Genomic DNA, 72,089 nt, shown 5'->3' on the forward strand with positions numbered 1-72,089 from the left:
TGATCGCGCTTGGGAGGGATGTCTTGTCGCCGTGCTGATTGGGATAGGTTATCTCGAGTTTGTGCAGGATGCTCCTTACCATTCATCTCCTCGTTAGTCTCTCGAGTTGCGAGACTTTATGTGCCTCTATTAAATTTTAGAACGTGTTGCTGACGCCCAGCTGTAGCAGAAGTCCCGTGCTAATGCTACCTGGAAGGCCCTGTGCCATCTTGTGTACTCTTCTAATGAGGGTGTTCAACTTGGCCTTTTTTAGCCTTGTACCGGTTTGACAGTGTACCCACCCGGATATATATCTATATATATATATATATATATATAGAGAGAGAGAGAGAGAGACAGAGAGAGAGCAAGTGCAAAAGGCAACGGTTTATCATTCTTTCAATAGGTTTTGAAATATAATTTGTAATTGGGATTGGGCGTTAACTTGTTACTAAAGTGGGGTCTTTGCTTTGTTTCAGAAGCGGAACGACACCGAACTTATCAGTATCACTGTGCAGGTGTTTATCCATGTCCTACATTATTCTGTCAGGTCCTGGTGCAGAGCGCTGACATGCAGTCAAGGATAGGCTCTATCTCGGCAATGCTAAAAGCTGGTTATGGGATTCATTTTTTCTGCATTTGGGGTCGATCGCTCTGCTTTTTCCATTTACTTGTGCTTTAGGAATGCCTCGGATTAATGAATAGAACTAGAAACGCGTCCGATGTGTTCGCGAGGAGCGTCAGCTTGATCTTCCAAGTGGTTCGCTTCATCGTTCACTGAGGGTAAGAATTTCTTGTCCTTTTAGCCTCCTTAGCACATCCCGTACTTTAGCGTCTTGTGTATACGAATTTATATGTAAGAAAAACTTCTGCCAGCATGCTCTATCTGCCTGTTGTCAAGTCCTCCTCCCCTGAAATTTAACACGTTTAAATTCTATTCGATTTTCAGCCGTAGGACATTCACGTAGTTTGCCCCACCCTTTATTTTGTCTCCTTTGTGCCTGTGTACAATCCTCATTCCACTAGCGGACCCATCTCTTGAATTTAGTGTCACTTACTTTAGGAATGAGCTTTCTGGTGGGGTAGGTGATGAAAGCGGTAAAATATGATACAGCATAGTCTCTACTTAAATTATTTGTAAAATCTTGCGATAAGCAGGTCGATTCCACAACACACTCCCAATCAGCTGAGGCCAATTTCCAGTGAGCGATACGCGGGGGGGAGGGGCGTTATGTTGGCCTGCCAAGTTCCGCGTTACTGGGAAGTGATCAATTCCGAATAGATTATGTTTAGTTAAACTGAATTCTAAATCAGAAAAGATGGAAGTGGAGCTGATCGCAGGTGTATTCAAGAGTATGATTTACGATGAGGATTACATGTTGGTTCCTCCTTGTTGAAGAGGCACGCACCGTAGTTTAAAATGAAGTTTTCCTGGAGTCAACCTCACGCGTCGCATCGTATGTCTTCCCACATCGTGTTGTGAGCGTTAAAATCTCCTATGAGTATGTGAGGCTCCGGAAACTGAGCAATGAGGTTATAGAAGTCTGTTTATTGAAGGTGATAGTTCGAGGGTTGTAAATGGAACGTATTGAGCAAATAATATTAAAAAAGGCCCGAACTGATATTACCTCAAGGAACGTCTGAAGCGTGACCAGTCAGCAAGCTACAGACTTGCTGGCTAATAATGCTACACCGCCGGAGATGTTAGCCTCGTCGCGGTCTTTTCGGAAGATGGCGTAAATACAAAGAAAATTTGTTTTCGTGGGATTCACATGTGTCTCTTGAACACACAGCAACCTTGAAGTATGTTTGTCTAGGAGTTATCTAATATTGTCGAGGTTATTAATGAGCTCGCTAATTATCCACTGTAGTATTTGTGTTTTCATTATGAGGAAACTGCTTGTGTTCTGTGCTTAAGAGGCGAAGATTATCTCACAGGCCCAATCCAGCCGCCTTAACGCGGTTTGTCTTTTTTGAAGCTTTCCCGAGAATTGCCGCTCCTTAGGTACTGGCGCCGCCATTTGATTGGGTGTTGTGTTCATCGCCTCTTGCGAGGCGCTAGACACGCACTCTTGAGAGCGTTGGGCATGACGTGAAGGCCTCTACACGCCGGAACATATCTTTGAGACTACTAGCACTGAGGTCGATGGCCCAGTCTGCTGGGGTGGCGGAGCAGTGCTAGCTGCAGCCGCCAAGGGGGCAGATGGTGTCCCCGTCAGTTCACTGCGCGAGGGCTGGACAGCCGCCGGGAGCCGTTGTGGCACCGCCCCCTTGACGTGCCACTTCGGCAAAGTTGCTAGTTGGCAGGCGTGCACGCGCCTGTGAGGCTCATAAAACGTTATTTTTTTCCTTTACTTTGATTGTCACTATTTCTTTTTTTCTTCCAAGATGGGAATGACCGCGAGTATGCACCATGCTCGTAATCCGAACTCACGCACTGTGGAGTGTTTTCGCAAGTTTCAAAGTCAAGGTCACGGGAGCTATAGTTATCACATGTCGGTCGGCCTCGGCACTTCTGGGAACTGGCCGAAACGTTGGAATTTGAAGCATGGAAGAGGAGTAAGAACATACGGCTTGAGCCGTAGCTTCACATAGCCTGCCTCGAGTGGCTAGGGCAGAATGCTTGCTTTCGATCTCCTCGCCATCGCGCCTGAGCATAATTCGTTGAGCATTGATCATTTTTTGTTTGATACACCTTTCCAACAGTTCATCTTCCGTAAGTTCCATAGGGTTATCGTCAGAGACAACACCAGCTACATACATACATACATACATACATACATACATACATACATACACACACACACACACATACATACATACATACATACATACATACATACATACATACATACATACATACATACATACACACACACATACACACACATACATACGTACACACACACACATACATACGTACATGCATACACACATACATACGTACATGCATACATACATACATACATACATACATACATACATACATACATACATGCATACATACATACATACATACGTACGTACGTACGTACGCACATACGTACCCACGCACACACACATGCATACATAGTGTTGTAGCCTTCATTGTTCTGTGTGGAGATGTCATCACTGGGATTTCCCAGAATGACACTACATTAGGAAGATGTTCATGCTGTTTCGCATTGCGTAATTCCAAAAGATGATCACCGCTAGCCATTTTCGATGCTTTGTATACCCTGCACCAAGATCTTCGGTGAGATATTTAGAATTGAGACACTGGGAAGGGTGAAATCATTCTCAAGGTCTTTTCACGGTGATCAGAATGAATGACATGGAATCGGGGAAATGTAGCAATTTGTTGCCAAGAAATTGAAAAACATCTTCGGTGCACCCTCGTTTCTCAGGGCAATCAGTGTCTTGATGGGCCAATGAAAAAGTCATAGAAGTAACCATAATTTTGGTAGCTATGCCAGCCGCTCACCACCGAGCTGAACAAGGGGACGCTACGAAACCCGTAGGCATCGAGGTCGCCAATTCTGCACAGCTACTACAACCTAATATATTAGGCCCAATGTTGGATGAACCATACCAGGTTAACCCTTACTGCCTGCAAAACAGGGGGAAATACAAACGAGAAGAAAGCACAAAAAAACATTGAAAGTGAGAGAGAAATATGAAAATTGGAGAGGAGGATACGAAAACGCAAGTACTCATTTTTCCCGGATGGGTCAGCCCGGGGGTGCTGTCTATGTGAAGCCAAGGCCAAATGGGCATGATGCCTCCACCAAGGGGCCGGAAAGGTCCAAACTCTCGGCATCCTCTCAACCTGCATGATCGCCTTCTCTCCGGACACGGCTAAGCCGCGAACGATTAGACATGGGGGTTCCTACCCTCGTGTCCACGAGTATGTGATGTTGCAACACCCAAAACGCCTGCTGAGAGACGCCCCTGTGGGGGAGAAAAACTGCTCGTATTTTTGCTGTATTTATGTTGATGAGTGCTCTCCACATCTGCCCCGTCGGAAAGTCGGCTGCGCCGACTAGAAACGATACAGAGAGCTGAAACGTTTCGACTTGGGATTACATCTGTACTCTCCCTATCAATGATGCAGTTTCATATCAGACGCTATTTATGACTGATGCTGCCTCGATATATAGCCCTTAAACGAATGACTTGCCCTCTAAACGGTGTATTTCCTGGTGGAATGAGCATTGTATGGAAGCTCACAAAAATAAAAATAAAACTTGAAGTCACCTTTTCGACTCTCCAACTACCGAGAACTTGATAACGTTCAAGAAAATAAAGTCAAAGGTAGGAGAATGCGCTGCTGTGCCAAAAGTAAAAGCTGGCAGATATGCATCTCTAGCATTATTCATATACAGACAGAATGAGTCTGAAACATAGTAAACAATACACAAGGCCGCGGAACTCCTCCACTATTAAAAATCATGAAAATACCATTAGCATTAAAAATTACCCTTAAACTTAATGACCAAACTGGTTCTCTATTTTGAAAAGATTTTAGTTCATCCCAGTACTGAGAAACATTATAGAAATACCAACAACAAGCGGAGAGAGAGAGAGAAAAAACATTTATTCGGACCGTCGAGGTGGTTGCTCTTGAGGTCGAGTGGGTGGTGTTCTCATTCCAGGACTCCACCCACTCATGGCTGCTCGACGTACTTGCATGGCTGCTCGACGTACTTGCTAGATGAGAGCTTCTTGTCCCGCCAGGGTATCACCGGTCAGCTGTACCTCCCACCGCTCAAATGACGTGCTAGGCGTCTTTAAGTGTTGAGGTTTGCCCTCGCACCCCCACAAGATGTGAAACAGTGTAGGGCGTGTGTCGCCGCACCAGGGGCAGGTGCCGCGATATGTATGTGGGAACATTTTACTGTATCTGTGTAGGTTTGGAAATGTGTTGGTCTGAATAAATCGGAGAGCTACGGCATCTTCAGTGCTGAGCTTTTTGTGAGGCGGATCATAAATCCTGCGGTTGAGTCGCTGGATCGCGAGTCAGTCGCAGTAATTGGATGGCAGGGGCATGAAGGTAAAGGGTGGGGATTGATGAGACGATTGGTCTTGCGCCGCTCGGTTGATTAGTGCTCGAGCTAGGGCGTTTGCCCTTTCGTTCCCCTCCAGACCCGCGTGGCCCGGTGTCCACGTGATTTGATGGTATTCTTGCAGCCTCGGGCCTAGAATCTGAGCCGCCAGCAGCGGTGTTCGTCCGTTTGTAATGTTACGGCAGGCCTGTTGCGAGTCGGTAACGACATGGACTTCACTGCCTACCCTGTCTTCTTGCTTTATTACCAGCGCCGCGCCTATGGTCTCAGCCGCAGCTGGAGTCTCTGCCCTTACGGAGGCCGCGAGGGTCAAGAAGTTGTCTCTCCCGTTCACGGCGGCTACCGCGAAGAGGCCCCCTACAGGGTACGCCGCCACGTCCACGTACGTTACGTACGGGTCAATTACGTTACGTTACGTACGGGTACGTAAGTACGTTACGTACGGGTTGAATTGTCGGCGCTGTCTGGCGACGCGAGCCTTGCGTCGTCCGTCATGGAGTTCACGACTCATGTGCTTAGGTATAGGGTTTGCCTTGATCTTGCCTCTGACCTCAGGCGGGAGTGATCGTTGCCCATCGAGGGCACGGAGCTCCATTGCCGTTCCGGTCCGGTAGAGGATGGCTCTGCCCGCCGCCGTGTTCTGTAGTCTGTCCTTTTGCGAAGCCATAACCGCGTCCGACAGCTCAGCGAAGGTGTGGATCCCGAGGGCCGCTAACCTCTCGTTTGAGGTGGTGACAGGGAGACCCAGGGCCGTTTTGTATGCGCCTCTGATGATGAGGAGCATCTGCCGCTGGATCGGTAAGGAAATATACATAACCTTAGAACAACCCATTTAACATGGCGAAATTTCGGTATGTAATAAATGGTTGTAACATGTCTGCTACGGAATATCAACGGAATATCGTATGAAAACGTAGCATATGAATACCGTATGAATATGAAACGTATGAATATCGTAGCAACGAAAGCAACGGAATATCGTATGAAAAGATCAAGCACCTATACCCTGAAAGCCACAAAACACTACTGTCACTCTTTTACTCCGTGTTCTCCGCCGGCTGCATTCCATCTGCCTGGGAAGAAGTAATAATCATTCTGACACTAAAATACGGCAAGGAGCGAACTTCGAGCGACAGTATATGTCTTGACAAGTTGCGTAAGTAAACTGTGAGAAAATGGTTAACCGGCCGCCTCCTTCAATTTCTTAAACGTAACAAGCAATTAGACCTCCTATAGTGCGGTTTCAGGGAGAGTAGATCCACAAGTGATCGCCGTGTCTGCATTGAGACAAATATTCGCGGCGCTTTTGTGCATAAGCAGTTCTTCGTGTCAATATTTATTGATATGGAGAAAGGATATTACACCATGTGGCGTTCCGGAATTACCCGTGGCTTGACTGAAATGGGAATCAGAGGCAAATCTGCTGAATGCCATCCAAAGTTTCCTGTACGACCGCGCGTTGCATGTGAGAGTTTGTAAGGGATATCTCGTTTGTTTACAGTGGAAACGGGTGTACCACGAGGTGGTGCTCTTATCTGCACTCTATTGGTTGTAAAAATGAACTCTCTCCATATTACCATACCACGTACAACGTTATACTCTTTGCGTGTGAATAACGTGCAATTAGGCTTTAAATCATGTATTGTTTCGTTCTGTGAGTGAAATATACAGCTTGGGCTCAACAAATTGCCAATGTGGGCTAACGAGAATGGGGTTATTATTAACCAGCAAAAAAGCAAAGTGCTCTCTTCTCGAACAAGAGAAGTATATTGCCCTACCCCGCTGTTTATCTTAATCGACAACAGCTACCTGTGAGCCATGAACATACATTTTTGGGGGCTAATTTTAGACTCTAAATTAACATTTTTCCCCACTTGATATATCTGAAAGTGAACAACCTGAAAACAATGAATCCACTGAAGCTCTTCTCCCGCACATCTTGGGGAAGTGAGAGAAGGTGCTTCTTGAGCTTCTATAAGAGTCTGATAAGGTCACGTCTTGACTACGTAGCCATAGTTTCTAACTCTGCTACGCCTAGCGCCTTGAAGATGCTATATTCGATTCACTGCTTGGGTATCTCTCTTGCTACAGGTGCTCTCAGGACCTCTCCTATATATAGTCTGATCGCTGAGTCCAACGAATGGTCTCAACATCTACAAAGGACATAATTAACGTTCAAAAGGTAAATGCGATATTCAGCATCAAGGTTACTTTACTATTCGAGACATGTACACTGTCAGGCTGCTCCATAACCGCGAAGCAATCCGGCCTGCTCTGTCCTTCCGGCTGAAAGTGCTCTCAATAAGAAACAGGCGACCTACTTTTAGAGAATGTCCTAATGGTTCCTACTCGTCTCCCAGTACCTCGGGAGTGGCAGACTATTCAGTGTTACATTTCTTTCATAGAAATATCAAAAAAAGCACCTGAGGGGCATATGTAGTCACATTTTCTTGAACTTAAGGAGAAGTATTCCTGTGCTAAGTTTTACACACATGCTTCGATTTCCCCTGCTGGTGTTGTTTTCACAGGTCTCGGAGCCTCATTTTCACATCTGGGGCACTAAAGCCACACACGAGTGTCTGTAGAGCGGAAGCATGCGCTATACTCTCGCATCACACAACGCTCACATGTCACTAATGCTGCCGTCTTCACAGACTCATGAAGAGTAGTGAGAGCCCTAATTATTCTACAAAAAGACTCCATTTTGATTGAACTGTACAACTTGTTGCGCTCCCCATATTGCGCAACGACGTGATTGTCTTGTGCTGCATACCTGGCCACAAAGTATAAAAGGCAAGGCAGCGCCTGACGAAAACGCCACGTGAGTAAATTTTAGCGACACACATGGAAATATCCCCATACCCGCCGTAGGCTAAAAGTATTTTGTACGACGTAAACTGACGAAGCATTGGCAAGGAGAGTGGGATGGCGAAACGATGAATAAACTACACATGATAAAAACGAAACTAGGAAACTGGATAAAGAGAACACCGCACGGTACAAGGAAGCGCTTGTTTTCCTATTAAGAATAGGACACACTTATGGAACTCACTCTTGCCTCTTGACTGGTGTGATCCTCCGACTTGTAGTAAGTGCGCCAATAAGCTCGCAGTCTTTCATGTTCTTATTCAATGCCGTGCAGTAGAAGCAAAGAGGAAAAAGTAATTCCTTTCTGCATATCGCGGAAATGTGCCTCTTCACCCGGCATTTTTCCGTAGCAATTCACTTTTTTGAACCTCGAAATAGCCTTAGAATTCTTAGCAGAAAGAGACAGTATGAAAATCATATGGCCAGGAAATTTTTAGCTCGCGATTAACAGCCATTGTATTGAAGGAGTCTCTTGAAGCTCTAGTGTCACTGCTATGTTTCGTTGTATCATGTTTTTAACGAAACCCAAGTGTCGTAGCCCGCATCACTAATTAGACAGTGTCAATAATTTAGTACCTGTAACAATTATGCCATCTACAGCGACAGGTTTTAGGCCCTTGTACAGCCATTTGACATCTACCATAAACAATTCATTGCTCACGCGATCCACAATTCATCGCTAACATTACCATTTACCATCGCGCTCTGTGGCCTTACCTGGCCCTTGCACCACAGAACACCACACATCTTCATGTAGTCGTCGTTACGCCAACATCGCCATACAGCCGTCGTCATCTCATTGTGCTCGTGTCATCTTCCTCACGCTGGTGTGTTACACCATCATATTAATTCAAGAATCAACTTCTTACTATATACTGATGCCTTCATTATTATGCCCCATTTCTCGTTCTATCAATATAACTTCTTCTGCTGCAATCCATCCTCGCAACATTGGCAACACACCGTCATCTTCATGCCGCCATGCTCATGGGCGGCCTTTGCAGGCGAGTGTCATAGCAAAGTAGGACAATATCGGAGTATGTGGCATGTAGAGGAAGCTACGAAAGCCTCAGCATTGCCACTCCACGTGTTAACTGAACGAGACTTCAGGAATACGTTGTGTGCATTCATTGCTCAAATAATATTCCCATTACCATTGACTGCCATCGTGACATGAGTTTTTCACCGCAATATCATTTTATTTGGAAGTCTATCCTTCAGGTTAATTACTAGGTGCAATTTCTGAGCAGACACGTGGGCTACTTGAACGTAATGCTTGAGAAGAATTCGGGCCAAGCTTTTTTCTCAAACGAGGAACGTACGGTACAGGCGTATATCAGCACTTTTGATTGACATTGCATCGTCAGGTGTCGTGGGCTGGTACAGCTCGCATTCCACGGAGCCTAATAAAAATCTCGGGTAGCCAAGATATTCTGGAGCACCTTTGTAGGTCAGCAGCCACGTCTTCCGGCGTTGTGCATCTGCGGCTGATTCTGTCCACAAGAGAGAGAGAGAGAGAGAGAGAGGTCATTTATTAAAATAAATGAAGACTGTAGGGCCTTTTGACAGGCCTGGGCGTGGGTGGAGTCCTCAGTCCAGGATTTCATGAGCCGCGGCCGACCGGCGTGCACTCACGACCACGTCTAGCTAAACCGAGGAGTGGGTGCTAGGGAGCGAGGTTTCCCACTGTTGTGTGATGGAGTGTGGGATTGCAGGGTGGGCGCTCATGAGCTGGCACGACCCAAGTGGCGTGGTAGAGCCACGAGGGAGGTGACCACCTGTTTCTCCTAGCTCGTTCGATGCATTGAATGAAAGTGCAGATGTCGACCTTGTGGTTCTGCTTTTTCAGTAGGTCACGAGGTCATAGCGTTCTGGTCGATCTTCGCGATGACATCGAGAATGGGGAGCTTGCTTTTCACTTATTTCTCGACTCCATACGGTGTAGATTTCGGAGAAACTGTTTAACTAAATTCTGTTTTTTAATGCTACAGCATTATATGCCCCTTTCCGAGAAATTTTATCGCAGTCGGCAGCGTGGCCGAATGATGGCACCAAAAGTGGCCGACGGCGCGACGAGTAAAAATACGTATAAAATTCTCCGATTCACTTCAAATTCTTGAGGGAGGCTGCGGTAAACAAATTAAATTAATAATATTTAAAAACAATTTGATAAATTTCGGTCGGGTTTGAAATCGAATTCAGACATCCGGAGTACGAGTCGAGCACACTTCCCCGAAGCCTGGGTGGATCCACCTTTCTGGTTGAATAATGGTGTACCAAGCTTGTTCGTAATTTAACGTGTTACGTCGCAGCCATCTGCTTTACTAACGTGACCTAGTGCACGCGTTGTTGGTCACGTGACGGTGCAAGGTATGGGGAGGAGGAGGCGCCACATCATGAGTATAGTAAATTTGCATAAAATAAAAAAAACATGAATGTCCACTTGAAGGTCCCTGGGTGGTCCTTCAAGATATGATCTCCTCGGCGGCAAGCGAGAGCGTTGAGCCTTTTTGGGCGGTTTCATTTCGCCTTACCGAGGCGCGGTTAGAATACAGGCGAGAGCTTTCGCGGACAACAAACACGCGGAAACATTTCACCAAAGGGACTATAATGCGTTCGCATTCCTACACGTGAGCAGCCTGAAGTGCTTGCCGATTTTTTTTTTAAATATTAAATGCTTTTACGTACCGTTGTCGACGACCTTCATGTGACCTTGAGCCATTAGCGAGACCCGTTATCATGGCACTTAAACGAGAACATCCGGGCAACAAAGCAAGAGCGACCACGTACGCTAGTTACGTTCCCAAAAGTTACCAAGAAATACTGCTTGCGAGTACTTCCAAATGTTTGTTCACAATATCACTAAAGCCGTAACATCTAGTAGGCTGCAGGTTTATTTGTCACTTCCAATAGGAACGTTCAGAAGGCAGATACCGGGCACTACACAGTTGATTATAATCGTTTCGCGGTGAGACAGAGCTGCCTGTGATCTTTCCAATGCGAGCAGTCCGTGAGGTCTGCGGCGAGCCCGGCAGTGCCCAAGACGGTAACCTCCAAAGCAAAGGCGATGGTGCATCTTCTGTCTTTGACAGCAAACTATAGCGTCCAAATAGACCAGTGCGCAGTGTAGCTGGAGCGATGTGGTGGGGGGGGGGGGGGGGGGAAGTGCCGTTGCGAACATGCAGTGCACCCATTTAATATTGTGGCTGGTATTATCTACAGCGAATCTGCTTTGCCGGTAGCAATTTCATGCTTACGTCTACTCCCGATTACGCGAGCGACAGCATTTATTTATTTCGCATTATGTTCTCACTAGAAGAAATACTTTATTTCTCTAGTAATGTCGAATCCTCTTATTCCGGGCAAGAAATTGCTGGTCTTTCCCTTCTCTTGGGTAACTTTCCTTCGTGTGGCGCAGTGAACTGTTACTGTGCTGTAACATTTCATTTTTTTCTACCTGCATGTTTTCTGCCTTTCCTGTGTTTGCACCTAGCAGGTTATGGCTGTCGCATCACTAATTCACAGAACTCGCGTCAGATGTTGCGATCTGGGAGGAAACAGAGCACCAAAGAAGGCCACTACAGCTCAGCACGAGCCGTTAACTTTCTTCCTTCTTTCAAGCTTCCGTTCCGCAGTTAACGCGTGGCTGTTATATTAAATTATTTATTGTTCGAACCTTTTTACTGCCTTTCTTCCTATATTTCAGAACACAAGGCGAGGGTAATGAACCGGGAAGGCAAGGCTTTCTCTCTAATTGAATTATCCCATTGCCCGCGCCTGGAATGATCTTATATACCACGTCAATAGCACACGCAGAATAAAACAACGAGGATATTACAGACCACTGGAGCGCGAGTGCAGCGCTCCCGCGTAATTAAATGGGACCCGTCCCATGTCGTGCGTGAACAGACAGCCGGGCATTAGGAAGCAGGGCGCGCGGATTGTGACCTGGTTGAAAGGCGCGCTTGTTGATGACGGAACGCGGCGCTTCATAGACAGGCAAGATAGTTAGCGCTGTTAACTTTCCCGCAGTTAATGTTCAGTTTAAAGCGGCAACAGTAACTTAGTTTACATTACTAAACTACTACATGTAAACACAGGTTCTCATCACTTCGCAAAGAAACCTTCATTCCCACAGGTGATAATGATGCGCATTTTCGCGCTATTCGTTTCGGCGCGGCTGTATTCTTCACTTTCGTCTTTCCTTTCCGTTATAGATATGCCTGTATACTCACTCGAGAAACAGCTAAACACATAACAAATTAAAGAAAACAAAAGGAAGCCAAGGACCCAAAGTTGCAGAAGACATCTCATAATGGCTGTCGACCGTAATGCGTTTAGCATTGAGTCAAGATAGAAACATATTGTTATGCCATGTGGTGTGTACTGCTGCGGCAGTCCTCTTTCACGCTTTCCTAAGAACACACCCTGCGATCAAGGTGTGCCGCCGCTAACTCTACGCGTGGCCTGCGAAATTCATGGCACGTCAGTGCATGAGAACGTTGCGAAAGGCGCCATGCAGTGACCGGGCTCCCATATGGGACTTTTTCCGTCCTAGTTGTACCATCTCGTGGCACTGCGCAGAATTTCACGAGAAGCGTAGCGTGCCACGCCACAAGCGTGGCGTGCCGGTGCCTACGAGCGCTCACATGTATACCCTCGTCTGCCGCTCAGCTCAGCAGTTGTCGCTGGCGGCTGGTTTTAAAGAGAGAGATTACCAGAGGAAACAAGCGCTGTCATCCGACGTCTGTGAGCTTCATTCCCAAGACGAGGGGACAAGAGCGTGAGAGTGGGCACGGGGGGAGAAAAAAAAGAAATAGAAGCAGAAAAAAAGAAAAAAAAGGAAAAAATGGGGGTGAGGGAAGCCAGGGCGGCACCGAGACAGAGAAAAAAAATGGGGAGGTGAGACTGAAAGAAAAAGAAAGAGAAAAATAAAATTTTTAAGAAATACGGGGGCTTGGGAGCGTGTTGGGGATGCGAAAGGTTAGGAGGTATTCCGGGGGAGTCGTAGGCGGCATGTTTTTGAGGCATTAGAATGGCCGGTCAAGCGGTCAGTGCGCAAGTAACACAAAAGACAAAACAAAAAGCTCAGACACACACAAAAAAAAACATGAGTTGAAAGTGACTTGAGTAGCATGGCAGTAATACGTCGAGTAATTTTGAAATAGTTAAGATGGCCACGAGGAGTCTGCGGTACAATGTATGGGGTGACTGAAAGGCAGCGGCATGGTCTTTCAAGGGGCACTGCCCCAGCCGCTCAACGTAGGTGTCGTTACGGCGGCATCCAGAAATGGCGATACTCTGGGTTGAGGCACCGAAAAAGGCATATTGACTTCGGAATCTGTTGATGAGGGGGTTTAAAAAAATAGATATAAAAAAAAGGGGGGAAGGGAAGATAGAGGGCGAGGGGGGACCGAAACCGGGAAAACAAACAGGAGGGTGACGCGCGAAGAAGTGGGCGGGGGCAAGTGTACATGGAAGAAGGGGGTCGTACAGTTGGTATAGACGTAAAAACCTGAAAGAGTACATTAAATTATGTAGTGGGCAGGAAAAAATTTTTTCGAAACGGTAGAGTAGGTGAGGTTAAGAATTAAAGTTAGCTGGTGGCCTAATGTGTTTTGTGTCTTGGTTGATGATATGAGAGTTTCAGATTTAAGTTACCGCTGTTAAAGATTCTAAGTTGCCGCGTGCCAAATTAATTCCTGTCGGGTGTAGGCAATTAAACTTGTGTATGAGGTATGATTCCGTATACTTCCTTTCGCGAGGGGAACGGAAATTTGTTTGTAGTATATAGAGCCTTGCTTTGTCAAATATATGACCATGTTCATTAAAGTGGCTGGCTACTGCTTTGGGTAAATTGTGTTTTGCGTCGGCGCGGTGACCGTTGAGTCTCGTATTAATTTGTTGTCCAGTCTCACCTATGTATTGTTTGCTACAAGCGGCGCATTCTAGACAGTAGACTACGTTGCTTGATTTGCAGGTGAAAGCCGAAGTTACCTTGTGTGTGTAATTCGACGCTGTACTTTTTACTGTAGTAGTAGATTGAATGTGTTTGCATGTAGAGCACCTGGGCGGCCACAAGGATTGGTTCCCAACTTCCTCTTTTTCTGTAGTTTGGCGTGCACAAGAACATCTTTAAAATTAGTCTTGCGTCTGTAGGCTACTCTGGGAGGGTCGGGAAAAATCTTAAGTTTCTGGTTGCTGGTGAGAATTGGGTAGTATTTACTTAGGATGTTATTCACGTTTGGGAGTGCGTTTGAGAATTTAGTAGTAAGAAGAGGCGTTGTTGTTCTTGTCATCCTCGGGCGGGGCTTGAGGACCTCGGCTCGATCAAGTTTGGTTGCAGCGATGTAGGCTGTTTCAAGGTCACTGTTTGGGTGGTTCCTGTTTGATAGCGTTTCTTTAAGGTGATCGAGTCTATCTATGTAGTCTTGGTTTTCAACGCAAATGCGACGTAGTCGTGTGGCTTGACCTTTAAAGATGCCTTGTTTGCAATGTCTGGGATGGTGGCTGGTATATTCTAGGTACTGTTGTTTGTCGAAAGGTTTCCTACACAGCGTTGTCTTTAGCTCACCATTGTCAATGTATATTGTTGTGTCCAGAAAGTTTATGCGCTCAGTTGAGGATTCTGATGTGAATTTTATTGTTGGGTGAAGAGAATTTAGAAAGGCTACATATTTACCTAGACTGCCTTGTCCATGTCCCCAGATTATGAGTATGTCGTCTATATATCGTAGGTATGTGTGGGGCATGGTAGTGCAGCGCGATAGGAAATCTGTTTTTAGAATCCCCATAAATATGTTCGCGTAGGTTGGTGCAAAAGGCGTACCCATGCTTGTACCATGTATCTGTAGGTAGTAACTCTCTTCGAATTCGAAGTAGTTATGTGTTAGAACTAATTCAAGGAGAGACAAGTAGACTTCAGTAGAGTGTTGTGCATTGCGTTTAGACAGCGTTTGTTTTATCGAAGATAAAATCGAAGATATCGAAGATAATCGTTTTATCAAAGATATCGAAGAATTATCGATTAAACTGGATTAAGGTACATTAAAGTGCATTTAGGTGGATTAAAATTGGTACAAATTAGAGCAAGGTGGATTAAAGTAGAGGTGTGGAGTCATACTCCTTTCGCATTCAAATCTCACAAATATACCTAAATCACTATAAATTTTGTCGTTGCGTCGTTGCCAAGCATTCGTTGCCATATCGTCGCCATCGTGACGTCGCGCCGCACCATCTTCGTGATTCTTACTTCAGCCGACTCTTGCCAACGGCTGTCGTCAAGCGATCGTCGTCACATAGTCGTCGTCGTGCCATTATCATCATGACGTCGTCATCACGCTGCCGTTATGCTATTGTCATCAGTTGAGCTGCACCAACTCACTGTCGTCATAAAATTGTCGAGATGCAGGAATTTTCTTTCCAACAACGTCAATACTTCATCATTATATGGTGATTTGCAGCCCCTCAAATACCGTCTGATTATTGCGTCGTCGGCAGACAACACAACCGCCGCCTTGATGCGATTGTAGTTTATTTATTTATTTATTTATTTATTCATTGTTCCCTCAAGGCATACAAGCATTATAGAGGGAAGGGGTCAATGTTTCGACATTAATACAGTTTTTTTCACATACACAATTCAAAGTTTCAAAGTGGGAACGAATGTAATTTCTAATAACAACGAAAATTTAAGCACTGTCATGTGAAGCTTGCACAATAACTACTGAAAAAAATAATATTGCAGCCGATTAAGAAACTAAAAGATGAAGTTTTCAACTGACATGAAGAACCTTTACACAAAAAAATGATGGAATGTGTTAAATTGCGCTGGCAAGAGTCTCACCAAAATGGTCACAGTTGGTAATGCTAACTAATGAGGCGGGAAGATGGTTCCAGTGAAGGCTGGTTTTGGGCAGGAAAGAGTGAGAGTATGTTGCAGCGTTTTGGTGAGGGACATCGACTGATCAAGTGGTGGTGAAGTAGAGATGAGCCAAAATTAGGCGGTTTAATCAGTCGGGTCCTAACAGCATGGTTATGGTGGTAGATATTATGAAACAAGACAAGTCGAGATAGTTTCCGTCTATTTGCTAGCGGGGGCAGATTAAGTAACGATTTCCTGTTAGTAACGCTTGAAGTTCTATGGTAATTAGGATAAAACGTGCTAAACGATTCTGCACTGGCTGTAAGTTATTGGTAAGAGCTGCAAGGACAGGGTCCTAGATTGATGAGGCATATTCCAGATTAGATTGGACCTAAGTGATATATACCTGTCGCTTCCGGGATGAAGGTGCGAGAGAGAAGTTTCTTTTCAGGTAACCAAGCATGCGATTGGCCTTTGATGCTACGTGGCCGATGTGGTACTTCCATGAAAGGTCAATAGTAATATGTAAGCAGATGTATTTATATGTAGTTACGGAATCAAGCGCCGTGCTGTGAAGAAGGTAGTTGGGGCAAGGCATGCTATTTCTTGATACTCTCATTGATTTATACTTAACAATGTTAAGTTTCCTTTTACATATTTCGCACCAAGCAGACATATTTTTTCGGTCAGTTTGAAAGTTTATTGTGTCAGTACAATTAGAAATGGTGCGGTAGATAACGCAATCATCAATAAAAAGACAGACAGAAAAAGCGATGCTAGTAGGTAAATTATTAATGTAAATAAAAAATAGTAATGGGCCTAACACTGAGCCCTGTGGCACTCAGGAGGAAACAGGTGCCTCTAAAAAATCGGTTCCATTCACCGTTATGAATTGAGTGTGGTTAGAAAGAAAGTGGCGTACCCAGTGTTGTGCTAAAGGGTCGACGTTTAGACTGGTTAGTTTTAGCATAAGGAGCTTATGGTTCACACAATCAAAAGCTTTCGCAAAATCCAAGTATATGCAATCAGGGATGAGGCCGGCGTCAAGGAATGTGTGAAGGCGATTAGTAAATTTAAGTACCTGATTTTCACACGAAAGATGTTTACGAAAACCATGCTGGGATGGATGAAATAGGTTATTCAAATCCACAACCTAACTAAGTCAGTAAATATGACGTGTTCTGATATTTTGCACGGAATAGATGTTAGTGATATCGCACGATAGTTACTTGCGTTGTATGCGTCACCAGACTTGTAGAAAGGCACGACTTTGGCTACTTTCCAATCCTTGGGTAAGCATCCACCGCTGAGCGATTTGGTGAAAATGTAATGCAGAATAATAGATCTCTACTGATCAGTGTTTTTCAAGAATTCAGCGTTGATACCATCCCGACCACATGAAGATGAGCGTTTTAGTTTGTTAATAATAGCAGGAATGCCTGCTGGGTCAAGCATGGCGGGATCCATTGATGTAAGATGTGCTCTCAGATACGAAGGAAGAGTGGATATTGGGTCCCACAACGAGTTTGTAAAGGTGTCACTAAAGATTGGGCCGCAAAGATTCTTCGGAAGTGGCTCACCATTGTTATTGAGAGATACGTCGTTGTTGTTGCTGTTTTTTATTGTATTCCAAAAGCGTTTAGAGTCAGTTTTGAGTAAGGACGGAAGCGTTGAATGGAAAAGCGTAAATTTCGCCGTTTTCAGTGCCTCTGAATATGCCGTAGCAGCGGCTTTGTAAACAGCCCATCTCTCTAGCTTCGGCGATATTTTCGCACTACGAAACAGCGTGCTTTTTTTGTTCGATAACCGCTTGAGATATCTGTTGTACCAGGGAGCGTTAGTGCTGTCGTAAACAGCTCTTAAAGGAATAAATTTATTAGTTAAGTGAACTACTTTAGTTCTAAGAGAATTCCAAAGTTCTTCGACGGACTGCTCATTGTAGGTTGAAATGAAGTTATCAAGGAAGGAGGAAAGTTCAATGTTAATAGCATCGTAATTGCCACCGTTGTAGTCCCTTATTTGTTTGAGCCGTTCTTGTGCACGTGTAGATGGAACAGACAATGTAAAATGGAGCACGTCATGCTCACTTAATCCAGGCACATGAGTAACGAGTGACGTCATGTCATGAGCAGATGTAAGGACCAGATCGAGTAAGGACGAATTAGTGGGTGTTACACGCGTCGGTAGGTGAACAATCTGCGATAGGTGAAAATCGGAGCATGTGTTAAGAAATTTGAACGCGTCTACGCATGTTGGTTCTCAAAAGGGGCACAAGTGGGACCACATCTGATCGTAGGAAAGTTAGTCACCTAGAATAAAAAGTGGCACACGAAGGAAGCGCACAATAATCTGATTCAAACAATCATGAAAATCTGCACAACAAGTGTGACCCGAGGTAGGGGGACGGGAGCAAGCACCGAAGATAAGTTGTTCTTTTTTTAACAGTAATGCAACACCACACTATTTCTAGATAGCTACTAATACGGATAGGAGAAGATTTAATAATTTCCTTAATGGCAGTGAGAACGCCTCTACCCATTCTATCAGTGTGGTTATGACGATACACATTAAATTTTTTGTTACACTGAAATAACTTCCAATCAGATATACTGCTAGAAAGCAAGATTTACGTTGGTACGAAGAGATCAGCATTACAGTCGGTAATTAACGCATTTATCTTTTTTTGTGTGGTAAAAACTACGTATACTAGTGAATAGTGCGGACGCACGAACTGTCGAGTCACCCCTCCTCATCCTGTCCTAGCCATTGCCAGAGTACACCTTACCCGGCCGAGTTGATTTTAGGGAAGAGTTTTCGCCCTGTGTTCGTTTGCCCTAGAACTCTGTTCTTGAACTTTGTCTACGGCAGAGCTATAGATGTAATATTCATTATCAATGAGAAGTTTGTTGTGACGCAGTTTCTACTTCATGTTAGTTGCCTTGCCCAATTCCAGCAGTTTTTTACGAGCCAATCGCGTCGCACGTGAAGTCTTCACTTATGCTAACCTCGTCAGCTTTGAGCAAGTTTCGTTGAGAAATTACAATCTCCTTGGTTTTGGACGCACAATACTTGACACTTATTGGCCTATTTTTTTCCCGTGTAAAACGACCGATTCGGTGGACACGTGCTATTTTGTCTGCTGATAAGCGCACCGCCAGTTTGTCAGAAGGAAACGCGACAATCTTTTCTTCTGACTGACTCCATGTCTCTGACGCGTCATCCGCTATTCCAAAGAATAATAAATTATCACGTCGCGACTGATGTTCTGCGTCATCTAATGGCGAATGGACAGGGATTGAGTTATCTTGCATGCGCCTAAGTTCCCGGTGCCGTGGCTGTCATTTCTTGCTCCCAGTTTTCAAACACAGCAGCTTGCTCTTCGACTGCCTCTAGGCGCTCATTCACTTCCACAATGGCCACCAGAAAACGACTACTGAGCTGTCTTAAAGGGACACTAAAGGGAAATAATAAGTTGAGCTAGAGTGAAATATTAGGGTTTGTAATGACATGTTCACCATTCTTAGCGAGAACAGATTATTTCTAAGCAAGAAAACGAAGAAATTGAGAAATTGGACGGACGCCACCTGTCGTGCGTTGTGGTACTTCTCATAAAGTGACGTCAGAGCCTCTATTTTAATTATTGAACTACTGCTACATGTTACACTTGAAAAGTAAATTAGATAAATTTTAGCAACAAATAAAACATGCGATAGGCCATAGTTATTCTATTGCTGCATAATACGGCCGTCGCGCTCACACCACAGTAGCGCCGAAAAGTTCTGGTTTCGCTCGGTTTCGCGCTGACCGCGCTCGCACTTTCGTTTGGTGAATGGTAAAGTTTCCATTCCGCGGTGTGTTGTGCTGTCCGTGCTGTGTCACGAAAGTTCTTCACAGCTGTAGTTCCCAGTTCTCAGCGGCGAAATGCCGGGTCGATGTGATGTGGCAGTGTGCTCAAACGATCCGCGTCGTCTGAACAAGTATACTGAACGCTCCGACACCAACGTGCACTACCATGTCATCCCACGGGACGAACCTCTACGTTCTCGCTGGCTCAGTGCATTTCCCATGCTACAGCGGGTAGGAAAGGTGCCGATCAGACTTCATGTGTGCTCGATGCATTTCAGCCCTGAGGATTAGGAACACAATGGACTTTTGAGGCTGTCAATAAACGTGCCTTTTCAAATGCGACTTCGTCGCAACGCTGTTCCGTCGATATTGCCTTCATCCCATGAAGAATAAATACCGTTGCTGCAGGATGAAAATTTCATAGTGAGTAGAGCCTCTTTTTGACGCGCATAATATTTTCCTTTCATTACTAAAACTCAGCAAGTGTGCGCAGGCCTTTACGTTACTGACAGCCAGCTGCCTTTATTGACAGGCTAACGTTGATGTCTTGGTCACAGAAAATGACGCTACTGGAACCTCCATTCAAAGCATCGCGGATTGCGAGCACAATTCTCTCCTAAGACAGTCAATCGAAGTGCCTGACTGGGTTTCAACGTTGTTCCGTCGATATCGCCTTTATCCCATGAAGAGCAAGCACCGTTGCTGCAGGACGTAAGTATCGGGAGTCGTGCCTTTCTTGACGCCGCACGCATGCTATTAAACTTTCATTACTAAAAATCAGCAAGTGTTCGCTGCCCTTCACATTACTCATAGCCAGCTGCTTTTATTTGCAGGCTAACGTTGTCAACCTGATGACTTAAAATAACACTGCTGGCACTCTCACCGAAAGCAACGCGGAGGTATGTGTGCGGGGTTTGTCACGGTGGTTGCAGTTGTAGGCAGATCAAGCGCAACACGCAGCTTAGTACACTTTCGCCACATTTCAGACGCTTCCCTCCGGTGCGAAAGACGAGGCGACGCAGACAGATGTAATGCAATACCTCGCGAAAACAAGCAGTTTCCGCAGCGCCGGGAATGCAAAAGGAGTGCAGGCTAAACCACTGGGCACGAGCGTTGGTAAGTACACCTAGCTTAGTAACCTAGCTTTTAACGAAAAATACTAATGTTATATGTGATCGAGTCTGGGGGAACAAGTAGCAAATTTTCTCTTTTGTTTGGTAGCGCCACCAAAGCTTGTAGAAGCTTCTCTACTTCAGAATGTTTGCTGGTGCTTTGTGCTATGCAAATTTAGTCAGATTTGCTGTCATTTTCCCAACTTTTCAGGACCTACGCGACACAGTGTCATTTTCTCTAAAGCTGTTGTCCTGGTTCTCTTTTATAAAGACCTTCTCATGGCGTCTCTTTGCTCTCCAGCTGTTCATGCAAACACGACTGTGAAGGAAATGAAACGCAAGGCACTTCAGGTGAATGTTCAGAACACACCTACGCCAAAGACATCAACTCCAATCAAGAGACGGCCTACCACTTGTGTCAGGAAACCAGTCAAGCACCGGAGACGTACACCAGCAAAGGACATCAGCTACATTCCCTCGCCTAACGTGTCCCCAGTACTGCAATACCCTTACACGCATGACACAACGTACGAGCCGGAAGAATTGACCTGCACCACAGAGGTGACATTTGATGAGTAAGTAAACATTGCATACTACTGTGCATGTTGGTGTATAAAAGTTCGGATACGAAGGTGCAATATGTATTAGTGCACTTCATGTGTTTATAGTAAAGTGATGTTTACTTGTTTATTGAAAAACAGTTTGACAGGTTATAAATGATCCAAGTATGCATGTGATGGGTGATAACAAAAGCAAGACCTAAATATGTCTACGTCAGCCCCTGGCCTGCAGTAACTAAGTGCAGTGACAGATGTGAAAAAAAAAACTGCCCTGATTTGAGTCAAACAGCACAAAGTCACAATTACAAAGAATGCGTAGCAGATTGGGGGAGCTGTCTTCCATTTGTATACACAGATTGTAGGTAATTTCAATTCTGTGTTTACGATTATTTGATGCACAGGTGCAGTATTTAATGCACTTCAAGATAATGAAGGCAATAAAGGGTAATTATTGCTGCTAAAAGAGAAAAGTGTATAAACTTTCAGCGCACACTTTTGACTGAGTGAGGGAGTGAATTTCTGCGAGAGTGCCTGTATAGAAGCTGAGAGTAAGGGGCATATATTATTTTTTTCAGGTGCGATATGGATGAGGGGTGTACGCAACACAAAGACTACTTTCTTGTCTCCCGTGACAACCTGCTGACACTCCTGAACACGGGATGCACTTGCTTCTCTACGTCCTACACAGTGAGCCTCTCCTGTTCTGGGACACGCATCACAGCTAATACTGAATGCCCAAGGGGACATGAGTACATGTGGACGAGCCAGCCACTAGTAGGAATGAAGCCTAAAGGCAACGTCGACAAGTCGGCTGCAATACTCTTCTCCGGTTCAAGTGCTGCTGGAACACTCAGAATGATGATGTTCACGGGTTTTCAAGTCATCAGTGATCAAACATTCTTCAGTTACCAGAAGGCATATCTTTTTCCAGCTGTCACTGCCGTAAGCATGTTGTTTCAACTTTCCTGAATATGTAGCTAGCCACATATTGAACAACGACCCAATATCTCGGGAGCAGCTAGAAGTAGTGTCATATTGGCCCTTTCTTTAACCATTTACTCCAATGCCAGAATGTTGGGCTGCGAAATATTTGTAAGCTGTGATGGCTCGTCATTAGCATGTAAACCTGCTAACCTGCTTTTTTTTCGTGCAAAAAAAGCTATACGCAAACAAAATTTTCAAAATTTGGTGTAGCTAATTGGAGGCAGGCATGCTCAGTGCACAAGCACTCAGCATAAGACTAGCATTCCGAGAGTAGTTTCTAAAGCTTTAGCATTATTAAATCCAAATAACAGAATGAAGCAAGCATTTCAAATTTTTCAGGCATTTTTATTGTAAGAAAGCCAACAAAGAACATAAATACCGAAAATATGCCTGGCATGAGAAGAAAATGGTTCCAAGAACAGACACTGGCATTATTCTAAGCAGCCTGGAAGTTCATCTTACATCTACGCTAGCAAAGAATGCATGCAGCTGCAGAAATTGTAGCATCTAAGTTCAGTCAACTCATTAATGGAACTGTAAGGAAAAGTGCTGCATTGTGCTGTACTTGTAGATGGCATTTTTGTAAAATACTTGGCTTATGCATTGCAGGAAAAAGTTGCTTAGAAGGAGAAAAAGTGGAAGGTGAATTTCTGAATTTTGTGGCTCAAATGCAGTACCAAAGATTCCATTGCGATTACGAGAATTTAAATGTATTTTCATTTACTTGCATTCCTTTTATGCTGCTAATGTCTGCAAAGCTTTGCTACACCAACTCAACATTTTTTAACATAATCTGTTCCTTTTGCGTCCACCAACAAGAGATTTAGGGCTGAATGTCTTCAAAATCCGTCACGTAACCTGGAAATTGGAATGATGTTGCAACCTGTGCCTCATTTTCGCATATCTTCCTGAATTAAACACAAAAGAAAAATACCATTCACAAAAGTTACTTTCAATTTTTAGCCAAGGTCTTGTGTTAGCATGTGCTGTACGTCAGTGTTTATGTTGCTCTGTGTGTCTAGGCAGAGCTTACATGTGGGTGGTTTCTCCTTAATGTCTATTAAAAGAGTGCACAATACTTGTAATTGCAACTATTTTTTGCATTCTGATTGTTATCAGACATAAACCATGTGCACATAACTGCACACGTAGCACATGGAGTGGATCAAAACTCAGGAGAAGGTCCAAATTTTTCGTAGAGTCTGGAATGAGCACCAGAAAGGACTTCTGGCAGCACCTGGTGACAGCAGCTTGGAGCTCTGCAGGGACGGGCGCTGAGACTCACCAGGCCACAGTGCCAAGTTCTTCCCATTCTCGTTCTTGTGTCCTGGCACGGGAAAAATAATGCACACTGAGCAAATTCAAGTCAGAGAAGTAAGTAGAAAAAAGAACTACAAAGCATCATTCGACATAATATTTGATAATTGCTACTTTTCGAGCATCGTGCAACGATTGTTACATGTTTATCAAGCATTCCAGGAAGCACGAGTCAATCGCATACATGCCTCAGTATTCTTTTCTAGCTTATCAATGTACATGTGAGCGTGTACACGCTGTATTCAGAAGGCCCACCCTTCCCTGTAACGAAACCTTTTATAATTCCCACACCCTTGACGGTTCACTCACATACTCCTGAATTCATCTCTACACAATGGGCCTTGCATGCTAGAAGAAGATAGTGCCACAGCGATTTGACTGTGTCATATTCTTGTGCTAGTGCTATGGTTTCAACTTACGGTAGTCGAGGTGGGCTGTGCGGTTGAGGAGCATTTTAAGAATATGGGGTAAGATGCTTTATTTGCACAGCTTCACTTTATGCAATTATGTATCCTGTGCACATACAATTTGTTTGTCTTCCAGAGTGCCCAAATTCAGGCGAGCTCACAAATGGAAAAAAAAGGGCCTCATCAGAGGTCTTCCATTGCTCTGTGACCAGGGCATCTCCATAAGGTCCCTGACAACAGACCGCCATACAGCAATAAAGACATATATGAGGCTGCATTGCCCGGCCACCAAACACCAATTTGACATCTGGCACATTGCAAAAGGTAGTTATGAATGGAACTAAGGTATTTACTACTGCTAGTAAAATACGTAATGTTGGTTAATAGCCGCAAAGCAACTACTGACTAGCACTTAGCGTTTATTAAAGAAGAATGCATCATACGTCATCATACTTCAAACATTTCCATTTAAGGGACTGTCTACCACAGGATCAGGTCTTTGGATTGTAGCGGTAATGATAATATGGTGCGTCACATTGCTGGAAACAGCAAACTTCTATCCTATAAGCTATGAATTCTATTTCTTCTCTGGCTCTGAGAGTAGTGCAAAAATTAAGTGTTTCTCGACGGTGAAACAGTGCAACCAATGTGAGCACCGTTATGCCACCAAAAAGCTGTGCAGAGAGAGTTATCTTGCTAGGATATATTATTTTATTGTCTAAAATTGTAATTTAAGTGCCTCTGCCAACTTTTATTTGCATGAGAGATTGATTTCTTGTTTTCCAACTAGTGCGTGTTGAAAGGGGCACTGCTATCATGCAGACAAATAGAATGGTGCATCAATGGGTCTTCAAGTATGCCCCCATGACATCGTGACATGCAGCAGTGCTAGTAGCATTGTGCGAGTGATGCAAGGGTCACCGTCTTTTTCAGGTTGTTGAAAATTACAGGCACTCAAGCTGTGCCTGTACAAAACATGCGATTATAGGTGGGCAAAAAAAATACTTGCCACTTATATGCTGAGGACCGCTATTATGGTCATTTTAGTGCTTTACACAAAGTAATCCCGCAGAAACACTACGTGCTTCCGGTTTCTCACTTTAACCACCATTGCATCCACTAGTCCATTTTTCGGGTATCCATAGAGTTATGAGAGACTGTGCAAATCGAAATACATTGTTTTAAAATACCTACTTGCTTACCAGCGAAACCACTGCACGTTTACACTTTAAATGATAAGCTTTCTATTGCATTACAAAATAGGAGGTCCTTGAAAAATGGTAGACAGTCCCATTAGCTATGAAGGAACTAGTACCTTGAAATAAAGAGCTACACACTTATTTGAGGCTACACTACCAGAAATAGTGTGCAGAAAGATATTTCAGTGTACTGTATTTCAATTCCATTCTGCACTATTGCTTCGAGCTAGTCTTCTTCGTCTACCTGTAGTGTAAGTTTACACGAGATGGACTACGAAATTATGGCGCAAATTTTTTCCACGCATTAGAATAAAATTGACAGCTGCTTCACGGAAGGCCTGATGCAGGGAGCTGTTGAGCTGGATACAACCTATTGGGAACCATCTTTACTGGTGCGCATGTGCTTGCGGAGGAAAGGGAGATTTACCAGTGGCGACATGGACAAGTCTCCTAAACCACATAGCTGACATTCATGATGGCCATGGCAACTTCTATCTCCGCTGCCTCCATGGATGATCCAGCAGAGTGTCATGGCTCAAAATTGGCAAATACAAGTAATCTGCCAGTTTAAGTGGCACTGCATTTTGTGCAGTGTAATTACACCGTCGATCAGTTGAGATTAAGAATCTTTTGCACAATTATTCAAATTTAGCACAATGCGCATTGTCCATCTATATTGTGATGAAGGGAACAATACATATAGGTCCTATCTTTTCCCACATTAGGCTCTCCAGCGCACAAACAAGTCAGAGCCATTGTCATGGCCCCAGTGCTTCTCAATGACATCCGACCGCTCTCGCCAGACAGAAAGATTCCAGACATACAGCCTGGAATTTTTCCATGGTGTCCTGAACGGCTATGCTTCTAAATCTACCGCATACACATATGAGGGAATGAAGGCTCGGTAAGCATGCATGCGTCATTAACTTTCCAGGCAGACAAGTACTTCCTAAAAAATTTTGCAAAGTACTGCTGAGAATTAACCTTGTGGGAAAGCTTGCATTTCCAGAACACTGATTGCTGCCCTTCATTTCACTGAAAATGCCAAAAAGAGCAAGCAGCAACAAAGGATGGAACACAGCAATGTCACAGCAAGACATCCAAGGCCAGACATAGCATGATGACTGTGTATCCACTCAAGATGGCTGTTACATTTGGCAAGTTTAACTGTGTCACGTCCGTCTTTCAGTTAGGAGTTCTGTTCTAAAGTGCTCAGCAAAACTACACCTCACGTTGCATTTACAAGCTATTCACAAGCTAGTGTTGTAACGAGCAGAGCACTGCAGATTGTGGCAGAACAATCTTTTTTTTCTCGTAGGGTGGCTATAGAGTCATGATAGCGACATGTACTGCATTCGTTGCATATTCAAGCACCGTGCAACACTTTTTGAAGCAACTGCGATCGGGATGCACGGACAGCTTTTTCTCCCAATAATACATTTTACCACAAGTAGACATTCTCTATCTTTACAGCTAGGCTCAATGCAGAAAAGCCAAAATTCTTGCTACTTTGACACAAGACTGGCAAACCACACTCGCCGCGACAGGCAAGGAGCAAAGTTTCACATGATGCATTAATTATAGAATGTTGCTTTTACTTATTTGTTCTAAGATCAGGTGACCTCTCCAGATATTTGCTATAGCATTAAAATAAAATGTAGCACTGAAGTTACTTGGTTTGTTCTACTTTCAGGTTACGTGCAAGATCTACAAAACAAGGTGACCGAGCTTTGCATCGAGCACCCGTCATTTCCAGAAGCACTAGCCCAGGTACGAGAAAAAATTGCACCAGCATTTGTGCCACAGAACGAACCTAGGCCCTCCAAAACTGAGCTCATAGCGGGGCACAAGGCACGGTTTTTGAAGTTTTGATACATGTAGAGCAAACAAGCAACTGATGGAGTTATGAAAAACCAATTGTTCGAACGCTATACCAGTAAGTTGGAAAAGCAAAGACACCAACTTCATGCTCGAAAGGGTTCGTGCTGTACTGAAGCGTGGGAAAGAACGAACGAAGTCGCATAGATTGTCTGTGCAACTGATGCTGCATTCGTGCAAGGACACCATAAGGTTTATGCCGACTGGCATGGCTGGGGACAAGCTTAAGGACATTATAAGCCAAGCAGAAGACATTTGCTGACATGCACATCATGCTGGGAAAGCTTTGTGCAACACTAAAGTGTAGGAGTGAGGGAGCCAAGTGGCATAGGTTGTCACTACAACTGATGCGGCATGGCCACAGAAGTACCATAAGGCTGTTTCTGGGTTGAACAGATAATGACAAGTTTGACAGCATCTTAAATCAAGGACAACACACTTGGTGACATGCGCATCATGTGGGAGGTGTAACAGGCTGACGAATAAATGCAATTCTGATTCAGCTGGAAACAGTGTTTCACGTTCAGCGTGCCAACATTCAAAAGAAAATCTAAAATGCATTGCGAGTGGCTCTCCTGCTGCTGTTTGCACTTGTATGGCTGACTGTGATCATCAAATATTGTTCACGCAAGCTTTGGGAAGAACCTCATAGAAAAAGCTACAGTCAGTAGCTTGACTAGGTCCGGGGTCACTGGTTATGACATGGAAGGCAGGAAATAAAACATGAGCAAAATGGAATGGGCACACAAGTGGAACATCGCATTACGTTGTGCTTCCATGCACATACGCACTAAAGAAACTATGAACAGAAGTGTACATCAGGAACCATATCATAAAGACCAATTACAGATGGTCATTAAAAATTGGACGTGGTAGGTAAACATATTGAAAAAGCAGAGAACATGTCCTGGCCCAGCTAAGAAATTAACCGCTCAATATGACAGCAGTTTCACTGTCCCATTATGTGATAGGAATATCTTTGGGAAAGGACGCAAATGAACTCGGCATACCTCTAAAGCTTTCTGTATGGGTAGCAGAAAAGGGCCCATCTCGCTGCACACAGGCACTGAAGCTCGCTCAAGATGGGAAGCACTTGACAGCGTCCGCAGTCGCACCTGGAAACCAGAAACACATGGTGAAATTGGTAGCAGTGTCGAGTTGTAACCTTGCAGCCAAGTAGCCTTAGAAGCTACTGGACGCGCTTACGCCATGTAACCTAAATGCTTCCGCAACGTCCACAATGCTTGCTTTAGCAGTACCCGCAGATGCACTCTGAGCAAGTCAACGTGCACTGTGTTTTACTTATAGCTAAGGCGGTAAATGATCTCTCGCGCACTTTAGAAAAGCTCACAAAGACTACGCCCACCCGAGGAATAAAAAAAAATTTATCAGCGCGCGAGGTACGGAGCTTAGTCAAACAGGAGTTGACATAGTTCAGGACATTCATTTGGGCTAGATGGTGCATACTTGAATTAGGATGGAACAGCGCTAACTAAGACGATCACAAGAGGGGAGAACGACACAGGATGGCGCTTGTCTTGTGTCGTTCGCCTCACTTGTGATCGTCATAGTTGGCGCTGTTCCTTGCTAATTCAGGAGTTGACAGCTCACACGGGCGTTTCGGTCGCAATCGAGCCCGATTAGAAAAGAATTCTTCCAGCGTGATTGAGAGTGACCGCTGCTATACGGTCCAACAATTCGGGCTGAGTTGGCTGAGCTCACAGGAAGTAAGAGCACGGACCTAGTCCAACCATTCGATCGCAGTGGACGGGTAGACATTGAGGGGATCCGGAGCCAGCACCATCGCGATCGAATGTCCGTGTGCGCGTAGCTGATACTTGTGTAAATTATGAGACAACCGTGTAGGAAGAGTCGCACGTACCACTTGGTGCTTCGCAGATGCAGCTGAAGGCGTGCACCACTTTCAGCTTCCTTACCTGACGAAGAACTTGAGGCGGTGTCGTCGTGCGGAGATCTTGACCTCTGTGCCTAAAGCTCTCCTACACTCGTTTCAGCCGACCAGGTTAAAAATGCAGCGATGGCGCGTGCATGGAGGGCCTTTACCTGTCCTGATAATCCTGCGGAGCTCCATCGCGTGCTGCAGCGCTTCAAGCGCGAGCTCGCAAGAGCACTTGGCGTTTTTCTCCGTTTCGGTCGCTGAAGTGTAACATGACCTACTCGGCTAGAATTCCATTACGCGCAGTACATTTAAACACGCTCTAGCAGAACGTCGTTCGGAGAATATGTGACACAGGCACACATGCTATCATAGGCTCCACGCACACAGGAACGCCATTTCAGCTGTAGCGCGGTTACGGCTTGACTTGACTCGCCAGCTGTGAAATCCACAAAACGATCCGGTGAAATCCGCAAACTATAGCGCTCCCTCTCGGACGCCCGCTGATTCATAGAAAGCGGAAGCAGAGACGGTGACGTCAGGTCCTCGATTTTGGCGCGGGCGATTCAAACTGAGCAGCGGCACCAGGGACTTTCGGTTGAAGTTTTAGATGCAACAAATTCGTTTATTGGCGCGCAGAAAGTGGTGATAAACTCCTACACAGATAATATATCAATATAACCAAACTTAATATTTTCCTTTAGTGTCGCTTTAGCTCAGCCATTGCCTGCCCGCCAGGCTAGCTTGATTGGCTTCTATGCGTATACATCTTTCATTAGTTTCTTTCCGCATACGAAGTATCTCATCCGTAAGAGGGCCGGGATATTGTTCAATGACACCACACATAGATAAGAATATTTCACAAAAAGGTTCAAGCTAGGCTTCTGGGCATGGAAGCACAATTGCAAGAGGGTCATCTAATTTGTGACATTTTCTGAGCAGTACGGAATCAGAATCAGAATCTGTTTTTATTGTGATCATTAGAATGATGCAGATGTCACTGCAGCAGCCCGGAAAAGTGACCAACCTGCACAACGAACAAGAAGAAACGTGAGTTCTACATTCTCATTGTGCTTCCGTGCCCACTGAAGGGGAAAGCCAGGAAGCTGGCTTTTAAATGCTCGGCCGTGCAGTCTGACGATATCACTGAAGCTTCCCTGTGCTGCCCAAGGAAGCAGTACGGATTGCCACTATTGGCAATAGTGGATCCGTTGATAGTCGTAGGTGTCAGCTGCGCTCCACCACTGCAATCTATGGGCGCATGCGCGGGTGTGATGTTGGCGCTGAAGAAGGGCGTAGCATGCATCCCATCGCAGTCCAGGAACATGCCGATACACTGCACAACGAAGAAGAAGAAACGTGAGTCCAGCATCCTCATTGTGCTTCCATGTCAGCGTCGTTACTCGAGCTTTGTCAGCCCACTCTCGACATTTTTCCTTCGTCGCAACATTGTCGTCGTATACTCGTCGTCATCGCATTGTATTATTGCCGCTGCTCGGCAATCGTCATTTTGTGTAATCTTCATGGTTTTGTAGTGGTGGATTTGTTGTCATACCTTCGCCGTGATCTCGTAATGCTCATTTTTTACTTCATCACCCAAACCTCATAAAGCCGTTGTCGTCCGACCATTATCGGCAGTCATCGTGATTATACCATCGCAAAATTTTAGGAATCTTCACCTTATTGTTGTCATACCATCGTCATCATAACGCCTTTGTCCATTCGTCGAAGTCAAGCCGTCATCGTCATGCTACCGTTCTATTATTGTCACCACTTCAGAAACATCATTCCGTAGTCGGGTTGTCTTCATCAAACTGCCTTCACCGATTATTCGATGTTATTCCAACATTCTATGGTAACATGCTCTGGTCCTTCAATAGGGATTATGCGCCGTCGTCCTGCCATCGTAGTCACTGCGTCATCCCGAGGCAGTCGCAGTTTTTATTCAGCTGTCGTTATGCAGACCTCATCATACTCTCGTCCGCATCTCGTTGTCCTCAGGTGTTTATCACGCCGACGTCATTATAGCGTTTTAACAGGGATAGGTGGACTAGTTGGTGGTCGATATTGGAATGCATCATGTAACCGCGCAAACTGTTCGTTTGCGCGGTTACATGATGCATTCCAATCTATTTATTTATTTATTTCATAATACCCCTAAAGGCCCCCGAAGGGGTATTACATAGGGGGAAACGATACATGAAAAAATGTGAGCTTTGCGCGTTATGGAAAAAACAACTTAAGTACACAAAAGTTATACAAAATTTTTACAAAGGAAAACACAAAAGTTATACAAAAGTACAATATCTAGTAAAATACACAAGTAAAACCATATACGAAATACATTAGTCAAGTGAAACCCAGATAGAAAATACAAAACTGTCTGAGAAAATAAATTAAGGGAATTAAATAGGCACAATGTAAAAGAAGTAAAACGGGGTGTTGCTCGAAACTGTGTCAGTTGTCACGTTAACAAATTAATGCGGCATGAATTCACTTGTACAGTGTGCACGCAGAACGGTAAGACAAATGATAAAAAGAATATATACACTGAACAACGTATGAAGAAATGGTACATGATGGATATTTACACGTAACTATAGCGTAAAATTTCCTGAAAGGTTGGGAAATCGGTTTGAGTAGCAATGTGTGATGGTAGGTTATTCCATTCAACAATTGTTCGGGGAACGAAGGAGTTAGCATACTTAGCTGAGCGACAACTGATGCGTTTTATCTTGAAGATATGGTCTTTGCGTGGAAAGAAGGCTGTCACTGGTTCGAAGATACGGTGAAGGTGCGGATGATGATAAAGTTTGCGCAGCAGTGAGAGGCGGGCAATTCTGCGGCGATGAGATAAGTCGTCAAGCTGAGCACGAGCTTTTAGTGCTGAAATGCTAGTATAGGGTGAATAATCAGAAAAAATGAAACGGGCCGCGCGGTTTTGCAGTGATTCGATTTCTTGGGTGATATATGTCTGAAAAGGATCCCAGATACTTGATGCATACTCGATTTTGGGGCGTATTGATGTGATTTATGCTAGTCTGCGTAGTTTAGCTGGAGCATGCTTAAGGTTGCGTTTGAGGAGGCCTAAAGAGCGGTTAGCTGATGCCAACGTCAGGCGGATGTGATGATGCCACGTTAGATCAGACTGTAAGTGAACACCAAGGCACTTATATGAAGTTGTAAGTTCAATTATGTTCTTAGATATTACATACGATGTTGGAATACGGTGGTTGCGTTTAGTAAATGATAATAAATACGTTAGGAGTCATTAACCATGTTGAACACCATGTATTAATAGCGTTAAGATCGGTTTGAAGAATATCTTTGTCATTGTCGCATGAAATTAATCGATATATTATGCAGTCATCGGCAAAAAGTCTGATGTGGGAAGACACAGTTAGGCAAGTCATTAATATAGATTAGGAAATGTAAAGGGCCAAGAACGCTGCCCTGCGGAACACTGGAGGTTACTTTGGTATAAGAGGAATTACTGTTGTTAACAGACGTATGTTGTACTCTGGATGAGAGGAAATCCTTAATCCATCCAATAACAGTTGGGTGTATGTTAAGGTTCATTAGCTTCAGTACTAGTCTATGGTGAGCAACGCGATCGAAAGCTTTCGAGAAATCCAGGAAGATAGCATCAACTTGAAACCCTAGGTCTAGGTATGAATGTATGTCATGTAAAAAGCCGGCTAACTGTGTTTCGCATGAATAACCACGACGAAAGCCATGTTGGTAATCAACAATAATTTTGTGCTCTTCTAAGTAGTTAATGATTTCAGTATACAATATGTGTTCAAGTAATTTACAAATAGTACTAGTTAAGGAGATGGGGGCGGCAATTTATTGGGTGAGTTCGGTCTCCGGACTTAAAAACGGGTATGACTTTTGCCACCTTCCAATCGTGCGGAATAGTGTTGGTTGATAAAGACTGCGAGAAGAGCGCACATAATATAGGTGATAAGTGTTTTAACACTATTATTAATGCCAGTGTGATCAGAGGTGGAAGGAACTTTAGGTTTATTTAGTAAAGAAGAAATACCTGCTTCGCTAACAATTATTTCTGGCATTGATATGTTAATATGGTGAAGATGTGGTGTCTTCCTGCGTAAATACAGATGAAAATGCGCTATTCAATAAATCAGCACATTCCGAGTGGTGGACCATATCACCGTGCTCATCAACTAGTGTTAAACCGGGATAGGTCTTCGGGTTTATTACGCGCCAAAAACGATGAGGATTGTTAGTGAGCCTAGAATAATGGTCATGGGCAAAGAAATGTCGTTTAGATGATTTTAGCCGTGACTGATATTGCTTATCGCCGGTCTTATAACGGTGCCAGGAGTTCGAGTCGCGGGCTTTATCGGCTTTTCGATATAAACACTTTTTCTTATTATTAAGGCGCCGAAGCTTTACGGTAAACCACGGGGCTGTCGGGGTGCAGGCTATTTTTGTTAGAGGGACGAATCGATTAATTAGTTCAGTAAGAGTGGTTTTAAGTTCAGCCCAGTTATGTTCGATGGTTTGAAATTGGCATCTAATGAGCAAATGTAAAGAGAAGTCAGATAGCACGGAGTTTATGCTGACAAAATCCGCTCTATTGTAACATCGGATGTACTTATCAGAGCACGGACGTCTTGGAAGGGAAACTGCAAGACTACCTGTTATGATATCATGATCAGATAGCCCATCTTGATGAATTAAGTCGAAGCACACGTCAGGATCAGTGGTGAATACTTGATCTAAAATATTAGCGGACGTAGCCGAAGATTGCGTAGGACGGGTGATAAGCTGTGTTAAAGAAAAGTCGAGACATGACTGCAGGAAGCTGTGGGCCTCAGATAGGTAGGTTGCTGTTGAAAGGTTAGCCCAATCAACTTCGGGGAAATTAATATCACCAAAAATTAGTACTAGAGATTTAGAAAAACGAACAGTAATGATTTCAAGCAGCCGTTGGAATTCACGAGAAAACGTATTGCCCATGTCAAGAGGTCGATAAAAAGCACCAATAATTATAAGGCCTGCTTTATGTTTTATGGAAACCCACACACACTCTAAAAAAGTGTCAAGGTGAATACGTGTGGCGAAAAGATTTTTTTCCACTGCCACCAAAACGCCACCACCTATTCGACTTGTCCTGTCACATCGAACGTAGTTAAATGAGGTCCAGCTTTCCAGAATGCAGGTATCGGGGACAGTATCGGTAAGCCATGTTTCAGTTAGTATCACTATCAATGCTGAATATGAGTCTATGATGGATGATAGCTGTACTGTTTTAGAAATTACACTTCCTATGTTCGCGTAAAGAAAAGGAATGCGGTCTTGGGCATCATTCTTCCTCGATATCGGTCCAGTGGATTGATGGTTAGTGTGATCACATGACGCTCGTCATTCTGTAGCTCTTTCAGACACTCGCTTCGCGCGTTTCTGATCGTTATCCCAGATATAAACGTCATTATTAATAAACAACTTCTTGAACATGAGTCGCACACGATCGCCTTCCTTTCGTATTGTTTTGGAAGATAGCAGAATGTTGCGACGTTTATTTCGCACTGTTTCAGAGTAGTCACGGGAAATGCTAAAATGTTTATCTTTTAGTTTGTAACCATAGCCAAGTAGTCCGTCAATTTCTTTGTCATTGGAAAACTTTGCAATAATCGGTTGCTTTTTTATCGTTAGAGAAACGACCTAATCTGTGCGCTCTTGCTATTGAGGACACTTTCATACCAAGATGATTGTCGCAAAATTCCTGAACCAGGCGCTCAAAAGTTTCCCATCGTTCCTTCTGTTCAGAGTCAGAAAGCCCGTAATATAGTAAATTGCACCTGCGGGAGCGGTTTTCTAAATCGCTGACCTCATTTGCTATTTTGGAGATGCTCACTTTGTGAATTGGAAGGGAGTGCGCATTAGCCTCCCATGACAAAAGCCCTGAAGTTATCTTTCGCTCAAAATCATCGAGTTGATTTCGCATTTTAGAAAAACGTTCTTCGCAGTTAAGTGCTACGTTCTCAGAAACTTTGGACAGAATTTCAGTTTCAAGTTCAGAAACACGTCGACTTAGTTGGTCTAGGTCGCTTTTTTGCCGATATGGATTTGTAGTACCTTATTAACAGATTCTAAAATACCTATACTATTAGAATCTAGTTTCTGAACAGTGCTGAATACAAAATGAAGTTTTTCTTCTTGTGGTTTAGTCATGGGAGCCGGGTTTGCCTCTACGTCGCCCCCAAGCAGCATAAGGCGCCATAGATGCAAGACACAATCACAAAAACACTTCATTGAATCGGGTGGCCACGACACCGCTAATAAGAACACATCGTTGTTACGAAAAGCAAAAGCACCATTTAGGCTCACCTGCACAAGCATGAAAAGTAATCGTGGCATCACAGCTGCGGTGTCGTGGCCCAAAGTGCTGTCGAAATGGGCGTGCTTTAGTACTGTGCTTGTCGTAGATAAGGTTCCATGTTGCCAGCCGAGCAATGCAGTCGTTTCCAGAACTGGTGGTTGATCCGGTGACGGACTAGACGATTGACTGCGCATCCAACGTTAACCTTTCAGCTCGGTGTCTTCATTAGGTCCGGTATTTTCCGATGGATAACCCAGGCGCTGCAGTGCGACGGCCGACGGTGAACCGAGCATCGCCATCAAAACCTGCACAAGCATGAAAAGTGATCGTGGCATCACAGCTGCGGTGTCGTGGCCCAAAGTGCTGTCGAAATGGGTGTGCTTTAGTACTGTGCTTGTCGTAGATAAGGTTCCATGTTGCCAGCCGAGCAATGCAGTCGTATCCAGAACTGGTGGTTGATCCGGTGACAGACTCGACGATTGACTGCGCATCCAACGTAAACCTTTTAGCTCGGTGTCTTTATTAGGTCCGGTATTTTCCCAGGCGCTGCAGTGCGATGGCCGACGGTGAGCCGAGCATCGCCATCAACACCTGCACAAGCATGAAAAGTCAGCGTGGCATCACAGCTGCGGTGTCGTTTTTTTTTTGGTGTCGTTCTTTTTGGAATCTTCCTCTCATTGTCAAGATGCCACCGTCATCACATCGCCCTTGTCGTTCCGTCGAAGTCATTCCATGATCATCACTGCATTGACGTCATAGGTCGTCGTCATGCCACCATGCTCATGGGCAACTTTAGCAAGTCAGTGCCGTATGGAAGCGACAGGATGCCTATGTTGCCCTCACAACTGACCGACAGATGTCAAGTTACTTCAGAAATATGTTGTATAGCTACATTGCTCGAATGCTAATCACATTACCTTCGGCAGTCGTCGAGAGATGAGTCATACCCTATTTTAATAGGAATATCACTCTTTATCAACTTTTTCTCTATCTATCTATCTATCCATCTATCTATCTATCTATCTATCTATCTATCTATCTATCTATCTATCTATCTATCTATCTATCTATCTATCTATCTATCTATCTATCTATCTATCTATCTATCTATCTATCTATCTATCTATCTATCTATCTATCTATCTGTCTGTCTGTCTGTCTGTCTGTCTGTCTGTCTGTCTGTCTGTCTGTCTGTCTGTCTGTCTGTCTGTCTGTCTGTCTGTCTGTCTGTCTGTCTATCTATCTATCTATCTATCTATCTTATATCTATCTATCAATCTAGCCTCTTAGACGGACCAGTTCACGAAGTTGTCTACATGCCTGGGCCACTAGGTATTTTGCTACTCGTTGCCATACCGTTGCGGTTGTTGCAGCATCGCAATTCCAGCTTCCTGATCTTACTCTCGCATACCGTGGTCGTCCCGCCTTCTATCCCAGCCGAGTGGTCCAAGTCGTCGAATAGCTTGGACTACTAGGTCTAGAGTCGCGGTTGCTATGCAGTCATGGTCGCTCCATCCTCGTGATTCCATCTGTCATCCGACAGTCATCATGTCATCACGCAATCATCGTCATAAAGGCATGCATTCCTTTCCACACCGAGATAATGATGTCATCGTGGTCGTTGAGTCGTCATTATTTTAGCTTTGTGGTTTGACTTTCGTAATGCTGACGTTGTCGCGCCTTCTACTCGGACTAAGTGGTCCAAGTTGTTTAATAGCTTAGGCCACAAGTCTTCATTATTGTGAGCCTGTCGTTGTCGTTTGAGATCGTCGTCATCATACCAGCTTTGTCATCCGACTGTCGTCATGCCATCGTGTACACGTCATTGTCGTCATACAAGTTTCATGATGCTGCCATCTTTACGCCATTGTCTTAATACACCAGCCATCATTCAATTGTACTTGAACCACATCATTGCATCGTCGTCACAAGTCGTCGTCATTCACTCGTTGTCATACCGTCATCGTGAGGCAATCGCCATTGTTACATCGTCATCCTTGTAACTTCCACAGCCGGTCCCCGGTCATGTTTTCGCCATGATACTGCCGTCTGCATACGTTCATCGACACGTCGTTGTCAACATACCATCGTTGTCACGGTGTCATTCCACTATTTTCATCACTTCAGGAACGTCATTCCATTTTCGTCGTCCTGTCGTCATCATTCCACCTTCATCAATCCCTCGACGTCATTTCATGTTCGACACTCTATCGTAAATATGCTGTCGTTATTCAAACATGACTGTTTTACCGTTACTACGCCATCTTCTTTATTGCGTCATTGTCAGACAAAAGCTATCGTGCACCCGATGTCTAACCATCGTTGCCATGTCACCGTAGTCGTGACATTGTCGTTATTGTAGCGTCTTCATCAGTTGCCGTCAGACGGCCGTCATTACACCATCGTGATTGCACAGTTGTCATTTCAGTGGCCTCATGTCGTCGTCATCACGGTGACATCTTGACAGCATTGTCATAATTTATGAATCGAGTTCTTATTGTAGGCATGCCATCGTCCTTATATCATCTTCTCCCACTGAGTTAATTTCTTTTTCCTCAATCCACCTTCACGGCATCGATGTCATACAGTGCCATGCGGATGGTTGGCCTTGGTAAGCGAATGCAAGAGCAAAGTGGGACGACATCGGAGTATGTGATCTACAGAGCAAGGTACTAAAGTCGCAGAAATACCAATAAACGTATTAACGTGACTCCGACAGCGCGGTCTTTCGCTACATTTCTCTAATGCTATTCAAAGTGTCATCGACAGTCGCCGTGACAAGAGTTCTGCTGCAATCTTGTGCATCTATCTAGCCTCTTACGTCAACCCCGTTGTTCAAATTGCCAAGTGCTTGACGCCCTACGTTTCTCTTTGTGGTCGTGATGCTGTCCTGGCCGTCGCAACGTCGTCATTCCAGTTACTTGATCTTGCTCGTCGTGGGGCCATCGTCATGAACCGACTCAGTAGAGAAATTTGTTTATTAGCTTGGGCCCCTGGATATTTATTTGTTTGTGGTTGTGATTCCGTTGTCTTCATTGCATTTAAGGCAGAAAGCTGGGCTAGTTGACGGCTTTTCTTAAAAAGGGACATCGCACTTGCACGTAAAAAAGGACACGTACAGGAACATAAAAAAATAGACACACGGAACGCTAGACATCGACTGGCTGTATTTTCAGGAGGACACCAATCGTCTTCATTACATCATTGTGATTGCAGCTGACAGACCCGACTGCCGTGAAGCCATCGGCACCATACAGTTGTAATGCAATCATTGCGACACCACCGTGGAGGTAGCTCCACTGCTTTAACTAAACCTTCCCCATGTAACTGTCGTCATGCCGTCGATGTCACACACTCGTTTTCGTGCCATTTAAATTGGACCGACGTCATCAAGCAGTCGTTTAAAGATCGTCAACATCTAAGTAACGTAATACAAATATTGTCATGCTTCCTTCGCTGTTTCATCAACGTTACTCCTTTTTTTGTATCCTGGCAATCATGCTGTCGTACATCCATCGTGATTAGGCCATTCTTATGCGATCATCTTCACTGCCTCGACGTCAAACCGTCGCTATCATGCAACCGTTTTAAGACCGTCGTTGTCACCCTGTCGTGGTTGTTCCATCGTCATCTCTCCAGCTTCCTTATCTGACTGTCGTAAGCCGTCGTTGTCACACCATTACCGTCAAATTCATAACACTGTCGTCGTCACGCCACTGCCATAGCACACGTACAGGTCGTTATCCCATCGTTGCGATCGTCGGTACGTTATCGCGGTTGATCCATTGGCGTCATTTTAACTTCGTCATCCGACTCTTGTAATAATGTCGACATCATGTCACCTTTTGGATATAGTAGTCATACCATTGTCGCATGCCATGCCTTCAAGTTGTTTTACCATTTTCATCACTCCATTAACTTTATCCCACTATCGCCATGCGGTCATCCTCAAGCGCCTTCGTCGTTCCATTGATGTCAATACTTCATCATTCTCTTTATGCTGTCGCCATTCAGTCATGATTATGCCAGTGTTGTCACTCTGTTGTCATCGCATGGTCATCAGTTAATCGTTATTATGCGACCGCTGACATACAGTCCTCCTCATGTTCATGTTCTTGTTTTCACTTTAGCTTCGACAATCGACTCTTTCAATCCCGTCGTCATCACGTAATCGTCGTCATAAAACTTAAGATATAGTCGTCGTCATCCCATTGTCTTCAGACCGTTGCCATACTATTGTAGTCATTATTTCGCCGTATGAATGCGTTGACATACCGTCATCGTGATGCCGTAGTGTTCGTTTCATCATCGTAATTCTGACTTCAACAACTGGCTCTTGCTAGGCTGTCCTCGTGACACCGTCGTTTGACTATTATCATCACTTCAGCAACCCATTGCCTTTCCTTCAGTGATGTCATTCCTTTCCCGTCACGCCGTCATCGTTAAACACCCTTCATCGATCCATCTACATCGTTTGTCAATTGCCATTCTATCGTTATTACGCCGACGCTGTTTTGCCATCGTCGTCATTCTAGTTTTCTCATCCGGTTGTCGTCAGACAGCCGTCGTTATACCATGGCCCTCATAGAGTCGTTGTCATCCTATTCTCCCCATGTTGCCACCAGTTAGATGGGAATATACCACCCGTACCATTCATCATTTTTCATCAGTGTTTATCTACGGCTTGCCACATTAGCGTGATATTGAAATAAACATTCTATTATAAATATTATTATTATTATTATTATTATTATTATTATTATTGCTATTGACGTCTACGATTACTACCTTCCCTGAATACTTTCATTTTCCTTCACATGTAGAAAATTTTCGTGTTTTTCCTGTAGTTTACGTTAGCTAAAAACCAACATACTGAATTTTCACCCCACTTCTTTCCACCACGTTTAAGGTTTTCCAGCTTGTTCTTCACAACATACTGTATTTTACTTAAAAGAACTCATTATTGCCGAATCAGCCCGGATTTCTCAGCATCCGTACCGCTATCACAAATTTCGCAAGTTTCACCGGACTAAATCATACTAAATGGAAACTCGTTTCATTTCAATGCCAGGGTGATCCTTAGCTTTTTCGTACGTAATCTGTAACACCACTGTTGAGCAAGTCAAATCCCATAAATTCCTCTGCGTCACCTTATCCTGCCATCTTGCCTGGCATGCCCATGTCCCCAACGTCATATCATCAGCGAAGAGATCTCTCGGGTTTTTAAAGCGTCATTAGCCCCGTCACGTCCCACAGGAAATAAAACTTCTCGCGTATAAATGTCTAACACGATGAAAACAAGAAGAAGCAGCACCACTCTAGAGTCCGCACCACGTTTAATCTATGTAAAATGATGCCACTCGGTTCCCTCATTTTTCATGCTCATATGGCATAAGCATGTCCCCTCTCAAACCCAAAAATGACTTCCAAATATTTCTGTGCGTCCCCACTTCGCCAGCCTCCCTTCGCTTCACAAGTATTTCTACTGATTCTTCCACTGTTTCTCTATTTGCGCTGCTTCTCGCACCCTACATCATCCCACTGATGCGCATATCCCCCACACTACCCATCCGTATCAAATGGTACGCTCACGTGTTCCCACTACCACATTCGCTGCCTCATTTTTTCTTGGTGAAGCATTGGTCTGAAATGCCCTTCCCCGAGACATTGGAGCCATCACGTGCCCATCAACTATTGCAGAAAACGTCACAGCACAATATTCCGCATAAAGACTGTTATTTGTGACCATCATTTGTTACCCCACTTGTTATGTAATAACTTCTTAACGGGGGTCTTTAAGGTAATAAATTGAAGCGAAGTGAACACAGATTTTTTTCATGTTCAGGCCTGTCATCACTAACATTCAGCCATCCACAGAATACAGCAATTGTAACGCTTACTTTATTGATCTTGATATTTTTCATATATTGTTCTCATTGTTCTTTTTCGAGCTCTGAGCTGTTGTGTCATGGTCGCGCATATTGCTCCGCTGTCCTGCTCCTCTTATTTTTCTTTTGTATTCATTTTGCGCCTTGTATGTACAATCTTCTTGTCAATATTGTTCTTTTCATTTATTGTTATTGACACCTATGTTACCTTGCTGCTTTTATTTATTCTGTACGTATGCCAGCACTTAGACCACATAGTTGTTTCCGGGCACAATAAAAATGAGTGAATAAACGAATATTATCGATAATATTATTAGTATTAATATTATCATCCTCATTATTGTTGCTGTTCTGCCGCCTTGGTCGCTCCACTGACGCCGTTTCTTCTTCGGCATTCGAACGTTGTCACTACGTCAGCGTCATACAGTCATCGTAATGTAGCCTTGCTTACGGGTAACCTTGCCAAGACAGTGGTATTGCAAATACAGCGTGCCACGTCATTGCTTGAAAACTAATAGTTATGGTAATGCTAGTAATATTCCTGTTTCTTGCATTTTAAATGCTGGCTTTTGCTGTTGCCACTGACGTTGCACTTCTTTCAGATCAGTGATGGTTTGTAGATGGGCTACAAAGCGTAATACCTTCATAACAAGAGAGCTTATGACATCTTTCTAGGCACATGTTCCCACAGGTGAAACATCGGCAGCACCGCCACATTTAGCGCAGTAAGCCTTGTGATAAACCCGAACATATCGAATCCTTTAAACAAGTGCCACTACGTCACTTCTACCTTCTTTATTCTCCGCTTCTATCTCCCCGCTCGCTCCGATGCTCTCCAACTTCTCTTTTGGCACGCTTCATCCACCTTCCTGGCTATTGCAGCTCCATGTAACATAAAAGGAACTTCCTACTTGGCGGTACCAGGAGGATGGCCTCCACACCAAAACAATTTCGGGAGCAGTTTCCGAATAATGTTCTATATTTTGGGCTGCCAATGCGATTTGCACCAGTGATAGGTTTCAAATTATCTTCATCGGTGATTACACAAACAGTATAGTCCCAATGAATGCTTAACCTCATCGATTATATGTCAGGGTGAGAGACAAGAAAGTCGCTTTCTCCGCCTCCCGTCACCTAAGTTTGAACGTCCCCGTATTGCGACTGATATTTTAGCCTTCAACTTATCCATTCACAGTGCTCTTTTTTGTAATCCTACACGAAGCGATCCGTCTGCTTATCTGTCGGAATCATTTGCTCTGCTTCCCTCCTGACATTGAAGTTTCAGTGTCGCCAAGGATTCCCAGTTTCTGTTCCTTCACTTCAAGTTGTATGCAAAGTAAACTTCGAGAAATGAGTAAAGCGGTATCATTTTGTTTTGGTTGAGAGCACTGAGGCTTTGGTGTCCTTTGTTTTTTTTTGTTTTTCTTTGTACAATATTGATCACTGAAAGGAGTCACCAGATTATAAGTGGGTCGCACGAGGTCTAATATTCGCTTCTTTATTTGGATTTTGGCTACTTTACATTCAAGCTGCTAGACTGAGAATCTGGCTGCCCCTGAAGACCTGGCAGCGTTTTGCAGTTGCGATCAGAGCAATAATAAGGGAATGCTCGTTGCAGCTCCACTAGTGCTTTAATAGCTTCCGACTTTTTTATTTGTGCTTGACATTGCAAATATCTTGAAAGACAGTGAATTGCGAGCGCAAAGGCTACTCTTAATGAGAATTCTGTTTCAGCAAGTCGAAGCAGTCGGTAATTGTCAAGAAAGTAGTCACGGGGGGAACCAGTCCCAACTCTGAACTTGTGCCTTCAGAATTTAGGCAGGAAGCTCTCTTTCCATTTGCGCCAAGGTTCGCCAACGTGCTCTAAAAAGCGCCACTCATGACACTTGCACGCTACACCACTGAGGAATTGTCGTATGTTTAAGACCCGGCCTTAGTCAGACAGCCACCCTTTGTATTTCGCTGCGCCCTCATAAAATATTGATGCGTCCTGCTGCGTTATGAAAGGACCAGTGAAAAGATTCTGGCCATAAAATTTCAACTGAGTCATTTTTTTGGCGTAAAGCAGGCAGAACAGCTTCCGCCGTGACATTTTTTTGCGAAGTGTTGTCGTTGCATCGCTATGGACAGAAGAATTGCTGATCTCCCGTTATAAGATGCTTCACGACCTAAATAACAGTCGTTGGAGTGCCATCTCCTTAAACAGTGCCACTCGGACATTCACTATCACTGAACCTGGTTTAAGAAGCTCTTTGAGTGACACAGAGGTCGGTCCAGAACGCGATCCTGGCGCTCCCTCCTTGTTGTGGTCACAGCGAGGTCGACCGGATAATCATGATGGACTCGGAATAACCCACGTCATTGATTCTTTCGCCCGCTGCGCCAAAATATGCAATAACCTCGCAAATATCAAATAGGTCAAAGAATTATCCTGCCGCTATTTCTAGCTTCGTTGTTCTCCTCATCTATATCTGTGCTCTCTCCGATGTTCTCCGACTTCTCTTTCCGCTGGCTTTAAGCCTTGTAATTTCACATAGGTTAACAGATGTGCAGCTTCATACTGAACGCTCTGCTGGCGGTAAGACAAGATCTCAATATTTGAGATTTTCTATGTTATTAACTCTTCAAAAATTTACTAAATAGGAGAAAATAACACCTTCATTCTGCGGTTCTAGGATGTGGAACTGTCTTCATCGCACCAAGAAAATATCGTCTCTTCCCCTATTGAAAAAGTTTTTATGAAACTGCCTTTCGAATGAATAACCTCATTTTATATGCATTCGTCAACCTTTACATTTCTCAATACCTTCCGCCACAGTACCCGCCGTGGTTGCTCAGTGGCTATGGTGTTGGTCTGCTGATTACGAGGTCGCGGGATTGAATTCCGGCCACGCCCGCCGCATTTCAATAGAGGCGAAATGGAAAAACACCCGTGTACTTAGATTTGCGCACATTGAAGAACCCCAGATGGTCGAAATTTCCGGAGCCCTCCACTGCGGCGTGCCTCATAATCAAAAAGTGCTTTTGGCACGCAAAACCCCAGAATTTATTTTTCCTGCCACAGTGACCTATGGTTGCCTTGGGAGCTCATATGTTGACAAGTCCGTTTATTTCTGAGAAATGGCTATTTAAAGAAACATGAATATATTTTATTACACAGTATAACGTCTAACAGAAATGTAATGCACAATACGGTCCCATAATTCGGAACAGTAGTGGGGCAGTCATACTACTACGCTGAGACCTCCTTGATCTAATTAGTTTGAACAAGATTCCAACAACACAGTTTTTGCTCGCTGTCCCATGGCTACGGATTGATTCCGAAATCGAAAAGCGTTGATGCCAATAGAAGCACCCACGGCCTCATGTGAAACACGGTACTGCTTGACGTAGTCTATTTGATACCGCTGTCGTGTGGCAAGGCCTATGAGGGTCAAACTGCACGGCGCCTTAAAGACCAAGTGCGGTAACATGAACTTTCACACGAATAAAGGCAATGCGCATGTGCCTGCAGATCGTTTGGATTCTTAGTCTGAACGGCGGCTTCACGAGATTAGGATTCTGACAAGATGTAGGGAAACCACTTCATGCTAACGTTTCCTCGCTTTACATATTGCCCCAGTGTCGGAAAGTCCAGGGACAGAAGCACTAGTCAGCAAGAGCCCTACAAGAACAGTCTTTTAGTACCACGTGCTGGTGATTCCTTCTTCCTGACACCATCACTACCGCACTACAGGTGTGGGATTTGCCTCCCTTCCATACAAAGTATCGCTCTGGTTTGCAACTCAAGCGTGCGCATGCAGAACACATTAAAACGTAGGTCACTTCGATAGGTACGGCTTCATGTACACCACACGGACCACTTCGTGTAGGTATTGCTTGGGCCTCGAAAAAGTTTCGCCATCATGCAAGACTTCGCAGTTGTTGCTGCTCGGGATTCAGATAACCTTGTATGGTCCAAAGTACTGTCTTAACAGTTTTTGAGAAAGTCGCGGAGGCCGTATTGGCATATGCAAAAGCACTTTCTCTCACGAGGTGTATAGGCGACGGATCTGTGCTGACAACTCTACCGCGTTTCAACCTCCTTTGCTGGGCTGGCTTCTTTGGCATGTCTATTAAACTCCTCAGCATCTGCACGGATTTCGTGATACTCTGGCGGCAGCACAGTATCCAACTTTGTCGCAGCTTTCCTACCATGTATCATGCATTGTGTAACCCGAGTCGTCTACGATAGGGTGGTGTTATATGCAAAGGTTACATACGGCAAAATCGCGTGCTAGTTCTCATGCTCCACATCAACGTACATGCATAGCCTGTCTGCAAGTGTCTTGGTGATGCTCTATGTTAATCCATTTGGCTGGGGATGATAAGCTGTTGTTTTCCATTCAGCTGTGCCGCTGAGCTTGAGAAGCGCGTCTAGAAGTTCAGCCATTAACGCGATACTACTTTAACTAACGGTACTTAATCACTAAGTACTTTAATCACTACCGCTTAGGCATCGTGCTTAAGGACAATGTTGTGATGAAAAAATCGAGCTGCTTGAGCTGCTGTGACCCACCAGGTGGCTCTAAACTCCACATACAGGCTGAGGTAAAAGGTGGCTACAATAATTAACTGGTTGCTGATAGTAGAAATCGGAAATGTTCCAGGAAAATTCACGGCAAATTGACCAAATAGAGTTCCACGCACCTACACCGGATTTAGGAGACAGGCTGGCTTGACGGTTGGAGGTTTGAGTTTTTCCATATCAGGACGAGTGCGTACATAATGTCCAACAATTGCTCGGAGCTTTGGTCAATGGTATTTGCTTCGCTGTCGTGAAAATGTTCAGGTGAAGTTAAAATAACTTGAGGTTGCCCCATCAAATACCCTGTAAGAATTTCATTGGGAAGCAAAGCAGGCAGGGAGCACTCGGAGCAAAGCTCTTATAGAAAACATTGTCATTAAAAAAATGTCGCCAGTGTTCTTCGAACAGTCGCCGCACGTCTATAGCTCGGCCTGCCAAGGAATCAATAACTGGAAGCAGATCTAGGTCCTCGTGCTGCTGCCGTAAAATGATAAATATATCAATGACTCCCAAGAATGCAGATTTTATGTCCTTATCCTCGGTGACAAAGGGCTCATTTGGTGACCGAGAGAGGCAAACGCCATCAGTTTTTTTTCCCTTGATATGTGTACGACGATCATGTCGAACTCGTGAAGCCTGGTCCTCTAGCGTGCCAATCGTCCATATGGCTCTTCCAGGTTAGTCAGTCAACAGACTCGGGGAACAAAAGCACTCGGAAAGTCCAACGACAAATGCACTAGTCAGCAAGAACTGCAACAAGGATGATCTTCCTAACACCACGCGCCATTGATTTATATTATCGATGTGATATAAGGAGATGTTGGCGCACAGTTTAAGGCACGGGCTACTCCTTATCTCTTGAGTGGTTCCGTCATACATCATATAGGGTTCAAGGTTACATATCAAATAATCTATTCACACAAGCACCGGGACTTATCACGCAACGTTTCCACAGGAAGACTGTGACGTAAGGAACACATGGTACATACATACTACAAGGTAAATGTCTCCACACTTACGTAGGTAAAAGTATCAAACGTACAAAAGATACTGTCGCCTAATAACACATTGTCTAGTCAGCGGGTGGTACATACATCGTGTAAATGCAATATCACATACAGTCACAACAGAACAGTCAACATAACATAATTCACAAACAGATGCATATATACAGCGACAATGAAATGAAGGGAACAATGAAAGCGCTAATAACGTCCATCAATGCCGCTGTCTTCAAGAAAAGTCTTTAGTGCTTTTAAAGCGCTCTTCTGCAAGGCCGTAGTTGGCCAGGGGCCCAGAAGTTTCCTTAAACTGAAAGCTTTGCGGTCTAGTTAAATTAGCGTTGATTAAATCGGCATCTCGGTGTGTCGTGATGTGGCCAATCTAGAAGGAGTTGATATATATCTTCGTTTATAAATCCACAAACACATTCGGGGCTTTCCGGTCGGCCAATTCTGTGTAAGAAATGCTTTGTGTAGGCAGTGCCTAGCCTTAATCGATGAATAAGGGTTTCCATACTTCTACCTAACGACAATGAAAATTTGAATTCAATAAATGTATCAATATGGTATAAGTCCAAGCTCTTAGAATTTTGGTCAAACCAAGTGTTTCTAGATATTTTGAAAGACGTCCTTATAATTCAGCGTAATTCATTCTTTGATATAAGGAGCGGAACCGTATCATTTTTAGGTGCGCTTGTCGTGCTACTTCATCGGCTGCTGTGTTGCCAGGAATGTTGCAATGCCCTGGTATCCACTGGAATGCTAATGCATGTTTCGCTTCGCTTGCCTTTGTGAGGTATTTAAGTGTTTCATATATTATAGTGTCACTGAATGTTTTCCCTTTTGTGCTGCAGAGTGATGTTAGAGCCGCCTGTGAATCGCTGAAAATAATCCATTTTTGCGCATCTCTTACTGACAATATAAATTTTATCGCACATAGGATTGCGAACAGTTCAGCCATTGTGGACGAAGTCGCACGATTTAACTTAAATGATTCTTGTTTGTTGAGGTGCGGTATAATGCATGATGAAGTTGAAGAGGTTGCTGTACTAGAGCCGTCTGTAGAGACCTGTGTGTATCCTGAATACTGCGTATATATCTGGTAAAGTGCTAGTTGTTGAGCAGCTTGAATGAACAGCCATGGAGGATATTCGATGAGTTCCAAAATTAATTCCTTGGCAATGTGTGAAGAATTTCTTGAATTTCTATATGAGCATAACTTCTATCTCGTTTCATTATGTCTATAGTCAATGGGTGGTTTTTATGCTGGGTTGGAAGACGGAAATGATGGCGGCATGTTTCTGTAGTTCGCATAACTGGAAGTGGTGATTGGCGAGCCTCAGCTATTAGAACAGAACTAGAAGTCGCTCGTGGAACTCCTAGACATAGGGGTAGTCCTCTAGCTAAAAGTCTTTGAAGTCGCTCTTCTGACGTGTAGGAAAGTCCGTGTAAGATCGGCGCGGAATACGCATTTTTTGTCGTATTCAAGCATTGTAAAGTCAGCATGGACGATACTGATCCGCCCCATGATGTGCCTGCAAGTCAGCGAAGTACAGTCACTATGGCATTGACCTCGTTTTTGAGTTTTTTATGTGGGGGGCCCAGGATAGCTGCCTATCAAGTATTATGCCAAGAAATTGATGCTTTGTGATAATCATTAGAGGGTGTCCTTCCAGATTAAGAGTGAAATTTCTTAACTGCCTCCGAGTGAAGGGCAATACAGCTGTCTTTGCGTGTGATAGTACCATTTCTCTCTCTCTCAAAAATTGGTTGATGATATGTATGCCGTCTTGCAATGCCAACCGAAGTAGTTGAGCATTAGAACCAGATGTCCAAATACACACATCATCTGCATACAGTGAAAACTTTAACTGTGATGGCAGCCTTCATGCTAAATCAGCCATGACGCAGTTAAAAAGAAAGGGGCTGAGAGCGCTTTCCTGTGGTACTCCCTGTTTGAAAACATGTTCAGCACTCTTTCCTTCCCCCGTCTGAACAAATATTTTGCGACCTGATAGAAATTCAGAAATCCATCGCTTGGACGTGCAAGACAGACCAAGTTCCAACATGCTTAGAAGAACATGAATGTGACTAACAGTGTCGAATGCCCTCTTGATGTCTAGGAATACTGCTATAGTAATGTTTCCACTTGCATGCTCGTGCTGCACACAGGTTACTATATATAATATTGCATCCATTGTGCATCTATGTTTTCTAAAACCTACAAAGTAGTTGGACAACACATTCATTTCATCACACCATCATTGGAGTCCCGCGTCAATCATTTTCTCCAGTACTTTGCATAAACAACTTGTCAAACTAACTGGGGGGGAAGGATTCAAGGCACAAGGGCGTCTTACCAGGTTTTAAAATTGATATAATTCGAGCGACTTTCCAAGAGTCAGGTACAGTTTCCTCTATCCGTAAGTTATTATAGATGTCTAAGAGAGCATTTGTACCTGTCGGTACGAGGTTTCTTAGCATATTGTACGTAATGCCGTGCGGCCCATCAGCGGACTTTTGGCGACATGATGCAATCGCACATTGAAGCTCGCTTAATGTGAAAGCACGATCTAATTCAGGATGTTGGGCCCAGTAGCAAGCAGTAATTTTTCGCTTAGCCAACATTACTGAAATATCAAATTCTGCACATTGCGATGAAAAAGGAGGCCTGGAAATAAGCTGACAAAATTTATTTGCAACTATTATTTCACACGTGTCCCCAGCTACAGCGAAATCACGAAGTGGGAAGCTCTGTGTTACAGGTCCGCGTAAAGAACAAGTTACTTGAAAAATTAGTGGGACAGACGTGTGAGGAGACAGCGTGCCGCAGAAATCGCGCCAGCGCCGTTTGCCTAAATTTTGCATTCGTCTGCGCATTACGTTGCGTATTTTCTGAGCGTTTCCGTATGCTTCTAAACTTCCGCTCCGTCGGTAAGCTCCTTCGGATTGGCGGGGGATGGCTCTTAGGTGCTCATACTCTTCGTCAACTGCAGCATAATCTTTTGGAATTGGGACCTTCTTTGTGCATATGTTCATATTATTCTGCGAAAATTCTGTCAATCTTTTCACTGTTGCATGTTGATTAATTTGATCCGTTAGGCGGTACCGAAAAGCTTGCCGGTTGGTTAGTCTGCTGTAACGCTTGATCTCATAGTGCATGCTAGGGTGATTAAGAAGGATGGGAAAATGATGACTTCCGCGCGTTTTCATATCTGTTGTCAATCCCACACCATTCACTAGATCATGTGAACACAGGTTAACATCTATGCAGCTTGAGTAATTATATGCACGAAGGAACGTTGGCGACCCATCGTTTAAAACAGTCAAGTTGCATTTATCTATGGCGCACTCAATAATGTTACCCCGTACATCACAATGATCACTACCCCAGATGATGTGTTCATTGAAGTCGCCACATATAAATACATTAGAATGAGCTATTTTGAAGATATGCACTAGCGCTTCTACTGAAATCCGGTTTGAAGGTTGTAGGTATAGATTAATCACTGTTATACAGAGCTTGCCAAAGGATACTTTACATGTGATGCATTCCGGCAAGTATGAATAACTGGACTGAATTTGATAAGATGGTAGGTCCTTTCTGACGCACCGGAGCACTCTGCTAACAGCACCTTGACGAGAAGTCTTGTACATCACATAATTCTAGAGGCGAAAATCGTCATTGCTTCCCGCCTCTTGAATGCAAAGTATTGGGAAGTTGTATTGCACAAGCAGTTTACGAACGTCAGCACACTTCCTTCGAAGACTGTTGGCATTCCACTGAAATATGGAAACATTTTTGTAACGGTTATTCATGTACTGCCTGCCGCAGTTTCGGCCTGGATTGTTGACACAATAGTGCTTCTAGAGGCAACAAGACTTTCACTTCGGGTAGGTTCTTTGCTTCGGGCAGAGCAGATAGGATTGCCTCAAGAGCTACGAAAAGCATTGGCAAAATCAGTTGTGTCACCGATGCTGTGGTATATTCGCTATTAGCTGGTGCTACTTCTGCAGTAGATGCGTCAGGTGGCTGATACAAATGTGTGCGAATACTGGAACTTTCTTGTGTATTACTTTATGCTTGTTGTCGTCTGGGTTTCCGTAGCACTGATGCATAAGACTGGGCGCTTAACTGTGATCCTCTTGATTGTTCTCTAGAGGAGGGATAGCTTGGTTGTGCTCTTGGCTGTGGTGGTTCCGGTGCCCGCTGAGGTGGGTGATCTGGCACTAGATGAAAAATGTCAAGGTTTGGTGCGGCTTCATTGCGTCGCGGTTGTCTTCCATGAATTAGTTCATGTCGACGCATTTGTGTCGCTGCCTTTTTCTGAGGGCAGCTTGAGAAGAAGGCGGCATGTTTTCCCGCATAGTTTGCACATTTAGGTTGAAGAATGGACTTGCACTGCTTGTGGCCATGATCTTCTGAGCAGATTTCGCATCGACGTGTGCTGCGCCAGGTTTTCGCCATGTGCCAAAATCTCTGGCAATTATAGCAGCGAAGTGCTGGTCCTAGGTAGTCCTCGACAGGGTGACTGGTGAAACCCAAGTAAATTCTTCCCGGAATAGGGCGATCGTCTCTGAAAGTCGGAATTATTGTGTGAAGTGGGTGTGACTTCACTGCTCCACCTTCTTGGCGGGAATACCTTATCTGTCTGCCTGTCGATATAACTCCTGCGTCTTTCAAGAAGTGTAGGAGTTGTTCGTCTGTACACTGCAGAGACACATGTTTTACTTTCCCAACGCTTCGCGTGTATGACTCTGGGATGAAGGGCTTCACTTCCAGGCCGCCTACACTTGAGAACATCAACAGGCGTTTCACCGATGCTAAGGAAGCAACGCTGACACTGAGACTTCCATCCCTCGTCGTCCTGAAAGACTGTACTTTTTCTTTCGCAGCAGAAACTATTTCGGCAGACACTCGGTTTGGATTTACTTGCCAAAAAGTAGTACCTTCACTTGTTGGGCGAAAGACAACCGGAATGCCTTCGGCTCGCTTTTTCTTATACGTGACCAAAGTAAATGGTGCATCTTCACCCATGTCTTCGTCATCACTTGGCTCATAATTCGATGCTGTATCACCGTACTTGCTGTCTTCTAGGCGAGATTTCTTGCTCTCGGTTTCACCGTCAGCCATTATTCCAGAATTCGCTGAAGTTGATTCCGAGTTGTGGAGAACCAAACATGCCGGCTTTATGAAGCTTTGTGACGCTTGCAAGGCCCCAGGCTTTTCATTACGGCCCGTAGCATGATTCATATGGCTCATTACGTTTGGACGAGCATAAGGCTCGGGACGATGTTCTCGGCTTCCCACAACCGTAGCAGCAGGGTAATAGCCAAGTCCTCAAAAAAGAAATGACGTACCTGTAAGGCGCCTGGCTCGTTTAATCTTCACCCAACGTCTTGCTAATCTATCGTCGTCAATGGTAACCGTAAATGTCCAAAAAACCAGAAAACTCAGAGCACCACATAAAAACAGCGACCGAACAGATACACTTCTTCTCCTTCTCGGGCGCCATTCACTTCTTTATCTTCCTCACTCTTTTTTTTGCATGTCGATACGTCATGTTATCGCAAAACCCCCTGCCACACTACATACGGGGTAATATAAAAATAAGCAGAGGCATGGACTGCGTCAGGAACATGTTTATTGCTCTACTTGGAATCGATATTCATTTTATTCCTTGTCTTTGATGTGCTGATCCTGTACGCCTACGCCAGATTAGAACGATGATAGCTTTACTACCCCAGGTGCAAACCCAGATGACGCCTCGTTCTGCTAATCTCCGCTTTAAGCTAAGCCGAGGTCAAACTGGGACTCAGCTCGCCCATGCCGGAGGCTGCTGCGTACGCCGCATGGGCGCCCATATCTTGAAAGCGATCTGCGATGGGTACAAAGTCCGCCGAGTGCGTCTTGTTCCATGGGCGCTGTGCTTTCGACGGTTAGCTCGCGTTGAAGCAAGACGCAGCATGAATATGAGTTTGCTCTGCCGACGCTCCTGCCGCACCGACTAGCGTCTGTGTCATTTCCCAGCGCAACCAAAACCGTGCTACCTCTCGACAAACTTGGTTTAACCGCGTTCAGCTACGGCGATTTTGAAGCGAAAAGCTTCACTACGCTAGTCAACACCGCGCTTCGCGCGAGCCGGCGTATGTCGGAATTCGATCCGTAAGCGTGTTCGGAGTCGGAATTGGCTCCGTAAGCGTGTTCGGAGTCGGCGCAGGTGGCCACGGCCGCGCGCTATGCGTCATCGTTTGACGCTCGCCTCAAGCGCGTGTTTATCGCGGAGGCCGACTATATAACCGCTTTCCAGAGAATAGGCGTGCGCATTCAACATAGAAAGAGAAGAGAGTGATACTACCGATACAGAGAGCTGTGTTTATGGCTGTACAGAAATTGCAAGACAAAGTGCCCTACAATGATGAATAAGGAAGTTTAATATTCCGGCATAATTTATGGTATATATCATTGATAAGCTATTTGCATAACTACACAAGGAACACGTATAGCATAACCATAGGCTAACCAAAGCATATCCATAAGTGAAACCGTAGGCATAACCATAGGCTAAATCATAAAACATAACCATAAGTTAAACCCTAAGCATATTTATAGGCTAAATTATAAAGCATAACCATCAGCTAAACCATAAGCATAACCATACGTTAAATCATAAAGCATAACCATGAGCTAAACCATAAGCATCACCGAACCTTTTCACTTCGAGATATCCAAGCTTAACCTTATATAAGCCCCAGCCAATTTTCTTGTAAATGTTTTCACCTGGGGTGGGTCACTCCAATAAATCTGTTCTAAGTGTAGTGCCCATGGTGTCATACCCTGGGATCTATGTGATTGTTTTACAGAGTAAGCTGTTATGGCCTCATTCCAATAGCCGTTTCGGTTTGCGATGGTCTCCGCCGCCACCGGTGACAGGTCTCCATCGTAGCTATTCCGGGAAGGAGAAAAAAGATAACTCCTTCCCGGCGAAATCGAACCCGGGCACGCTGCGTGCGAATAAGCTATTCTACCACTAAGCCACGCCACTGCTTGCTAACTTGCACTGGAAAAATAGCCCATAATTGCGTCCTAACGCGCGAGGAGAGGTAGAGACAATGGGACATTTTTTGAGTATTTGAAATGAGAAGACTCACCAGTGGGATCCTTAGTCCGGGATCACACTGAGGTGAGCCGCGGTCTTCGTCCGTTTAACGAGGGCCTCTTGGGTCTTCGTATCCGAGCTAGACAGAGCTGCCTCCCACCTTTCATTGTTGGGTTGTGTCCTGTGTTGCCTGGATGGGTTGTGTTGGCATTCCTATACCATGTGGTACAGGGTGGTTGTTTATCGCCGAACCTGCATTGTGGTGTTTGTGTGTCATGATTTATCTTACATGGTATGTATGGGTTGGGATAGGAGTATGTTTGTGGGCGACGCCGCGCTACCTGGGATTCCTTACTGGGTGGGTCGCGAGGGCGAAATTTTTGGAATACCCGCGATATGACAGGTGCGCCGGCTGGCGACCGTACGTGCTCAGCTTGCATTGCACTCGCATATTACAACACTAGGTGGTATGCCATTTATTAGGTGCACAGGTAGCCGTACAAGGTAGAGAAGGTTAGAGGAAGGAAAAAAATGCTTAAGGAGATGTATTAAAAAATGCCAGAAAAAATATAAAGTGTACATGTCTAAACCAAGCTGGCTAGGGGACGAATTCAACGTCACGTTTCAAAGAGGATGCCAGTAAACCTTCATCATTATCATCAATATCTTCATTAACATCGTATCATGCCACTTGTGATGTGAAATGCGCGCCGCGTAGCGTCTATATATGCGCCGTTTGCATTACAGTTGCGTGTTACTACACGAGGTGGCGCACCATGTAGCAATTGCATACGTAACAGTACGAGGTGAATAGAGAAGTCTTGAGGAAGAAAAAGACGATTATGGAGATGAATAAATATCGCCGTAATGAAAACATGTGTGGCACACCTGAATAAATCAAACCGGCTGCGTGACTGCTTGTCGCCGTTTTGTTTCACAAGGGATACCAGCAAATCCAAATAATCATCATCTCCAATACAGTCGTAGCGTGCCACTTGTCACGCGATATTAGATGCGCGCTTCGTAGCGCTGTAATGTGCACACTTTTTATTGCACTTGCATATTATTAGACTAGCTGGCGCGCCATGTAGCGAATGTATACAAGGTAGATAGAGAAGGTTTTAGGACGATAAAGTAGATTAAGGAGATGCATACAAAATGCTAGAATGAAATCGATTAGCTAGGTGACTGTTTCTTACTGTCGCGTTTGAAAGGGTATTCCAATAAACCTTCATAATCATCGTCATCATCATCACTACCGTCGTTTGGGGCCATTTGACACGTGATGTGAAATTGAGCACCCCATATCGCCGACGCGTGCAAACACTGCAATTGAGTTGCGCTATCTTCCGCCAGGTGTACCGACATGTACGAGTTACGTATACCAGTTGCATGCTGCGTTTAGCAGCACCTGGTTAACTCAAGCATGCTAGGCGACTATTTGTCACCACAGCACTTTCACGGAGATGTAAACAAACAATCATTATCATCGTCAACCTCAGTATCATATCGTGCCACTGGTCACGGGATGGGAAATATGCGTAAGGCAGTCTGGTTACCTGTGTATGCTCTTCGGTACGCGTTATGGCACCTCCTCGCAAAGTACAAAGCACTAACGAGGAAACGAATCGTAGATACTTTCGCGGCTTCAATCAGGCAACGTCGGCCTCAGACGACCGCTGTGCAGAGAGCAGTGCGAGTCGCACCTTGCCGTCGATGCAGAGCGAACAGTTCAGATCCTTCTCATAAAAAAGACGCGAAGAGACTTCGCCGCGAAGACCCTGCAGTGCGCGGCGCCGAAAATGGAGTTCGGTAAAGCCCCTCCTCCTGCTTACGCGCGTGTGCCGCGCAGGCCTGCGACTTTTTCTTGAGCTGCATTGGCTTCACCAAATAGTTTTCGAAGCCAGGTTCAGGATACTTCTTTTAAAGATCTTTGAAAAAGAAGTACGGAACTGCGGCAAAGCATGCCAGCGCCCGCTTCAGAAAGCGAACATGAATGGGCGTTATACGTATGAAACATGAGGCCTGAACATATCATCATCCCCTATACCAGTAACTTCTACGTTAGCTCTAGAGATTGAAAGCCCGCCAGTGCGCTGAACAAAATAGTGATATCGCACGAGTAAAACGGGTCAAGAGCACAGGTAGCCAAAATGGTAGAACAAAGGTAGTTCAAATCGAGAGGAACTACTACGCCGATTCCAATTTGCTAAAAGACACCCGATACCGAGGCAATGCGAAACCCAATATAGAGGTAATTCCTTTATAATTTGGATTTGCCATTCTGTTCTAAAACCAAAAAATGCTGCTTGTCAAAACACAAAAATCTTTGACTGTAACGGAGAACAATGGATGAATGCTGCTACGAAAACCGCGAGAACACGCTTCAAAAATCTGAAAAGAGAGATGATGTACGTAAAACAAAAGCACTCCTCTTTCGCTTTCCTCCTGAAAGGAGAACGCAAATCCGACCATTTATCATACCTTTTCTGAAGAAAAGGGGATTTCTCAGTCGATCGAAAACTTCGCATAGCACAGCTGCACAGAGATATGGGCGCATAGAGAAAGGAACTCGTCTCTGATACGAATAAGGAGTGTCCATGTTGGCATTACTTTGTTTCATACGCGTTGCTCATTGTTACGCAAGTCGTGAACGCTTTACATGTACTGCACCCCTTTTCTTTCTCCACTTCTTGCTGCGCAAGACCATTTGAATATATAATAATAATAATAATAATAATAATAATAATAATAAGCCTGGGTACGCCTACTGCAGGGCAAAGACCTCTCCCATACTGCTCTAACTACCCCAGTCATGTACTAATTGTGGCCATGTTGTCCCTGCAAACTTCTTAATCTCAGCCGCCCACCTAACTTTCTGCCCTCACTGCTACGCTTCCCTTCCCTTGGAATCCATTCCGTAACCCTTAGTGACCATCGCTTATCTTCCCTCCTCATTAGATGTCCTGCCCATGCCCATTTCTTTCTCCTTATTTCAACTAAGATGTCATTAACTCGCGTTTGTTCCCTCACCCAATCTGCGCTTTTCTTATCCCTTAACATTACACCCATCCTTCTCCCTTACATAGCTCGTTGCGTCGTCCTCAATTTAAGTAGAACCCTTTTCGTAAGCCTCCAGGTTTCCTCCCCGTAAGTGAGTACTGGTAAGACACAGCTGTTACACATTTTCTTTTGCAGGATAATGGCAACCTGATGTTCATCATCTGAGAATGCCTGCCAAACGCACTCCAGCCCATTCTTATTCTTCTGATTATTTCAGTCTCATGATCTGGATCCGCGGTCACTACCGGCTTTAAGTAGGTGTATTTCCTTACCACTTCGAGTGCCTCACTACCTATCGTAAACTGCTGTTCTCTTCCGCGACTGTTAAACATTACAATACTTTTCTGCAGAATAATTTTTAGACCCACCCTTCTGCTTTGCCTCTCCAGGTCAATGAGCATGCCTCGTAATTTGTCCCCTGAGTTACTAAGCAAGGCAATATTATCAGCGAATCGCAAGTTACTAAGGTATTCTCGATTAACTCTTATCCTAAATTCTTCCCTATCCAGGTCTATGAATACCTCCTGTAAACATGCTGGTAATAGCATTGGAGAGAACGTATCTCCCTGCCTGACGCCTTTCTTTATTGGGATTTTGTTGCTTTTCTTATGGAGGACTACGGTGGCTGTGGAGCCGCTATAGATATCTTTCACTATTCTTATATACGGCTCGTCTGCACCCTTATTCTGTAATGCCTAATATACAAATCAGTCACCTGAAAATTTTTGGATATTTTTTTTTATCATGGCGTGCTGGCGGCACAGCATTTTTTTCCTCGACGACTAACTTTCACGCAATGGCGTCCATTTGTGCACTTCCAAAACCGAAAATGCCTTTTTGCACATGAGAAAGAGAGTCAGTCAGTCAGTCAAGAACTTCAGTGTGGTCCTGAGGAGTTTTAAACCGTTAGAGTTGCCATGCGGGGAGCTCCTCGGGCCGAAACCGTAGGCGACGCCCAAGTCGGGACGGGAACGTGGTGGCGCTCCGACAGTTCTTGGGCCCTCTGGACAGCCTTTGAGCTGGAGTTTGAGGTCCGGGCTTTTGAGGGCTTCTTCTCATTCGGTCTCACTGGAGAGAGGGCCCTTTGGTAACGCGGCACATTGCCATAGCATGTGCGAGAGTGAGCAATAGAGTTCTTGGCAGTCTGGGCAATTTGCCGGGATGTCTGAGTTAAAGTGACTCAGTAGGCCTCGTGACGGATACGAGTCCGCTTGTAGCATTCGAAACGCGGCCGCCTGTGCGCGTTCGAGTTTGGAGTGCGGGAACGGGTATTTCATTCTGCCTTTTCGATAGTGTGAGGTGATTTCTTGATAAGTGAGTAGCGGGTCATTAAACTGAATGTCCAGCCCCTCAGAGGCCGTGGGACCGTCGCGGCGGGCAAGTTCTCGCGCACGGTCGTGGGCCGTTTCATTGAGGTTTGGTTTTCTCGGGTGAATGTCTTTCTCCATGTGAGCGCGGAACCAGGAGAGGCGTCGTTTGCTCTCCTTTGAGCTCGCTAGTAGTATGTGCGCTACTTCTTTACATACGTTGCCGCTTTCAGGCCCGAATCGCGGCCCGCGAGTCACTGAGGACATGGGTAAATGTGGGGTCTGCCATGGCGGTGGCTACGGCTATCTGTTCTGCTTTAGCGCTGCTGGTCGTTTTAACCGATGCGGATGATCGTAAGGTTCCGTTACCGTCCACGACTGTTATCGCGAAAGTGGATGTGTTGCCGTACTGGGCCGCGTCCACAAATGCGGTGGCTTCCCGATCCGTGTCGGTGCGGTCGAGAATCGCGTGGGCGCGGGCCCGGCGCCTGCCCACGTTGTGTTGTGGGTGGACGTTTCTGGGAAATGGTGAGACTTTGTAGATGTCTCTAATTTTGCTCGGTAGGGTAATCGCGCGCTCGAGGTAGGGAGATGGGGAGATATTAGCTTCGTTTAGGATTAGTCTACCGGCTTTGCACGAGGATAGGCGTAGTATTTTCGCCATAGTCTGAGGCTCGATCACTTCGTCGATGTTGTTGTGCATGCCTAGCTGGTCAACCTTTGCTGTACTTGCTCTTTGAGGAATGCCCAAGATCTGTTTGATGCTCTTGCGAATGAGTGTGTTTAGTTTCGTCTTTTCTATTTTTGCCCAGTTGTGGGCAGAGGCGACGTAATTAATGTGGCTCATAAGGAATGCGTGGTATACGCACAAAAGCTTATCTTCGCAGAGACCCTTCCTGCGCCCCGATACTCTGTGGGTGAGTCTGATCATGTTTTCGGTTTTGGCGGTTAAATGTTTGATCGTGTGTCCGTAGCATCCGGTGGCTTCGATTAGGAGCCCAAGAAAGCGTATGTGGCCGACTCGCCGAATCTGTTGTCCGTCCCTTGTGTGTAGTGCGATCGGAAATTCGTCTAGAGGTGTTAGGTAGCGGACTCCTTGACAAGACTTGCGAAATAGTAAGAGTTCCGATTTCTTGGAGGATAATTTCATTCCTGTGTCTAGTAGGTAAACTTCCGTGGCATCTAGGGCAGACTGTAATGGCTGCTCCATGTCTGCCATGGAGCCTCCCGGGCTCCAAATAGTGATGTCATCTGCGTATAAACCACAGTTTACGTTCGGGATGTCTCGTAGTTTGACTGCGAGACCCTTCACCACTATGTTAAATAGTAATGGAGGGATGACTGATCCTTTAGGTGTTCCGACGGGGCCCAGCGTGTAAGGGTCCGACTTAAGTTCTAAGACTCGCAGTCGGGCTTCTCTGTCTTTTATATCTGGCCGAGGCCGAGGCCTGCCACAGACTCCAGTACGAAGCGGTGCGAGACGGTATCGAATGCTTTCGTGAGATCGAGGGCGAGGATTACTCGAACGTCTCTTGTTTTAACGTCGAAGATCTGTCTCTAGGTGTAACATCACACATTGAGTGGATAGGTGGGGTCGAAACCCTACCATGTTGTATGGGAGGAGTTCGTGTTCCTCAATGTAGCGTGACACTCGGTTGTGAATGACGTGCTCCGCTACTTTACCCACGCATGAACTAGGAGAGGTGGGTTGTAAATTGTCCAGGTTAAGGGGTTTGCCGGGTTTGGGAATGGGGACCACCGTGGCAGTGCGCCATCGCTTTGGTACCTCTCCTGTTTACAACACGTGGTTGATGTCTTTCGTGAGTAATGTGAATTGGTCGTCTCTCAGTGAATCGCCTTTCCGTCAATCGGTCGTCTAAGTTACGTAGCATTCGGTTGGTTACCCCGTCGGGTCCTGAGGCCGACCTACTCTTTAGGTTGTGTAGCGCCTCTCGGACTTCTGCTTCCGTGAAGGCAGCGTCTAGTTCGGGAGTGGATTCACACTTTATGATCGGGTAATCGTTGGGGTGAGCATCGCCTAACGGAAGGTATCTTTTGGCAATTTCTTCCACGAAAGACTCCTCCGTTCCCCCTTTCTCTTTATGTTAGTGTAGAAGTCGGTCTAGCGCGTGGCTTTGATTACCTTTCGTTTGGCTGTCGTCTAACATGCGTTTCAGGAGGTTCCACTTACCTCCTGTCCGCATGCGACCGTCAACCGCTGAACAGAGTTCGTGCCATTGGAGTCTTGTGAGTTCCGTACAGTATTGGTCGATGTCTTGGTTGAGGATCGCGATGCGTTTGCGCAGGCGTCAGTTTATACGTTGCTTTATCCATCGCGCAAGTATCGAGGCCTTGGCCTCGAGTAAGTGCGCGAGGTGAGGGTCAACCCTTGGGACTTCCAGTTCCGTTTGTATGGTTTTCGTGGCTCTAGTTACGTCGCCCTTTATCGCAGAGATGAGTTCTGCGAAGGGGTCGTACGTGTTCGTGTCTTGCTTCCGTAACTTACGGAAGGTATCCCAGTCTGTGAGGGTGAAAGATCGGGGTGGGGCGGTCGTGTTTGGTATTTTTGTGCGTATGACGAAGTGATCGCTGCCCAGGTTCTCTTGCGTGTTTGTCCAGGTGTAGATCGCTACATTTCGGAGTAACGTGAGGTCCGGCGTAGTATCGCGTCGTGTCGACGTACCCAATCTGGTGGGGCACCTGTGGTCCCTCACCAGGGTGAGGGACAGGTCTATTGCGCGCGAGAGGTTGTTACCGCTAGGCTTGATTGTGGGGTAGCCCCACGACGGGTGGGGAGCATTGAAGTCACCTGCGATAATGAGCGGTGAGTTTCGTGCCAATGATGTGACTTTAGTAAGGATCGCGTGGAAGGATTGTTTGTAATGGGCGGGAGAGCTGTAGACGTTTAGTACAAAAATGCTTTGTTTTAAGAGTAGGTTAGGTACAAGCTCGATTAGGATTGCCTCGATGCGATGGTTTTTCGGTAGGACGTCATGAACGACGTGCGCGAATTTTCTATTAACGAGCGTGGCGATGCCTCTCCTGTTGTCCCCTCCTCTTTGGGAGACGGGGCTGTACCCTGCGAGCGTGAGGGTTTCGCATAGAGTTTCTTGTAATAGTATTACGTGCGGCTTTCTGGTTTGAATTTTGAGGTACTGTTGCAGCGAGGATTTGCGTTTCGCGTAGCTAGCGCAATTCCACTGCCAAATTTCTAAGGTATCCCGTGTCGTGTTAGCCATGATGGTTTTGCGGGGGATTTATTGGTGGTGAAGGGTGCGTCGTCGTGTCCGTCTGTTGTGGCTGACTAGCTTTGTTTTTAATTTTTATGGCGACTTTGTTTTCGACCACCTCTACACGGTTTGCTAGGGTACGAATACTTTCTAGGTTCTCTCGCGCAAGGCGCAGAATTTCGCCTAGGGTGTCTTTCGGTGCGTGACTCTCTTCTTCCGTCTCTGGGAGCGGAGGGGGTTTGCGTTTGGCTGTGCTTACTTTTACGTTTGTCTCTTGAGGTGGTGCTTGCTTGGGAGCTTTGAGGCTTTGAATCTGCTGTTTCGCGTCATTAAGGTGCTCTGTAAGCACTTGTATGGTGGCTCGGAGACCCGCAAGTTCCTGTCGTAGTGCTGTTACTATCTCGCTCTCATGCTCGGGCGATGAAGACCGCGTTACCTGTCGGGTAGATGAGGCGTCCCGTTGCTGCTACTGGTGTTGTTTCCCTCGTACTCGGTCGGCCCACGTCAGTTCTGTGCGGCCGGATGTAGGATGTAGGGTGCCCCCTGGAGCGGGAGTGGCTGCTGCGTCGGCCCCTTGAGCGGGAGCGGCTGCTGCGGAGGGCGCTGCGGCGCTCGGGTGTCGGCGTGACCGAGCGACTCCTTGTGGTCGCTACGGAAATTCCCGAGGTGGCGCTCGAATCGCTGTGACTGGCGCCACTCGGTCCTCGGGAGCGGCTGTGGCCGCGTTGGTTGCGTCTGCGGCGGCGTCTCTGTCGCGCGATGTAAGGGACTTGAAACTTGCGTTTGCAGTCCTTGTCGGCGGTGGGGTGTGGTCCGCCGCACAGGGTGGAGTGAGGAGTACACTGGTGATCTTCTGGTGGCGTTTTGAGGCCACACTTCCGGCACCACGTGGTGTTGGGGTAAGGGTATGCATACATCCGCGCGGTGACCGATGTTGTCAAAGTTGTAGCAAACTTCCGTGTGTCTGCGAAAGAGCATGCATCGAACAATGCTTGCTCCGCAGTAGATGTAACTTGGTACTTGCATTCCTTGGAAAAGGACTGTCAAGGCTGTGGTGTTCTTTATTCTCTTCACCTCCAATGCATTGGGGTTGTGTTTCGTGACGATCAGTTTTCGGAGATGGGAGTCGGTCAGCTCGAGGTCAATATGCCTCGGACTACGCCTTTGCAGGTGTTATCGGGTGGGGCCAGGTATACTGCGACCCGATACGTGGTATCTTTCATGCGAATCTGTTGCACCGTGGCGTATGCTCTTGCATTACGTTCGCTGGGGGAGCAGATGATGAAGATATTCTGAGGTACGTTGGGGCAGATGGAGTCTTCCGTGAGGTCTTGAGGAGCCAGGGCTGCCGCCATTGCGAGGGCTTGCTCAACCTGCACTCGTGTGGGTTTGGCCACGTTGAGACCGTTTCGGGGTCTCACGATGATACGGAATGTGTCCCCCGGTAGCTGAGGTTGTCTCGAGGTAGCGACGAGGCGCTGGTATGCGCTGTTCGGTCCGGCGGTGCGATCGCCGTCCCTTCGTCTGCCACGTGTACTTGACGAACTTGGTCCTTGAGGTCGACTGGCCTTGCCTTTGCGGGGTTTGCGGTTATATGCCGTTATCCAGCCCGGGTCATTCGCGTCTTCCGGCGATATCGTCTCACCGGTGACAATTTCCATGGCGGTAATGAGTGACTTACGGTGTTAGGCCTAGGCCTGCCCGCCTTTGTACGCCGAGGTTCCAAATTCGAACGCAGAATTTGTTGTGAAAGAGTCCACCCACCGAAAAAAAACTAGTATCCCCGGAATCCGTTTAACTTGCTGCTTTCGCTGGTACGCAATTCACGTCGATTTGGTGTGAATAACCTCGTGAAATCGTTGATGACATCGGGAGCCGATGTTTTCGCGTCCGCACTAGTCGGCGCCCCACCACATCCCTCCGAGAAAGACAGAAATAACATTTATTAATACCAAAGGGACCAAAGCCCGACTCCGGACCTTCTGTTGGCTCATATCTCCTGGCCCAGCACGTTGTTGAAGTGCTGCACAAGAAGCGGAAACGTTTGCGCAATGTTTGCAAGATTGATTTTAGCAAATAAAAGAAAATGTGGGTGGGAACGGCTTCATATGGTTGTGGCGTGGGTTTTGTGGAACGAAAAACAGCGCAATCTCACGTGACAAAGAACGCAGCGGCAATTTAACGTTCGTTGATGTTCTCGATAGTTCAATTTGATAGAGTCTCTTTGGAAGCGAAAATTTAAAAAAAAATGTCGCAATCCTTTCCCATATTGAATACCGTCCACATTGAAGGTTATTGTTTATTTGATTCATTCATTTTATTTACTAATTTATTTATTTATTGTTCATTCGGAGTCAACTAGCAGAAGTGTTGAGCGATTCAGTGTAAAACTGGCTGGCTGCTCGTACCGAAACCCACAAACCTTGATTTATTTCCCGAGTAGCGCGTCCATTTGAGGGGATCGAAATTTCTCTGAAACGTTCTCGCAAATCTCTTTTTTTTCACAAAAATGAAGAAAAGTGATAAAAACACCAAGGTTTCTTTTATCAGGTACATTTATACGAATAGTACGCAGAAAAAATCATACAGCCATTAGCAGCGCAGTTTTGACAGTATTGATTTTCTCATTTTTAATCATGAACATTTACATGATTTCCCATATTACGCAGCTGTAGCTTCAAAAGAAATATGAAGAAAGGGAGGAAAGGGCGTGGTCACTAGAAAGTTTTACAATAAGGCGCCTCCCCTCCTCCGCCGCTTCTTTGTAGTTTACCCGAACACTTCTGCACTTGAACCTGTACAGACCAAAAAAATTGTTACAGCAATGGTTGCCTCATCGCTATATACTACGTACAACAAGGATTCAGGAATGCAGCGCAATGGGTACATTTATTTCCGTGGCAGAGAAGCTCCAGGATACGTAGCCAAAGAACACTAGTGCATGTTGAAGGCTTCTAAATGGGGGAGGCAAAGCAAGGCCTATATGAAGGTGCGGAGTGCAGGAGAGCAAACATTGTGATTCTAAATGCTTATAACATTTTAATCGGGTGTGCCTATACAGTAGCACAAAAAGCTTTTTAGACTACTCGGAAAGTACTGCTCATAGATTTACTTTGGCGAATTTACCTGTGTACCATTATGGAAGAACTTCTTTGTCCTGCAAATGTTGTCAAGGAATTACTCGTCGACGCAGCCACAAAACCCTTTCTTGGAATTGAAACTTTCATTCAGCCATGAAGTCGAAGCACACGAAGACATTTTCTTGAAGCAGTCGCCCGATAAAACTCTGAATAAGCGAATGCGCATTGGAACCACAGCACACGTGCCTACGGCAATTTAGCCGATGGGAGATGTTGCAGTTGGTTATGTCGATTTATATGTTTGCCCAAAAGTACGTTTTGTGCGCCACTAAGCAGTTCATGTACGCAAGGTGTTAGGCTCGCATTTGTATCGCAGTCTTAATGTGGCTTCTAAAAATGCGAGTCTAAACATAAAATTCCTGTTTCGTAATAAGACTGAATAGCGGTTCGGGTGGTTATCAATTATTATAGGAAGTAAATCCACTCCTAAACTGCGACAGAGAATAACAAACATTCGACAACCAAGGTACCAGTTTATTGTTTTCTTTTTTTGATTTCCTTCTGGTACTGAGCTAAATTGTGCAACTTTTACGCCAAGCATGTTGTCCCACAAAAATACTCTTAGTAAAGGAACACCTACTTTCCAAGCAGATAAGTGCCTTCGTAAGCGACAAAACACAACCTGAGTGCCTTTCATTTACATGCGTACCAGGACAACCGCAGTTCCGTGATCACCGTTTTTTTTACCTTTTTACTTCATTTTAGCTAAACCTTTTTTGATGACCTGGGAAAAGAGCTCAAAGCTATGGGAGTATACAGCCTTTCCGTTCGGTGGGTGCCTCAGCCAATGTTAAGAGCTAAAAGCTTTTCGATGTTGCCGCCTCCTTTTGAAACATCAACTTTCTTGAGGTCCAAACTTCGTTGCGAGATCCGGTAGTTCTCGGTGGCTTGATGTGTTTGCAGTCTCTGGATCACACAGGCACCTTGAGAAATTCGCGCTCTTGGCAGACAGCAGTAGAAGCTAAACGTGCGGTGTTTAAATGCTTTACAGATTGCAGTGCCGGCTGACGCTAACTTACTGATAAGTGGCGCCAACCATTAGGACGCAATTTCGAACAAAATATTTTTTTCACAGATAACTTCTGCAAGCGTTCCCAATATACGAGTGTCACAGAACCAGTCTACCTACATATCGCAAGCAGTACTGCTGGATATTCAGTTTCAAAATTCCTTTAGATTTAGTCGGTGCTTGCATCATATGCAGTTTTCCCAGTTTTGCTGTAGGCAGCTCGTTGCGTTGATCCCCACGTTTACGCACTGCGGATATACAGCTATAAACTCATGTGTTGATTTCCTGCCAGCTTATTGAACAGGGTGGCTTGCAAAGAGCGTAACCTTTTTCTTTTCTTTTTATTGCAAACATCACTTATCACCATGGAAATATGCCGATCATACGCGTTTTCTGCTCGTCTTAGCCGGCCTCCGCTGCATCTGCTTATAATTCTGGCAACGCGTGACGCCTGCGGCGCATGACAATGACTAGGGGCCCTGTGACGTAAAATTCTTCTGATATGTTTTTATCCCAATCTCCTGACCTCAAGTTTACGTAACTGCCGACGTAAGCATCAGACCGTGACCAGCAGCGCTGTTTGAACATCCTAATCAAAACATATACACTCTAAGGCAAAAATAACCAATATTTAAGTAAGGGAACCCGATGTGCAACCATAGTTACCAGTTTGTGCACTGAGGAGCAACGCCACAGAGGTACGTGCGCTGTGTAAACCTGGAGGACTAAGCCGTGCACCACGCTTGGGGTGGCGCTGGTTCACTGGAAGAACGCTGATGATGAGCCACACGTTCCAGACGGCTACCATACGCTTCACAATCTCAGAACTGTGAGGAATATCGCTGCGGCCTCTTAAAACAGAAGTGGTTGAGCGTGTGACGCTGCTATAGTGTCTGCACGCGACATAGCATCTGCAACTGTATCTAAAACACTTCCGATATTTATGTTTATTATTTCAAACTGCGAACAAGCACAGCCATGAGGTCAATCATTACGTGTTTCATGGGGTGCATTGCATTTTTCCCTCTCATTAGTAGCCTCATTGCAACCACATCCCACATTATTTTCATTTCGTCAAACATACGTTTCACCTTCGGCGCCCCATCTTTGGCCTTTATATTGCGATAGCAACTATAAGACTTTCCAGGGGCATCCTTGCCGTCGCAGTGACCTTCCGTATAAATTCCAAAAGCGAAAACACCGAAGGCTCACGTATGCTGTATGTGCGAGCGAAAGCACGCGAGGAAAGTCAGCGATGGCGGCTCAATCAGACGCGCGCGTAGGAGAAATCGGCGAGCAAACGCGCCGTCTTCCGTCGTGCGAAATGCCGTGGGGGGATGGGAGGGAGGAAGGAGGGTGGCGTTGTTCTCCGGCAGCAACTGTGCGTTTCGCGACGAGGCGCAAGGGAAACGAACGATCGCGGATCGATCTCGCGCGCCGTATATAGAGGAACGCGGGGAGAAAGCGCTGGAGTGAGGGAAAAAGGTAGGGGGGGGGGGGGGGGCGTGGACCTTCGACTTCGCCAACAAGTGTGTACTTTGCATGGTCGCCCCATCGTGACAGGGATCTGTAGTCCGCTCAGACCTTTGTCGGCGCTGCATTCTCGCCTCTTGCGTTGCAGCGATAGACCGCACGAAGGTCACTTCCCTTGCCATTGTGCTGCCTTTGCTCCCACCAGCGTCCAGCATATTGCAGAGCGTGTCTGCACTCGTCGAGTGTGCTGTATTCATGTTTGCTCGTACAAGCTGACACCATGCCTTTTAGGTGAGTAAGCGAATGTTTCCAAGTTTATACGGCTGGTAAAATTACTATCCTTACTTCGTGTAGCTGTGTACTACTTTAAAATCGCTATCGATGCTTCGTTTTTCAGGCGAAACTACGTTTTTTTTACTATCAGTAATTCCTTTTGAAAAATCCTCATTCTTGCAGATCTTTTTGCGACGGAACTTAAAGCAGTATATCTGTTTTATCGGTGGAATCAGAAATCCTGATGATCATGTCACACTTTTTTCTGATCTCGCTGCTTTCCTAAGCAATGAGTCCGTTCAAATGGATCGATGTTAAGCTCCAGAAAAGCAGTAGACGCAGCATCGCTGACCGTCTCTTGTTATACCTCTTCTTTTTTGTGCGCATATTCTTGTATGCATTACATTATGAGAGTATTGCGTCGAGAATGGATTTCTATATCATCGGCTCTTTTAAGGAGGGCAATCCTGTCAGTGTTCGCTTGACTGTCCGTGTCATCAACTCTTTTACTAAAGGTTACCATTTGTGATTCAGTTTCACCGGCAAAATTCTCGAGTTTAGCAAGCCTGCTTCGCATTTGAACAAAACGTTGCAATCTTTCCGCTATTTTTGGATATCTTCCTTCTACACGAGCCTCGAAGAATCCTTTGTTTTGTTCAAATTTTAGTTATTTTCACCAAAGCTGTGTTCTGGGTTTCAAGCATTTCTTTAAACATTTACTCAGTAAGGATACCGTTTACTTCAACGTGTCCGGAGCGTGTCACCATCTGTCCCTCTAAGGCGAAGCATTCACATATGCAACACAAAAGAGCCCGTGGACACGACAACAAAATTAGGCACGGAGAATTGCTGAAAATATCATACTATCGGTCAGCAACCTGCGCAAGGCAGAGGAATATAAGTGACACTGCCACGTTGGGGTTGTCGATTCCACTGATGATGGCTGAAGCGAGTATCCCTTTTAAAGCCGAAAGGCTTGCAGGTCCCAGATGACCAGATTACGTCACTGTTGGGGAGCAAGGTGCGCTGAAGACATGCTCCAAATGTGGCAGCCGCTGCTTCACGGTATCGCTGAAAGATGCTTTCAAGGCGCACACCAGCATAATCAGGGATGATGCGAGCTAGCAGCATGCGTATCGCGTGGACCTTGTAGAGGGACCGGCCCGGAAGAGCCCAGACAAACACTGCACAAATAAGGGGGAGGTCGGTGACATTGCCTCGGCAGAGTGGCAGTGTCCTGACGTGAAATTCATTAGGCTACAAGTATCTAGCTAGAATGATACGACAACCTAGCCTCGCCTCTCACTTTGTGTGGTCAAACAGACCGACGTGACATGCGCGTATCAACGTAAAGCGCAAGTGCTCATATTTAAGTAGGCAATTCATAATGTCCCGGCGTTATAACTGCGTGGAAAGCAGTGCTATTGTTCCGTGTGCGTGAATGATTTATCAATCAACAGTAACAAAAAACAAAGAAAAGAAAAACAGGAAGAAACATAACCAATCAGCAGAAGTAAGAAAAGCTGGTGAGAACAATCCCGTATAATAATTAAACTTCACAGTGGTAGCTAGCTCAGTTATCCTTATCCGAACGTGTCTCATATGTAAAGAGCGCCCTAAGCATATAGTATGGCACCGCCACATTGATGTTCTCTCACTAGCGATTTTTAACGTTATAAAGTTTGATTACATCTGTCCGAGGCAAAATTAAGCAAAATTTTTATTGTACTCAAGGGGAACAGTGCGAACCATTTTTCCTGTCTATGAACCTCCGCGTTCCGTCGTCAACAAGGGCGTGCTTGAACCGGGTCGCAATCCACGCGCTCTGCTGCTCAATGCCCGGATGTCTGTTAATGCACGAGATCGGACGGCTCCCATTTTTTTACGGGTGAGCGCTACACTCGCACCCCAGTGGTCTCTAATAAACACGTTGTTTAGTCTGTGTGTTGCTGTTGACGTGGTATATTAAGGTCATTCGAGACGCGGGCCATGCGATGGTTCAATTAGAGGGAAAGCCTCACCTACCCGGTTCATTACCCTCGCATTGTGTTTTGAAATTTAGAAAGAAAGGCAGTAAGGAAGGTTCCAACAATAAGGAATGAAAATATAAATGTACGAGAACGCTGCAGAACGGAAGCGGGGAAGGGTACAGAAAGTTAACGGCTCGTGCTGATCTGCAGTGGAATTATTTCGTGCTCTGTTTCCTCGCTGTTCATAGCATCAATCGTGAATTCTGTCGATTCGTGATGCGCCAGCCATAACGTGGGAGGTGGAAAAAAAAGGAAAGCCAGAAAACATGAAGTGTAAAACAAATCAAAGTTTGCAGCACACTAATTATTGACCGTGCCGCACGGAGGATGTTACGGTACAGAAGGCAAAGAGAAGCTTCCTGAGCAACGCACTTCCTTAGTACAAGCAACAGCAATTTCTTGCCCGGACCAAGGGGCTTCGATATAACTACCAAAATAAAGTTTTTTCTGCTAGTGAAAACCTAAAGGCACATATATATAACTAGAGTATCATAAAGCAACGCAACGTTGACGCACTGCTCAGACTAAAAGAGCTGTAGGAAATAGAGTGACGGCCGTTATGCAATGTAGTTAAAACAAGACCACTCCCGCGTGTTGTAAGCTCGTCTATGCTCGGTCGGAAGAGCGAAGTTCAAGAATTATAATGTGAGCGTCAAAGACATAAAAAAGTTTTGTACTTACAGCCGTATATCCAAGATGTATAGGAGAATCATAAGGTGTGAAACGTTGTAATAAACTAGTGATTGAGAATACGCATTAAATGAATATATGCTCTTACTTTATTTAATGAACGTAGTGAGAAACGAAGGACAGTGAGAAAGAGTGAATAATAGACTGAGTAATGAAGGAAATACCGTTTAACTGTAGACTTTGTCCAGCTTGCCACCCTATGCGGGAGGAAGGGTGCAGGTGAGAGAATGTGTAGAAGACGTGAGTCCAGCGCATCTATATGCGCAAACACCAAATAAGGTGTAGTGTTCTGCATTCCGTCACCCAAGACTGACACCTTCATGTACTCAAGAAGAGCTTGCTTGATTTTCTGGGCTAATGCTCCCTGAGTACAGGTTACAAGGCCTTCGCTTCTGCCAAAGGCCGATCGTGCAGTCGATTCAAAGTACAGTGCGGAGTCTGGCAATGTTTGATGAAGCGTGAACCGTGACGCAGGAGCTGGTCAGTGGTGTCTCTGTATCTGCAGTTAGCGCTCATGCGTGTGTGAGATATTCTTTCGCGATTGCTTTATCAGTTAATAAAGGCTCGGCAGTGCAGGTGGGATCGGCAGCGCAGTGATGGCCCTAGCTAACCGGCCCTTCGTCTTTCTGATGCAGGTGTAGTTCTTGAGTGCGGAACCTTGGCTGCTGTTCTTGGTCAGCCTTGCCGGTTTTACAGCTTGCCCTACCGATGTCATCCATCAACGCCTTGCCCTACCGAAAGGCAACCCACCATTTACCTTGCTGACTTGCCTTCCGGAACGTGGCACCCCCTCAATCCCCTGCGAGTGGAATTCCGCGCATTGCGGGGCGACAACACGACACGACCAACCCAGCCTCACCGACACCCACCCCCGTATCTCAAAATCCGATTGACTCACGCTTATCAAGCGACAAGCGTCACTGCTGATCAGGATATAAAAGCGGTTAAGTTCGTCCGCAAGCTCCTTTCAGTGGGCTCGACAGCAGTGATGGCCCTAGCTAACCGACCCTTCGTCTTCCTGATGCAGGTAACTAACCGGTATTACCTTTTTGCCAAGAAGGCGAGTTATAGGGGTATTATTGTGCTGCTGAGCCCATACTGTTGGCGCGAAATTGCTACGACTGTGCTCGAATATTACTGAACTTGCGCTTGTTAGCGGGAGGTGTAGAGACGAGCCCTGGGCCTCTTGATAATGTTGAGGCTGCCTCCTTCTCCTGATCTATTTCAGATATTACAAGATCTGCAGTGCAGGCAGTCAACGATACTTGATAAACTTAAGTCAATTTGAAAAACTGTCTGACCACAACAAAAACTTTCGTGGACCTGAGAACCAGGCTAGGAATAATTGAATCCGAGTTCATGTCACTTGCATCCTTGAAGTCCGAGTTGGGTGATGTGCAGTCGGCAACAAAAGAATGCTTGTCTCAAGTATCTGCCTTGACAGCCCACATCGTAGACACTGAACATGGGGCTCGACGCAACAATTTAGTGTTTTCGTGTTCAACGGACAGCTCAAACGAACCCTGGTCTGAAAGCGCGAATCTAATCATTGACCATTGTTATCAGTTCCTTGATGTCGACATATAGCCACGTGATATCGAAAGTTCTCATAGACTGGGTACTTACATAAATGGCAAACAAAGGCCTGTGATCGTCATGTTTGTACACTTCAAGAACAAAGACCACGAGCATTCTTTATGAAAAAAATTTAAGGGGACAAATTAGAGAGTCAGTGAAGACTTCTCACCTGAAATGCGTCTTGCGCGAAAAATCTTTTTGTATTTGCAAATGAATGTAACCTCAAAATCCAATTAGGACATCACAAGCTTATCGCAAACAACAAAACATACATTTACATTCCTGCCGCACAAGTTGTCATCGAAGAAATTGCAGCGCGAAGAGCAGGTAAAGCACGAATTCACCGAAGTTTATCATTCCCCGGTGCATTTCTTGTACACCAATACACGCAGCAATATACCGAAACATTATGAAATTTGCAGCCTCATTTCT

General features: G+C 45.2%; 1 long non-coding RNA gene across 1 annotated transcript; it reads right to left on the minus strand.

Moving 5' to 3' along the window:
• Positions 1 to 22,605: 22,605 nt before the first annotated feature.
• Positions 22,606 to 29,336, minus strand: LOC129385894 (uncharacterized). The gene is made up of 3 exons (XR_008613379.1): positions 28,997 to 29,336; positions 28,070 to 28,174; positions 22,606 to 23,585 (listed from the first exon to the last, which is right to left on the minus strand). It is a non-coding gene; the product is annotated as an uncharacterized lncRNA (long non-coding RNA).
• Between the last annotated feature and the right edge of the window lie 42,753 nt (positions 29,337 to 72,089).

This window comes from Dermacentor andersoni, chromosome 7 (assembly GCF_023375885.2).
Source record: "Dermacentor andersoni chromosome 7, qqDerAnde1_hic_scaffold, whole genome shotgun sequence".
NCBI classification, from domain to species: domain Eukaryota; kingdom Metazoa; phylum Arthropoda; class Arachnida; order Ixodida; family Ixodidae; genus Dermacentor; species Dermacentor andersoni.